The sequence below is a fragment of the Anopheles moucheti genome, chromosome 2 (genome assembly GCF_943734755.1).
Source record: "Anopheles moucheti chromosome 2, idAnoMoucSN_F20_07, whole genome shotgun sequence".
Classification (NCBI taxonomy): domain Eukaryota; kingdom Metazoa; phylum Arthropoda; class Insecta; order Diptera; family Culicidae; genus Anopheles; species Anopheles moucheti.
In genome coordinates this window covers 62873453-62943363 of record NC_069140.1, presented here as the reverse complement: position 1 = coordinate 62943363, position 69911 = coordinate 62873453, and the positions used below count along the sequence as shown (strand labels likewise).

General features: G+C 41.7%; 8 protein-coding genes across 8 annotated transcripts; 7 read left to right on the top strand and 1 right to left on the bottom strand.

Moving 5' to 3' along the window:
- Positions 1-5332: 5332 nt before the first annotated feature.
- LOC128305472 (pyruvate dehydrogenase E1 component subunit beta, mitochondrial) lies at positions 5333-8554 on the bottom strand. Its single transcript, XM_053042943.1, has 6 exons — positions 8227-8554; positions 7734-7895; positions 7477-7663; positions 7055-7399; positions 6900-6980; positions 5333-6824 (listed from the first exon to the last, which is right to left on the bottom strand). Exons 1-6 carry the CDS (start codon positions 8407-8409, stop codon positions 6721-6723), a joined length of 1062 nt encoding a protein of 353 aa, XP_052898903.1. The 5' UTR covers positions 8410-8554; the 3' UTR covers positions 5333-6720.
- A 3982-nt stretch (positions 8555-12536) lies between these two features.
- On the top strand, positions 12537-16400 carry LOC128306139 (valine--tRNA ligase). Its single transcript, XM_053043728.1, has 4 exons — positions 12537-12832; positions 13084-13251; positions 13313-15256; positions 15340-16400. Exons 1-4 carry the CDS (start codon positions 12662-12664, stop codon positions 16192-16194), a joined length of 3138 nt encoding a protein of 1045 aa, XP_052899688.1. The 5' UTR covers positions 12537-12661; the 3' UTR covers positions 16195-16400.
- Positions 16401-16836: 436 nt separating this feature from the next.
- LOC128297060 (rab proteins geranylgeranyltransferase component A) lies at positions 16837-19004 on the top strand. Its single transcript, XM_053032616.1, has 3 exons — positions 16837-16988; positions 17068-18237; positions 18312-19004. The coding sequence occupies exons 1-3, from the start codon at positions 16940-16942 to the stop codon at positions 18851-18853; spliced, it is 1761 nt and encodes a 586-aa protein (XP_052888576.1). The 5' UTR covers positions 16837-16939; the 3' UTR covers positions 18854-19004.
- Positions 19005-19804: 800 nt separating this feature from the next.
- On the top strand, positions 19805-24764 carry LOC128310633 (WD repeat-containing protein 19). Its single transcript, XM_053047323.1, has 11 exons — positions 19805-19819; positions 19899-20056; positions 20131-20853; positions 20922-21402; positions 21468-21596; positions 21676-22252; positions 22315-22597; positions 22666-23900; positions 23967-24253; positions 24318-24394; positions 24470-24764. Exons 1-11 carry the CDS (start codon positions 19805-19807, stop codon positions 24576-24578), a joined length of 4074 nt encoding a protein of 1357 aa, XP_052903283.1. The 3' UTR covers positions 24579-24764.
- Positions 24765-28344: 3580 nt separating this feature from the next.
- LOC128309600 (tetratricopeptide repeat protein 39B-like) lies at positions 28345-42302 on the top strand. Its single transcript, XM_053046034.1, has 9 exons — positions 28345-29441; positions 38520-38551; positions 39151-39258; positions 39364-39705; positions 39782-39947; positions 40025-40353; positions 40418-40924; positions 41002-41142; positions 41210-42302. The coding sequence occupies exons 1-9, from the start codon at positions 29364-29366 to the stop codon at positions 41319-41321; spliced, it is 1815 nt and encodes a 604-aa protein (XP_052901994.1). The 5' UTR covers positions 28345-29363; the 3' UTR covers positions 41322-42302.
- A 2237-nt stretch (positions 42303-44539) lies between these two features.
- On the top strand, positions 44540-52829 carry LOC128310201 (cholesterol transporter ABCA5-like). The gene is made up of 9 exons (XM_053046785.1): positions 44540-45441; positions 45511-45697; positions 45757-48915; positions 48998-49184; positions 49238-49512; positions 49582-49743; positions 49855-50525; positions 50598-50932; positions 51012-52829. The coding sequence occupies exons 1-9, from the start codon at positions 44540-44542 to the stop codon at positions 51116-51118; spliced, it is 5985 nt and encodes a 1994-aa protein (XP_052902745.1). The 3' UTR covers positions 51119-52829.
- A 750-nt stretch (positions 52830-53579) lies between these two features.
- Positions 53580-55567, top strand: LOC128297032 (polyserase-2-like). The gene is made up of 3 exons (XM_053032586.1): positions 53580-54300; positions 54368-54788; positions 54868-55567. Exons 1-3 carry the CDS (start codon positions 53580-53582, stop codon positions 55463-55465), a joined length of 1740 nt encoding a protein of 579 aa, XP_052888546.1. The 3' UTR covers positions 55466-55567.
- A 1224-nt stretch (positions 55568-56791) lies between these two features.
- On the top strand, positions 56792-64054 carry LOC128310021 (cytochrome P450 4c3-like). Its single transcript, XM_053046553.1, has 5 exons — positions 56792-56999; positions 62321-62436; positions 62517-62796; positions 62993-63062; positions 63136-64054. Exons 1-5 carry the CDS (start codon positions 56792-56794, stop codon positions 64052-64054), a joined length of 1593 nt encoding a protein of 530 aa, XP_052902513.1.
- Positions 64055-69911: the final 5857 nt, after the last annotated feature.

Sequence of the window (69911 nt, the reverse complement as noted above, 5' to 3'; positions counted from 1 at the left end):
TTCATGACAATTGGTAAAGCGAGACTACATGTTCCAGAACACGCTACACTTCCAGGAGTCAAACTAGGCTGTACAGACCCGTAATTTTTTGGACTTGAAAAAAAATTTATTGGTAATCTCGAGTCCACATGGGACAAGATGATGTCTGTATTTAGTAGGGGATTATATTTGTTTATATTTTACACATATTCAATTATTTTTTTAGTTGTGAATCCTAATTTTGACTAACTTCAAACCGCAACAAATTAAATATACCAAACGTTTTCCAAATATGTCTCATCCGCACACTGTGTTTGCATTATTCAATAATATAAACCGTTTCGTACTAAAAACCGATTTCGCTAACTGCGATTGAATAACTTTAAATCGACTTTTCAACATACTTACATTTGAAAAAAAAATGTCTCTTGCCGCCAATGTTCCGAAAGAGTGGCTATCTGTAAGGTTAAGTCAACATGCTGCAAGGCAACATTGCACAACATGACCTTATTCAGCATAGATACTATCGAACTATTTCTACATTGGGTGAACCAAAACCATGTTCGTAGCGTAAAGATGAAAGAGACCGGTTCAAAGAAAATGGTATCACTTGACTTTGCTAAGATGTGATTTAAGATAAAGTGAAACATGTCTACCTGTAGTGTGTATTTCAAAAATACATAGTTGAATGCTTCAAATATGCTATATGCTTCAAATTAGTTACTCGTCGTAAGTGTACCTGTTTACTTACTTCAATAGCACAACAGAGGTTTTGTTTTTTTTCTAGTTAGAACGGATGGGATTCCGGTCCGTTCGAGAGAAGACCGGCTACCTTTACAGAGATTTTATTTAATATGTAAAATACACAAATCTCGTGAAAACAAGAGAAATCATTTCAATTTTTTGAACAACACAAAGTATGGACGGATTTTTAACCAAATCTCTTTATATTATGCTAAATATAGTTATAAATATACATTTGTAGGAGTTAAGTAGATATCTCAAGTTTAATTTTTTTTTATGTTTTTTTTTATTTAGATGATCGTGATTGTTTATTTTTATTGATTTAATTTCTATAATGACGGCAATGCCGTATTTTCAACACAACAGAAAATTACAAATGGCACAAGGCATTTCCTCCTTGCCCCGGGCATGCTCGGTTGTATTGGATGATCGTGATTGTATCAGAAGTAAAATAATGATAGACGCGGCCAGGAGGACAGAGGCACCGGTACCACACAACAGGACCGAGGTAAAATCCAATCCAGACCATTTCCCCGTAGCAAGAACAGACTATTCAGTTACTCGAGGTTATTTTACCTCATTAGTCGATACCGCCTGACCGTTTTAACGAAAAAAAAACAATAAAACTTGAATTGAACAATGAATTTCAAATAAAGATGTTAAAAACAGTACCCAAAAATGTGAAAAGAGGGAAAATTTCTACTGCTCGTTGTTACCCCATTAGCACCTACTAAAAGGGGATTAATGGTTGACAAATTCTCGAATTATTCACATTTATCATGCTCTCTAATACAACACCGCCTAGCAGGTCCCTTGCGGCGGAGGCAAATCCCTAGAATTCGCGTATGAGAAGATGGGTCGTAAAACACCAAACCTTACTTAGAGCGATAAAATATTCATTTGCTTGTAGAAGGAATCTTTCATACTCCTTTTATAATTCATATATTAAAAGGTGCCGTAGTACGATATTCGCCACACAATGAAAATCACAACAGAATCACAATGTTGAACATACTTCACATTAGCAAACCCATATGCTAGAAAGTGCTACAATTGCTAGATAATCGTTAGATAACCATTAGCTTCAACGTTATTCACCAATCAATCATTGTAAACTCGAGCAAATGGTGACTCAGGTACTGTGTGGTGGTTTCGTATTACAAATTGTTTTAAGCAAATGGAAGAGTTACTAGAAAATAGAATAACATATATATCTCATAACATAAGCAATACATCCAACGAACGTGTGCTGTTTGCCATGGTGCAGCAACGGGTGGTGATATTTGGTAAGCCTAATTATGACAAGCAGGATACAGTCGAATCGCTGCCTCTCTTGTCTTTAATTACTTCCTCGTGATGTGAATAATGGCTTTTCATTTCCTTCGCGTGACACGAATTAAATCCCCTTTGAGTAGATATAATACTCTTTATCTCCTGAAACCTGAGATGATGGGTAAGATTGATGATACAATTTGAACACGACATTGAGGTGAGTACGCAGTGTGCTCCACACTTTACTCCAGTTCCGTGTAAATTTTCGATACATCATAAACCTTGTGCAACAGATAAACAAACTGAATCGTTTCTAAAGTTTCAATATGTTTGCAAAAATTTACCCATACAATTAATCGGCCATATTTCGCATCGTCCATGTGTTCATCTGTAATACGAATGTGCTGTGCGTCGTTTAAATTTTAATTAAAATTGTTTAATGAAATTCAAAATGGATATTCTGAAACCACTATAATCAAATGTTAAATTGAATTCTGCTGCTCAAGGAATCACAGGTAAATAATTGTCGTATTAGTAAATGTAAGACTTGTTCAGCTTTACAAGGCTTCAAATAGCTTGTTAAATGATGGTAGATATGTAAAGATTTGTCTATACTCCATTAAACATTTATATTTGTAGTATATGTGTTTAGAGGTCACAACTCCCACAATAGATAAAAGTTAATTATTAGATTACGTTTAAGATTACGAATTGTTTGATGTAGCAGACACTCATTCGTTTCAAGTTAACGAAATGTTTTAACGCACAGTAGAATCATAAATATAGATGAAAAGGCATTCCATTGATGCAAAATATTTACAACATTATCATCGAAGAAATGCCCTTAAAAACCAACTAAAAACGGTGCAGAATCATCAAAGCAAATTTTACGTGTGACCCTTACCGGCCATTCACCCTCGTAAAGCAAAACAATCAAATGCCGTTCCTTGGTTACCATCATAAGAAGAGGAAAAGAGAGCCAGAGAGAGAGAAAGCGAAAAAAATATCGTTTCACCATAAAACTCGTACATGTGCTGTTTTTATTCATTTGTATGTTAATATTTTACCTTTTCACTTTCGAGCACACTGTGTACCCTTTCGCTTTGCTCTATTGTTGTACATTTTCAATATCGGTAAAGTTCTAATAAAAAAAACTATAAACCAGCAATAAACTTCTTAATAATTTCTACATGCCAGACTTGCTACTATATTGTTTGTTGAAGAAACATCCTCAACATGTATTTCATATTTTAGGTAACATCTAACTTACACGAACAAATGATCAGATGAACACGCAAAGGACACCTGTATGTATAATCTAATAGATAAATAACTAAACGTAGCTCTGATAGGTTTTAGAAGAGTATTCGAATTAAACAAAAATATAGACCAGACTGATATATATTACTGTTAGGGGCAACGAAGGCGTTATTTAAATGACCAAATGAATTAGTTGTAAAATGGCCTTTTTCTGCTGCCGCACATTATATTGTCGGTGAGAGTAAAGCCAGGAGAAAGTACCACACTGACCGAGCCAAAAAGTCAAGTAATTTTTAGTCATCTACAAGGACAAAGAAGGTGTGGTAATCAAAAACAGAAAAAGGCGGTTAAATGGAAGCGTTTAGCAAAAAGCACGAGATAATAGATTCGCAACGTAGAGCGTTCAACATTGTGGGACCCAACTGGCAGCTAAATAAGAAAACAAAACTGGAAAATTATTAGAAAAGTCAATCAACATCCTAATTGCTTGTATTTATTTCATTAACTCAGGTGGATCCGCCTGAATAGCCCATTACATCCCAGCGTAAATGCGTCAAAATACTAGTTTTTAAAAGGTCGTATTTATAATTAGGTAAGGTATCCAGCTTGTTATAACTTATACTAGATATTAGTTCAAGAATGCATTTAGTGCCATTTAACGGATTCTATTTGAATTAAATGTATGATAAAATGATATTAGACAAGCGTTAGAATATATTTTTGAGCAAAATTCGAAGCAAATGTTTGTTTGTGAAAATTTTATGTTAGTTTATCAGATATTTTGGATTCTGAATATTTCCAAATGAAATTAATGTTCCAACAAACTGAGCTAGATATTCTCAACATCATATTACCCAACCATGCAAATGCAACACAAACACTCTCATCGATCTTTATGCAATTAAGAAGCTTAAAAATGAAACATAATGTGCATCTAGGTATGATAATTGTTTTTTGCTGACGTATCTGCGTACCAACGCACCAGCGTGTTTAATATTTTGTTTTCCGACAACCACCAAAAGATCACACATCTCTTGGTAATTGTTATATGCGCGACAGCAGCGTTGATTGTATAATTCACCGGGATGCACTCTTGCATTCAAGCCGTCGAATAACAAATGATGCTAATGTAGTGTTAAAAAGCAACCGACTGGAAAACACTACATACTCGAAAGTCACATGGCAAGTGACACGGTGTTCAGCACACTCTAGCGAAGTTATGTCCATGCGTAATTTACCCTGTTGGAATGGAATAAAACAAACCATCAAAAAACAGTCGATTTTGAAAGAGAAATATAATCTCCAAAAACGTAAGAGCATCATTGAACCTTCCAACTCAACGATATTTTGCTTTTGATATGCAGTTTCTCTCCAACATTGTTCAGTGGTTTTTCACATGATGGTTATAGAAAAAAATGACTCAAACAAATGGTATGTTCCGATTTTTTTTTTTGATTTGACTTTATTGCTATAAGTAAATTAAAAGATAATACTTTGAACCTATTATTTCACTTATTCAAAGTAAATATTTCAATGTAACGTTTGTTAGAGATTGCAGAAGAGATAAACACCGTGATCATTAAGATCGGATTCAACTTGGATTTTTAAAATGGCAGTGAATCATATTGAGTTTTTCGACAAAGTTTCTTGAAAGTACTGTTTCTGTAAATAATGTATGATCAAGGTTTTGAAATCACTTATCTAAACCCTTCTATATTCTTCCACTGATTGTAAGAGTATTACTTAAAAATCCATTTTTTTAATATTTTACAATCGTTCAGGGTGTATCGATTTATTTTAAACAACTTTAAACAAGAGTTGATGCATCGTCATACGGAGACGCGATCGATATTCAAACGCGTTTGTCTTAAAACAACGGTACGCAAATCGGTAATAAAAATTCAGTGAAACCCCTCTGAAGTTATTAACTTGAAAATTTCAACAAATATTCTTCAAATAATTTACCGGCACTTTTCGAATACTTTGTTCTTGTATTATAGATGAAACAGTATTAATCCTTCTACCAAAATCGAGTTTCATATCCGCTGGGACAAGTACTAGAATTATAAGTCTGCTTTTAAATTATTTTTAATATAATACATTTTATACATCCTAAAAAATGTCCAAAATTACTAGACTTACTTTACCATGCAGGCGGATAGTCAGTCCTATGGGTGATTGGTCCGGATGGGAAGATTTTGAACCGGTCCTGTCGTGTGAAGACTGATGTTACTACCAATGCATTATCGATTCCCCTTTTCCATTTTTATATTGTAATCGATGTTGGTACGTTCAACGAGACCACTAAAGCATATACGACTCTGCCCATTTTGTTCCTGAGTAGCAACTTCTAATGCGATCCGCGTTCTCCGTACCCAGGACTGACTGGCTACCGGTAAATAAAGTCAAAGAAAACCAGAAATTGCAGACCTAGATCTATTGAGGTTGTTGTGCCGATAAAAAAGAAATTCTTAATTAAAATACTTGATAAAATAGATATTGGTTGTTCATGTCGCAGTTCACATAATTTTTTAACCATGTCATCACTACTGTTTGTGTGGCAACAAAAATGATTCAGAAAAACAATGGCTATTCCTGAGCATAATATCCTTCAACTAGATGTATTCGTCCCAGTATTGCATTTCATCACCATATCGAACAGCAGATCAGAGTTTTTATTTCCATTGTACTATTTATGTAGTTTGTTCGCTATGGATTTGCATATTTGAGTTTATCGTACAGCTTGATGATGAAACGAGGCTATTTTATTTACAATTGTTTCTTGCGGGAATATTTTCATTCTGCAGGTTACTTTTCCTGGTTACTTTCCTTCCTTTTACTTTTCCTGGTGGCGTATCGCTAACTGTCGTATAAGCGAGTTCCTCTGCGTATTGAATGCTTTAATGGACCGTTTGCATGGTTGAACCGGTTGAACGTTGAACCGGTGACAAAAGAATTTCTGTGCATGCTCCTATTTGTTCTAAAATATATGCCCTTGGCATAAGGTGATGTAGTTAAGGAAATTAAAAATCTCTATGAAATTACAATAAATTATCTCCGATTGCTTTTTGAACAGCATTTCCTTTGCCTACAAAGATCTTATTCTACGATCTTAGTATTCAAGACTCGTATGATATACACATTCTGCCACGTATAGTGCTACTAAGCTCATGTGAGGCACAGATTTCGTAGCTACATCCTGTAGATTCAAGTTCCAAATAAAAACACAAATATTAAGTCGACAAATTATTTCAACCGAAACAGAAAAAAACCTATTTAGCTGATATTTTCATGAAACATGCGAAAAGTGAAAGGAAATAATAAGAGTTGTTTATACCTCGGTTAACATTATCTAATCCCAACTGCACTTTAATATGCCTCGCATTACCGAAATCTTGTATGGGCAATAATCTTGTTTTTTTGCATGTTCTAAACCGCAAAGATTAGATTGGATAGGACTGAGATTTACTTCACACCTAGCACCTTATTAACGGCAGTGACAACATCAGGTACTTGTGGAAGCGCAGCTGCTTCTAGAGTCTTAGCGTAGGGCATTGGAACATCAACCCCTGGAAAGAAAATTAAAGAAATTAAGAAGAGTGGTATCGACGATAATTACTCTGTCAGTGAATGAATCAACTTACCAGTCACGCGCCAAATCGGAGCATCCAGATGGAAGAATGTTTCGTGTTCCATGATGCGTGCACAAATTTCAGAACCAATGCCTGTAAAAAGGACGATATTACAGTTAGAAAAAGTGAAACACAACAATTGTATCGGCGGGATGAGAAACACTTACCGCTCTGAGGCCATCCCTGCTCCACCGTCACGAGATGGTGAGTCTTTTGTACGGACTTGAAAATTGTTTCCGAGTCCAATGGACGAAGTGATCGCAGGTTGATGACTTCTGCTTCGATACCTTTGCCCGCCAGTTCGTTAGCCGCTTGAAGCGCGGTTTCGACGGACTTTGAATGTGCTACTATAGTGATGTGCTTGCCAGGGCGCATAATCTTTGCCTTGCCGATAGGTAGCACAAAGTTCTTGTCTAAAACTTGATCCGACACGGGATAACTAACGCCGTATACCATTTCGTTTTCCAACACTACTACCGGATCTGGGTCGCGGATGGCTGCCTTCAACAACCCTGAAGGAAATAGTGATACATATTTAACGCGTGTAATCATGTGCATTGGCGATAGAAAGATAGTTTGATAATTTTACCTTTCGCATCTTCGCTATCGTACGGCGATACCACCTTCAAACCGGGACAATGCGAATACCAGGCCCCAAAACATTGAGAATGTTGTGCTGCAACACCTGCCGCAGCACCATTGGGACCCCGAAATACTATCGGGACATTAACTGTACCGGCAGACATATAGAACGTTTTAGCGGCTGAATTGATAACCTTCAAAGAATTCGTAAATACAGTTATGATTATGATCCATTTTTGTTTTTTATACTTGAACCGCTCATACCTGATCGATGGCCTGCATCGAAAAGTTGAATGTCATGAATTCGCAAACCGGGCGCAGTCCAGCCATTGCCGCACCTACTGCGATACCGGCGAAACCCATTTCCGTGATGGGAGTATCGATCACTCGCTTATCGCCATATTTCTTCCACAGTCCTCGGGAAACCTGCCAAGATCAGAATGTAAACAAACACGCATCTCGAATCCATGACGTTCACTCTATCACTCTTGCATCCATGCACTGCACTGCGAAATGCTTGCCTCAAAGCTAGTTGCTTTGATGGATTAGATAACCTTTCCTTGTGTTCATATATTATTTTTATTTGTTTTGCGCGTAGCATGAAGACCATGACCCTTCTTTGCCCTCAAACTTCAGCTGTTGTTTCTTCTCTTTTTGCAACCACTACACACAGGATTGTCACTAGAGATATGTTTACGTAATCGTTCTTTTATCTTAGAGAGACCAACAAATGGTTCGTTCTGCCACGATTTCTTACCTTGTATGCACCATCATACTGGGCCACTTCCTCACCGAGCAGAAACACCTTCTCGTCTCTTTCCATTTCTTCATCAAGCGCTGCGTTAAGGGCATCGCGGACGGTCAATTGTTGGGCTGAGACCGCCTTAGAGGTCGAGAATGACCGACGGGACAAATTGCGTACGGCGGAAGCAAGCATCATGGCAATATCGAATAACAATTCAAACAACGCAGCTTTTTACTGCGCTACTTGATCGAAGATGGGAACAACACAGAAATGCCCGATTACCGGAAAAGATCAGTCGTTCGTAGCGGTTTTACTACGCGATTCGGTTTTTGACTTACGAATTACCACACACTGAACACAGATGTGCAATTTTTCCGCACACACACAACCACACCGTAAAGTGTTCCGAATTGTCGTCACTTTTGACGTTTTCACTCAAGGTTCATATATAAATTTCCGAATTGAATCCGACATGCCTATCGCCCAAATGACATTTTTTAAACGTCGGACCAACGACGGTTGCAACATTGTACGTTCACGAAGTTAAACCACCGTATTTAGAAGAAACTATTCATATGACGGCGCGAGCGTCTTCTGGTGGTCAGTAAACTTTTTTGCACAAGAAAGAGAAAACTACGTAATGTTCCTAATTATAGAATAAAATTCCAGTAATTCTACAATAGATATGCCCTTATTAGACGAGGGATTTTCGGTTGTCGTCTATCTGTCATTTTTGCCGATCGCGTGTCTGACAGATAAACGACGGTCCGAAAATCGGAATTGAGCACGCTCGGTTCCGATTTGCTTCGGACAGTCGTCTATCTGTCAAAGTGGCGGTTTGTTTACATTCGCGTTGTTTTCCTTTGAGTGAGCTTTTCTATCGCATATAGCATGGATATCGAAGAGGACGTTTTGCTGGCTGTAGCGGCATTATTTGCCTTCCAACCGATGCCGAAGAAACGCGAAAAATGGTGCAAATGAACGTTTTTGAAGCGGAACATGTTATCACACACAAACATGATGACAGAGTTGCGACTGGAGCCTACCGACTGGCTTAATTTTGCCAGAATGGACGAGGACTCCTACTTGCTCCTGTTGCAGAAAGTGACACCGCTAATAATAAAGGAGGACACGGTAATGAGACCAGCCATCACACCACACGAGCGTCTGAGTGCAACGTTGCGATTTTTGATCAGCGGGAGTTCTTATCAGTGTTTGCGGTTTCAAACTGCAGCCTATGCTAAGCATATATCTTAATTCCCAACTGACATTTTATAGCAGAATTGAGGCGTTTTTCGAGCGTTCGGTGCCTTAAAGTGGCGCCTTAAACGTGCCTTAAATCGCAGACGTTTAAGGCACGTTTATACCAGTTCGACGCTTGCTTTCATGCAGTTCTTCTAGCGCTACCATTGTCATCCAAGCTGTCAAAAGCCAAAGGCGCATTGACAGCGCAAATACAAATCGTAAAATAAACAAAAAAAACCGCTTTGTGATATTTTACATTTTATTACTAAAACCAGTTGTTATTCGTTGGGATATCATCGTATCCATTTTGTTCGAGCATTTTGCTGAAAGGAAAACATAAAGGTATGTAAAATTATGGTGAATTAACAACATGAAAGTGATTTTTAACCTACTCTCTTTCGCTTGTAGGAAAAATGTCCCGGGAATCGGTATCTCAGGCACCGGATTGTTCGCTTCTTGCGTTGGCGGCTAGGTTGGCACAGTTGACGATTAAATCCTGTCCGCCAGTATCGTCAGTACCAAAGCTACTGCAGAACCGTCAGCCTTCATTCCTGTAAAAAATAATGGTAAATTTAATCTATTGTTTATGATAACTAAGATACCGTATTAACTAACATTTATCTTTACAGCTTTGATGGAAACTTCAGCTAAAATCTCCAAGCCAGCAACTTCCAGAACAGCACAATCCAGCATCATTCCAGTCCGATTAACTGCGAATAGATTTCCGCAGCAAACAACATCACCACCGGCAGCTCATAATTCTGAAATAAAAAAGAAAAAAGGTTATCCAAAACCCGCAAAAACTAAACAAAATTTATCAACTAACACCTGTAGTTAAAAATCCATCCAATCCAGAACCAGCATCAAACATCATCAAATATATCTTCTTCATATAACATAATCGTAATACATAATCGTATAACATCTTCATATAACCATCCAGAATCGCTGCAGCACCATCGACAGCTTGTCTTCCTGCTCAATCACCGGCTGACCGGAACCTGGGGACCTCCGGGTGTAATTTCACAACACATACGAATACAAAGAAGGAGAATTCTATCACTATTTCGTCACTGCACTGAATTTCACACACCATTATTATTACACCACACAATCCAAGTGTCCACTCTAGCTAAATAGTTAAGCAAAAACTTACCGCTATGTTGAGGCACCATCCGGCTCATTCCCGGAACTTCCGCATCCAGACTTTCTTCGCGATGGTGCTCAGAAAATATCTCCGTCAGCTTCTTGTTGGCCCGATTCTCTTCAACGCGGCTTCTCTTCAACGGCAGCGAAGACATTTCGATAGATTTGATTCGTTTTTTTTGCTGGTAGAATTCCAAACACCCGACCAAACTCAGACGAATTATGAAATTGTGACAGTACGCCGATAGAAAATGTAAACAAAGATGAATCGTCATCATGGTTGCCGTGTCGCTACACGGACGATTACACACACAACCACATTTCACGCTTCGAAAAGTCGTTGGTCACGCATACACATTCAGTTTCGAGCGATTCAAGTATGGCTCAAGCAGAGTTGAGCATTTTTTTCTTCAATTATAGCGTTTATTTTAGACCAGTTGTCAATTGGGTTGAATGTACTATACATTTTTGGGTTATTATAGCAACTTAAAAATAAGAATAACAAACGAATAACAAATTACATTTAAAAACTTCATTCCACCCACGAAAAACGAAAAATTTAAATATGAAATTATTCGCCAGTGACAGACGAAACCATGTTTGCAGAAGCTAGCGTTATTACACGAGAGGACGGCATTTATGTGTCAAACCCCCCACACGGACGCAGTTTGACAGAGGGACGACAACCGAAAATCCCTCGTCTAATAAGGGCAATAGGGTATCAGCTTCAGCCTTCAGCGTCTTAGTGCAGCTGTTTCGCAAAAAAATATAAAAACACGCGTAAATTCTCCTCCTTATGATTGAAATTGATGTAATATCTGTTCAAAAACTATCGTATGTAGTTTTGCATATCCAATTTAGTGTTTGAAATGAGATTTTCATGAAAATGCTAAGGCCGTCTCCACATGGACCGCGTTTTCCGCGGTACCGCGGAAAACGCGTATAACTTGTATGCCACTTCGCCGCGGACGCCTGCCAAATCTCCGCGGCAGGCTGTCATTCTCCGCGGCAGACTGTCAAACAGGCGCGGAAACGTGGCTTTGTTCAAGATGGACAAGTCTGCGGAACCGTTCACAACCGCGGAGATTGACAGCCTGCCGCGGAGACTTGACAGCCGAACGTTGCGAGGTGGCATACGAGTTATACGCGTTTTCCACGGTACCGCGGTCAGTTTTTATTGTCCAAAAGTATTCAAATAAGTAATTTTATGTTGCATTTCTGCAATCGATCGGACGGATTTTTCGTCATTGTTGTGAGGGCGCAAAACTATGCTGTCATTCCATACAAATCCACCGGTCAAAATTCAGCAATTGCCGTGTAGAATGAAACGCTGATTATCCTTGCGATATTACCAGGACTCGACGGTTGCCGGATAGCTAAATAACACTCTTCTGCCTTCCGTGTCCTTGAGAAAAGCCGCTTCCGGTATTCGGACCAGTGTTAAAAGTGTATCAAATTAAGATCGTGTATCGTGTTAAGATGTTAAGAAAAAATGACGATATGTCAGAACACATTTTTACATAATTTAGTTTAATTGCACTCCTGCAGAAAATTGGAAGTCCATTGGAAGATACGCTATTGCTTAAATTTTCAAACAATTCCGATCGATTTGTTTGGTCTGAGAATAAAGGTTAGCTGTGACACTAGAAGCAGCTAAAAAGCTGAATCAATTACGAGAAAATGTGCCGACCCTGCATCTTTCAACTTTAGAGGAAATGTTAGTGAAAGTGCACTCGAATTCGATGTACCCACAAAATCGAGAAATGTGAATAGTTGTGAGTTGTATTAATTGTGTATCTCGCACACTACGTGTAATTGTTTGTTGGGGAAAATGTTACATGGGAAATATTCAGAGCTGATCAGTGTCATTTTTCTGTCGCGTGGTTGCTTACCTCGCTAGGTCATTTGTTTTTCGGCACGATCCACGAGAGGACTAGGCTGCAGTGAGACAAAAATACGTTTTGCTACACATTTTGTACAATTGTGCATTATAAATACATCCTCAATCAACGCAGTTTACCAATTCAGTATAAAAGTTCCGCTTTTTAATACTAGTATGACGAATCCGGATGGTGCTCAAGACAACGGTGCTACCGCAGCACCGGTGAAAACCGAAAAACAATTAAAAAAAGAAGCAGAAAAAGCGGCCAAGTTGGCAAAATTACAAGAGAAGTTGAACAAGAAGCAACAGCAAGAGCAGCATGCAGCTGCGAAGCCTAAAACTGAGGTGTGTAATTTTTTTTCCACAGATTGCATCACATTTACCATATATTGCAGTATTGCATATTCCTTCCCACGTTGCAAACTGGCAATAGTAAGGGGTTTAACATTTGGAACAGTCTATTAAAAGTGAAAGGCAACGAATTGAAATCTGTATTGCTAAGCAGTATGACTTGGATCATCTACGACTTTGGATAGCATCAAATAGCATTAGCCACAAAATAATGCGTCCAACTACGAAATATTTATTATTTACAGAAAAAAGTGAAAGAAAGCAAAGAGGCAGCAATTTACAGTGGAACTACAAAGGAGGGGGATAAGAAAGATCTATCCGGTCCATTTCCCGATTCCTATAGCCCGCAATATGTGGAAGCAGCGTGGTATGGCTGGTGGGAGAAAGAAGGATTTTTCAAGCCTGAATATGGGGTACGTATCCTGTAGGTTATGATTTCCAAAATATCTTGCTTGATTTGTTCTATTTTCCTAGCGTAAGCTGAACAACCCGAAGGGGCAATTTGTGATGGTAATACCACCTCCAAACGTTACTGGCTCGTTGCATCTTGGACACGCGTTGACGAATGCTATTGAGGATGCAATTACTCGTTGGCATCGGATGAAGGGCCGTACAACGTTGTGGGTGCCAGGTTGCGATCACGCCGGCATAGCAACACAAGTCGTTGTGGAGAAAAAGCTGTGGAGAGAACACAAGCAAACGCGACATGATTTGGGACGAGAAAAGTTTATCGACAAGATATGGCAATGGCGCAATGAGAAGGGCGATCGCATCTATCATCAGTTGAAAAAATTGGGTTCTTCGTTCGATTGGGATCGTGCCTGTTTCACAATGGACCCGAAACTGTGTAAAGCCGTCACGGAGGCGTTTGTGAGAATGCATGAGATGGGTATGGTTTATCGTAGCAGTCGTTTGGTGAACTGGTCCTGCACGTTACGTTCTGCCATATCGGACATCGAAGTGGACAAGGTAGAATTGAGCGGACGCACGCAGCTATCCATTCCTGGCTATACAGAGAAGGTCGAATTTGGGGTGCTTGTGTCCTTTGCCTACAAAGTCATCGGGAGCAATAGTGATGAGATTGTGGTAGCAACCACGCGTATTGAAACAATGCTCGGTGATACAGCCGTTGCAGTGCATCCAAAAGATGCACGATACCAACATCTACACGGAAAATTCGTCCAACATCCATTCTGCGATCGTAAACTTCCCATCGTGTGTGACGAGTTTGTGGAAATAGCATTTGGAACGGGTGCAGTTAAAATAACGCCAGCGCACGATCCAAACGATTACGACGTTGGCAAACGGCACAATCTTCCGTTTATTACAATTTTCTCTGACGATGGAAACATTGTGGGCGATTATGGAGCCTTCACTGGCATGAAACGGTTTGATGCGCGTAAGGCTATTTTGACTGCGCTACAAGAGAAGGGTCTCTACCGGGACACGAAGGACAATCCAATGGTGGTGCCTGTTTGTTCGCGATCGAAGGACATCGTAGAACCTTTAATCAAACCACAGTGGTACGTCAAGTGCAGCGAGATGGCCGCTAAAGCGACTGACGCCGTGCGTACAGGGGAGCTAACGATCACGCCGGACGTGCACAAGAAAATCTGGTACCACTGGATGGATGAAATACGAGATTGGTGTGTTTCGCGTCAACTATGGTGGGGGCACCGAATCCCGGCATATCAGGTAGTTTTCAAGGATTCTACTAAGGCACCGAAAAATTTAAGCGACGATAATCTATGGTTTGTTGGCCGCACCGAGGCAGAAGCTCTTACCAAAGCGGCGACCGAGCTGCGTGTGGACAAGTCGCTCATTAGAATGAAGCAAGATGAAGACGTGCTTGATACGTGGTTTAGTTCCGGTTTATTCCCCTTTTCCGTGTTTGGCTGGCCTGATAATACGGACGATCTGAAGTTGTTCTATCCTACCACACTGCTGGAAACGGGGCATGATATTCTCTTCTTTTGGGTTGCCCGTATGGTATTCTTCGGTCAGACACTGATAGGAAAACTGCCCTTCAAAGAGGTTTTCTTGCACCCGATGGTCCGCGATGCGCACGGTCGTAAGATGTCCAAATCGTTGGGTAACGTAATCGATCCCATGGACGTTATAACGGGCATATCGCTTGAAGGATTGCATTCACAGCTGTATGATTCCAATCTGGATCCGAGAGAAATAGAGAAGGCTAAAGCGGGGCAAAAACAAGACTACCCGAACGGCATTCCCGAATGTGGTACTGACGCACTGCGATTTGCGCTCTGCGCGTATATGACGCAAGCAAGAGATATCAATCTGGATATTCAGCGCGTCCAAGGCTATCGCTTCTTCTGCAATAAGCTGTGGAACGCTACAAAGTTTGCTCTGATGTATTTCTCAGGCACTGAGAAGTACGACATCATTACATCACTGGTGAGTTTTCTTTTTTTCAAACCGTTGTAGTACATGCGTTCATGGTTTACCCTTTTTTATTCCGATCCAATTAAAAATTACAGGATGGCTCGGAAAGCAATATCGATAAATGGATTCTTTCACGGCTTGCCGGGTGCATTGACGTTTCGAACCGCGGTTTTGAAAAATATGAATTCGCGCAGGCGACGAATGCATGCTACAATTTCTGGCTCTACGATCTGTGCGACGTGTATCTGGAATGCTTGAAATCCGTCTTTCAAACAAATGATGAATCTGCTAAAGCGGCCGCACGTCGAACGCTGTATACGTGCCTCAATCTCGGTCTGAAATTACTTTCACCCTTCATGCCGTTTATTACCGAGGAGCTGTATCAACGGTTGCCAAGAGCAGACGATGCCACTGTGGCGAGTATCTGTGTCGCATCTTATCCCGAGCAGAGCACCAGTCCCTGGAAGGATGAATCAATCGAGAAGGGTTTCGAATTTGTCCAAAAAACGGCTCGCGACATTCGTTCGGCCCGTAGCGACTACAATATCCCGAACAAGACCAAAACCGATGCGTATTTCATTTGCAGTGACGAAGGCGTGCGCAGTGCTCTGGAACGGTTCAGTCTCGAGCTGGAAACAATGGCATTTTCCCAGGTCCATTTTGGCACAGTGCCTCCTGCTGGTTGTGCGATCCTGACCATATCCGGACAGTGTGTGGTGCACCTCATGCTGAAGGGTTTGATCGAGGTGGACAAAGAAATTGAGAAAATGACGAAAAAGCAAGAAACTCTGTTACAAACGATTGCAAAGCTACAGCAAGCATTGGCCGTCCCGAACTACGCCAGCAAAGTGCCCGAAGATGTTCGAAAGGCAAACTTGGAAAAATTGGACCAATCGAAGGTGGAAATAGAACGATTGACTTCCGCTATCGATACACTGAAGTTGATGTAATCGATTAGACAAATGATGGTGGATATAGACTGCCACAAACTGATTCATTATACACACCACGAATGTTAATTTTATTATTTTACATCCCTGCATAATCAACTGTTAACGGGGGTTTAATTTATGGAACGAGCGTTATGCTTCTCGTATGGCAATAAAAGTTTATATCATTACAATATAGAGAATTTAGACATGCTAATTATGTTGTGAATTAAATGTATATACTTTTTTGTGATAGAATTGAAACCCTGTTCATATCTGAACATAAAGTTATTATGTGCATTCTAGAATTAAAATTTCGATTGCAAAAGATACGAAAAATACAGCAAACTCCATTAGTGAAGTCTTAAGAATAACCAATGATCATATTTTATTTATGTAAAATTAATAAGGATGATGTGAAATTAAAATGTCTCATTCAATTGCATTGACTCCAAATTCTAGGCATTTTACAAGAAGGTAAACCCCCTTTGTTGAACATGATAAACAATCGTTGAGTTTGGGATGTGGCTGATAAAATTGGCAACACTGCTCGGAGTAGGAAAGCGAAAAACCCTTCTTGGTCCAATTTGACAGTATCGTCAAGTTGTTGACAATGCGTGTGTATGCATTTTCATTTCTATTGTCCTTCGGTTGCGACGAAAAGTCGTGCAAAACATAAATTTGCATTCCTTTATTCTGGCCATTTCGGAACAGATTGAACTTGCGGTGGAAGTCCCCGTTTCAAGCACGTTAAAAAGGAAAAAATATGGAGGACGATTTACCTACAGAATTTGATTTAATAGTCATTGGAACAGGTGAGTCATAGCTCCAAACTTTCACATCGCTACTTGTTACAAGAGCAAAATATATTATTATTATTATTTCTTACCACAGGCCTGACGGAATCTATTATAGCAGCGGCCGCAAGTCGTGTTGGAAAAACGGTTCTGCATTTGGACACCAATGACTATTACGGTGGCTATTGGGCATCGTTCAACTTGGAAACCTTCCGCAAGTGTTTTCAGCTTGCTAGTTCTAAGGATTCTGCGAAAGCAGAAGCAATCAACAACAATTTTCTTCGATTGAATTCACTACCTACGGCTGTTCAAAATGGTCGAGAAAGTTGGTACAACTTTGCCGAAAAGGGTGATGTGGACGGTTGGAACCGAGAAAAAATCGAACAGGAGTATCGTCGTTTTAATATTGATCTAGCTCCAAAGTTGCTTTATGCGCGTGGTGCAATGGTGGATCTTCTGATCTCTTCGAACATTTGTCGATACGCCGAATTCCGAGCATTAGATAGAGTAGCCACCGTATGGGATGGACGCATAATGACGGTGCCATGCTCCAGGTCAGACGTTTTTACCAGTAAAGACGTAAACGTGGTTGAAAAACGGTTACTGATGAAGTTCCTGCAGAGTTGTGCTACGTACGAAGAAGATGCAGAAGCGAAGGAGGAGCTGGACGGTAAAACGTTTTTCGAACATTTGCAAACGCACAAATTAACACCGAACCTCGTCCACTATGTGCTATGCGCAATAGCAATGGGTAATGAACGCACACCATGCCGAGAAGGGGTGGCTGCTGTTAAAAAATTTCTCATGAGTCTCGGTCACTATGGAAACAGCCCGTTTCTATTTCCCGTGTACGGCTGTGGAGAGATACCCCAATGTTTCTGCCGACTGTGTGCCGTTTTTGGAGGAATCTACTGTCTTAACAAAGCAATAGACGGTATTCAGCTAGAAACGAGCAACGAAGGACTGAAATACGAATCTGTGAAATGTGGTAAACAGAACATTACGTCCAAAAATTTGGTCGTGGGACAAGGTTACCTTTCGCAAGCGATATTCAAAACGAGCATTCCTACGGAGTGTAGAAAACCAAAGCCGTGTGGGAATTTGGCACGGGGAGTGATACTCACAAATGTGCCTTTCGGTGGTGCATCTCAGAATCCAGGAGGAGGGGGTGTGGCAATTATTAAGCTTCCGGCTGAGAGCAACCGCCCGAACGGTGCTACCGTACTGCAAATGTCCCATTCCAGTGGAACCTGTCCTAAAAACATTTGTGAGTATAAGCAAACTCGCAGTTCAATTTAACATTTTCATTATTCGTAACTTTCTTCGTGAAAATATTTGCAGATCTTATTCATGTAACTACAACAGCTGTAACCCAAAATCCTGCTGAGGATCTGAAACCGTATATTGCACAAATCCTAAGCAACGTCTCGGGAGCATCAGAAACAGCAGAAAAAAGTGAAGAACAAAAGAAAGAAGTGCAAGATGAAAATACTATTTCAACCATACTGTATGAAGCATACTTCAACATTCCTAGTTGCCTTGTATGCGATGAAAATGCACACGTATCGTTGCCAGCGGGTATTCGGCTGGTGTGTGGTCCCTATCACGAACTCGACTACGACCAAAGCATTCAGCAAGCGAAAACAATGTTCAGTGAAATTTATCCCGAAGAAGATTTCCTTCCACGTGCTCCGGATCCCGAAGAGATTATCATTGGCGAAGAGGAACCAGTGCCGGAACAAGCAGATTCTTTAACAGATAATAATCAACCCGTTGACAATGCTAGTGAATGTCGTGAAACGGAATCAGAGGCAACAGTAGCCCAGGAAGCGAAGGAAGATACCGTCGATAAAGCGGAAGAGTGCATTGAACAAAAACAATAGCAACATACCTTTTACATATATAAGGTGCAATAACTACTGCCAACTATACACATTATTTAACATTACATAAACAACCGAACAGTAGGAAATCCTACAGCTTTTGCACCAGCGCAGACATTCGAAATAAAGAGAGCATTTATGCTTAATGCAATATAAATTGCCGGTTTGTTATGACTTTCTAGTTGTATAACTAATTTAGTGAATGAAGTGGCGAATTAAAAAATGATCTATGTAAAATTGAAGGTGAACTTATGCGACCAATTATCGACGTATTTCAAAACTATGTATTATTAAGCATTTTGTTTATTGAAGGTGGTAGTCATTTTTTAAGTGTTGATAGGATATCAAACACTACCTAGAACCGTGTCCGGGCCAATAACGTAAGAACTCAATCATCCAGATAATAATTTTCCTGAACAAGTTTTGGTTGCTACATGCATTCAGCAACACGCTGCAACATCTACCGAACTTTTTCGTTTTGAATTGTGCATCTCGAAATGTCAATCTTGCACCTGTCACTTTATCAAAGCGATGGAACCTGTTACCTTGTTGTTTGTGTTCCGTTTGCACCTGTTTGGTGGCGTTCAAACAAAGCGTTCATTCAATAACCAATTTAAAGATCTTTCGATGGAGTGTAGTGATGCAAGCAAGTGTTAGCTAGATATTAAACGTTTACTGAATGTGGCTGAGCAGTTAAATGTGCCTTATCGCTACTGTACCGGTACGTTCACCAAATAACGTTTTAGGCGAAGCGCTACCATAGCAACCAATGTCCGTGGTTTGTGATAAACAGAAAATTTTCGATGTGATACGCCACCATTGGTAGATCTATGTGTAATCTATGAATAACATGATTGAAAATATTCGAACAATGATCTTTAACTTAACACAACACAGCAAACAGTAGTGTGTAGAACTTGATAGTGAAAGACCGTGGAGAGTGTGAACAGAATGAGTAACGAGAAGGTAATTGGTTTTCGGCATTTCCGGTAATTTTCGCGTTACAATTATCATTTCGGGGTTTTCGTGTTCCATTTTCTTGCAGGTTCTTTACCGACATGAAGAACCGCACGGCCAGGGTGATGTATATTTCTTATGGCAGACTGGTGCTTCTGCACAACTGTTGGCTAGCACCGGGAGCGATGGCACGGTGGCTATATTCAACCGCCAAGGGCAACTGCAAGAACGAATTGTACTGCAAGGGTAAGTTATGCTAAAGGTGTTGCAACATTTGAACAATTACCACTATTGATCGTCGCCTGTTTTTTCCTGCCCAGACTCTGCGCCGGCTTTGCTTGGGATCGAGACGGAGACGTTCTCGCGATGATAACGGCCACTTCGCATCAGCTCATCATCTGGGATTCAAACTCTCAGAAAAAGCAAACCGTCGACATAGGACTTCGCGATTTGCCGAGTTGTATAATATGGTCGAAGAAAATAGCCATTCTTGCCGTGGGAACATCGCGTGGCAATCTGTCGATCTACAATCACATCTCCACAAAACGCATTCCAATTCTCGGTAAGCACACTAAACGCATTACCTGCGGTGCGTGGTCGACAGAGAATATCCTTGCGCTTGGTAGTGAAGACAAATATCTCACCCTGAGCAATGAGGAGGGCGACACGCTACGTTCGATCCAGCTGCGCGATTGTCCTAGTGATATGTACTTTGCCGAAATGAAGACCGACGAACGAGTGCCGGGTGAAAACACGATCAGTATGATTCTGGGCAAACGGACGCTCTTTCTTTACCATCTTCCCGAGCCAGACTCTCCAACGGAGCTCGGGTTTCAGCAACGGTACGGATCGCTACTGCAACACAAATGGTTTGCCGATGGGTATATTCTACTGGGCTTCAGCCTGGGTCATGTCGTCGCTATTTCAACGCATCCGAGGGAAGTAGGTCAGGAGCTATGGCAGGTGAAAAATCATCGTGATTCGCTCAATAGTATCGCCGTGTGTAAGGAGCTAGAGTTAATCGCATCCTGTGGAGATAACAAGTAAGAAAACGGTCAAATTTCATACTTGAATGTACATAATTACGGTTGCAACTAATGTATCATTACAGTGTAAAAGTCCATTCCATGACTAACCTGCAAGAAACTGTAAAGATCCTCAGCCTACCCGATCAAGCCGCGTTAAAGCACGTTGAGTGGAGCACCGACGGACAGTTGCTTGGTGTAACGACGTCTCAGGGTGCGATTTGTGTGTTTGTAACGAAGCTGCATTCACTATACGCCGTTGCTCCACCAAGGATAGCACTGCTATCGAGTTTGGCGGAGATTGCGATTTATCATTATGCACCGGATCGCCAAAAATCGACACCCGTGCTTATAACCCTCGAAATAGAGCCGTCGTTTTTGACAATCGGCCCATACCACATGGCATGTGGTATGAACAATCACGTTTGGTTCTATGATCTTGGTCGTTCTTTGAGTGATACACCACTGCTGCTCGGTGATCGTGAGTACATGTCGGAAATAAAACAGGTGGCTCTTAGCTCAGAGTACTGTGCTGTGCTTTGCGGTGGACAAATAATGCTGCATACGGTAAAGTTAAATCTAGTTTCTCTATTAAGGTACAGGAATGGTAAAGAGAAAACGGTTTTTTATAGATTGAATCTTCGAACGAAGTGACACAGAACCGAGAACCGAAAATATTTCCCGATGAGATACGAGGTTTGGCAGAATCGGTTATAACGTGCCTTGGATTGACAAATGATTTTTTATGCTTTGCAACAGACGTAAGATATACAATCATTGTATCACGCAATGCTGAATTAGTGAATGCATAATTAATTGGTTCCCTTTTTGTAATTCCAGCTTGGTAATATAGTTTATTTTTCATTAGAAAATTGGTCTACAGTTCTGCAGTATCGTCATCAGGCCGGTATCCGAGTTATATATCCGGATGTTGACGGTACACGCCTGATATTTATTGATGACCACAGCCAAGGTTATCTTTTTATCGCAGCAAGTGACGAGGCGTTACGTATACCAGAATTCCCCAAACATTGCATCGGTATTCTGTGGGATTTTTCGCAGTCACACATTTTTGTGGCCAATGATCGAAATACTTCTGTCACATACGCATTCGTCCGTGTATCTGTTAAGGGTAAAACTGTAGAAAAGGTCGGTACGACAAGCTTGATAAGTGAACAGACGCCTTTAATGCTGTACGATGGAGATCTCTGTCTGCATGGCAGCGGAGGAAAGCTAACATCGATCGTACTGGACACACACGCCAATAAACCTGGTCGCGATGTAAAGGAACAGCTGCGTACCACGAAGCTGATGCGCAAGTACGGTGATGCTTGGGAGCTGTGTAAGTTGATGAATGATGTCGACGAGTGGAGGAAACTAGGAATGGCTGCTATTGCCGATTTAAATGTTGCTTTCGGTAGGCATATTGCATTTTGCGAGTGAATTGAAAGTTTAAATCCCACAACCATATATTTACAGCAAGAAAAGTTTTCCGCAATATTGGTGACGTTGCAATGGTTTATGCACTAGAAGAAGTGAGTCAAATTGAGGATCTAAACACACTTGCCGGGTTTTGTGCTGTTCTGGGGAATGAAATAGAAGAAGCTAAAGCGCTATTTGCTAAAAGTGGCAATCCGTCCGAAGCGCTTGAGCTGTGCCGAGATCTGCTGCAATGGGAACAAGCGATGGCATTGGCAAGTTCACTAGCACCGGAGCAGTTACCGTTTCTAGCGCGCGAGTATGGAGCACAGTTAGAATTCACGTAAGAAAAGTATAGAACAAATATCATCCACTCGATACCACGTTTAATGTTAATGTGAACTTTTGTAGAGGAAACCACGCTGAAGCGTTGATGAACTTTGAAAGAGGTCTCAAGCACACCGAGTCCGAATCAAACCAACAGCAACAGGAGCAACATGTGAAACTCTGCAAGGCTGGCATTGCACGAACAAGCATTAAGTGCGGCGATGTACGACGGGGCCTGCAGTTAGCACTGGAACTGAACGACAAGCAGCTGTACAACGAATGTGGCGAAGCAATGCTGGCAACGGGACACTTGGCTGAGGCAGCTTCAATGCTCGAAAAGGGAGAAAGCTGGGACAAGGCGGCGGAAATTTTCATTAATTTGAAGCAATGGAAGAAAGCAGACGCCATATTGCCCAACGTCGTAAGCCTTAAATTGCATGCCGCTTACGGTAGGGCTAAAGAAGCCGATGGACAGTATGCCGATGCGATCAACAGTTACCAGCTTGCCGGAGATTTAGATGGTGTCGTACGCATATATCTACAATACCTTGACGATCCTCATTCGGCTTCGGAGATTCTTCTGGAAACGCGATCAATGGAGGGATCAAAACTGTTGTCGAAATACTTTGAACAGCATGGTGATTATGAGTCTGCAATACAGTTTCTGGTACTGTGCGGATGCATTACCGACGCATTCGCTATTGCTCAGAAACAAAACAAAATAGTGTACTACGGAGAGGTCCTAGAGCAAAGTGCTTCTGCGAAACCGGGTGATTTTCTCCAATTGGGTGCATATTTCGACAGCGAGAAGTACACCCTACTAGCCGGCAAGTACTATTTTCTGGGGAAAGAATATTCTAAAGCTCTTAAACTGCTGCTAAAGGCAGCATCCGTAGGAAATGAAGAAAACACCGCTCTGTCTCTAGCCATAGATTGCGTAGCATCGGCTGGAGATGAAAAATTGTCCAATGGACTGATAGAGTACCTATTAGGCGAGTCAGACGGTGTACCGAAAGATCCTAAGCTGCTATTCCGGCTTTATATGGCTAAGCGTCAATTCAAAGAGGCGGCAAAAGCTGCAATGATCATTGCAAACCAAGAACAGATTGCTGGCAACTATCGCAGTGCTCACGATTTACTCTTCTCCATGTACCAAGAACTGAAACGCAATCATTTAGCCATTGCGACCGATATGAAAATAACGCTCGCTCTGTTGCATCGATATACACTGGTTCGGATTCATGTGAAACGAGGAAACCATTTACTGGCAGCGAAGTTACTGCTTCAAGTAGCGAAAAATATTTCCCAATTTCCATCACGTGCGTATAAGCGTTGTATGAATTATTGCAATCAATTCTTGATTTACATATCGTCTACCTTTTCAGATGTTGTTCCTATTTTAACCTCTACCGTAATTGAATGCCACCGAACGAGTCTCCGAAAATCTGCCTTCGAATACGCGGTAATGCTGATGCGTTCCGAGCACCGGAGCCAAATTGATGGTAAATACATAAAGAAAATAGAATCAATCGTTAGAAAAGCTCCACGTGGACAGATGGATGATGAAGCAGAACAAGAATCGAGTCCGTGTCCGGTTTGTGAAACACCGCTTCCCAACATGCATATAGTTTGCGGACAGTGTAAAACGACGTTACCAATATGCATTGCTACGGTAATATACGCGAGTAGCAAGTGGTTAGTTTATATGGTTTATTACGTAGGTTCTATGTTTATAGGGACAACATATCGTTCGTGACGACGTAGCTGCATGTCCCGAGTGTGATTTCCCTGCGATGAAAGTGGAGTTTATCAAGTAATTGTTGTTTAAGTAGCTTTAATTCGTTGACTGCGTAAACCATTGACCAATTTACCTTCACATCTGTTACAGAATTTTGGAAACAACCAACAACCAATGTGCAATGTGTGGCGAGGAAATAAATGCTGAACGATTGGTCGATATCGACGACATACAACCGTACATCAATGCTGGCACTTAAGGTCATGTAATTTCTGGTATAATTAGAAAAATATTGTTTTGTAGTAAGCTTGTGTACCTTTTGTATTGTTTTCATCAGTTGACGTTGGAAAGCCTAGAATCTTTGCGTGTTCAATAAAAATGTGTAGAATACAGTCACTTCCCGAGTTTCACGAATAATGCGTGCCAGAGAAATTCGCGTAAGTCGGATTCTCTTTATAATATCGTTTATTTTCAGTATTCACTAAATGAATATTTATTTCCACGTTACGCCATATGGACATATAATATTGATATTTTTTACGTTTATTTCAATAATAAGAGTAAAATTTTATGGAAAGTAATTCCTATAACAGTAAAATATAGCGTGTTTTTGGGAAAATTTGAAGAACGACACATGAAAAATTCAATTCCACATTCAAAATTATAGGAACTGTACAAATTTTGAGATTCGCATAACTCAGGAAACGACTGTAACTGCTGCTGTAAAGCTGCTTAGTGTTAAATGATGTTCCTAAGCTACCTCTTTGGGAAAGAAAACAGCTTTTGGTTAATTTTAAATTTATTCCTAGCTTGTTACAACCGTTCCCATTACATGTGTTGAATTTAAAACACCTTCACGCAATGATTATTAAGCAGTGTTTCCACGATATCGCTCGATAGTGCTGGATTGCAGTCTTCGTTTTCGTGACAAAAATACTTTCTCTCTTTTTGGCCAAACGACCTACTAGGTCGTATGCCTGCCATTTCAGGCTTTCTAGACTTATTTTACAACGTAACCGGATAGTCAATAATTTCTACGGAGGATTGGTCCAGATGGGATTATGGTCCGGTCCGTTCATGTGAAGACTCCAAACACCAGTTTACCGACTTTCAATTTTACTATATTTTTTAAATAGTCGTAATTCATGATAGAACAAATGCTTAATTTTAAGATATTAATTAGTGATTTAATTAATTAATTTTGTAAAAAAAACCAAATGCATACACTAAGCAGTTATTTCAAGCCTATGGTTTCGTATGGCTAGGTATAGGTTGTGGAAGCAGAAATGGAGCTTACGTTACGAAATGGAAAAGCGTAGGCATCCCTCTTGCATTCTAGCTTTTTGCCAGTAATGCACACAACAAAAACTACCTTCGCTTCGAAAAGTTACAGCGCAATGGAAAAGTGTTGGGTGCGACAGATGGCGACACGTCCAAAACATGGTATAAAAACGGTAGCATATCCGTCCCGAAAAGCAGTTATGCTTTGAAAGGCGAATGTAGCTGCCCAGTTCAAAGTCTCTATAAAACCAACAAACAATAAGACCTTCGACGAGGAAATTCCCTCCGGTGTACGAACAGCGATCAGTATACTTTTGTCGCGTACTTATACTTATACGCGTACAGTATACTTTACTCGGAAAATTGTCGCGTATTGAGGAAGTTTAAAAAGTGGTCCTAGACCTAACACCTAGCAGGTAGGAAGGAATAATAAAATTAGGAACCAACCGCGGTTGGTACCCCTGAAACCTTTTTAACAGGGGGAAAAAGCATGAAAAGGGAATTGCCTAACTCAAGAAAAAAAGAGAACGAGAAACAAAAATGCATGAAGAAAACAAGAAATTTGGCATAGACTTTTATTACATGTCTTTTGCATAGCAAAATATATGATAGTGAAAATATTAAGCATGGAGATAGTAGAAAAAAGGGAATAGAACAAATCAAATACAACCAACGGCAAAATTAAACGCAAAAACCTAAAAATAGACTGTCAGATCTACTCTACTGAGGCAGTCAAACTCTGATTGTGATCCAGCCTTGCCTCCAATAGGAGGAAAGCACTGTCGTCAGAAGAAGAAGAAAAAGAAGGCAACGTAGGAGGAAAACACTGTCGACGGAAGAAGAAGAAGGGCAGCGCGGACAAAAATTTTGCCGTAAGTGCGACAGGTACAACGGGTGTTTGACAGAGATGCATATAGCAATTGTGGAGCGAAAAATTGAGCAAAAATCCACTCGCAATGCTCATGTAAAACGAGAAGGCAAAAAGAGCAGGTGCAATGTATGACAGGGATGGGGATACAATCTCAGAGAGAGCTACTCAGTTTGTGGGTTGTGCCGGTGTGAAACGCAGTTTCTTCCACTAGCACAACACGAAAGGAAATCATAAAAATAACGCAAGTGAAACTACTCGGACGTGCAAGCGGGATCGCCGGTGTGTGTGGTTTTGCTTCAGTATTTCGGCATTGCAAAGCGCGTTTACAAAAAGTAGTGCCCGGATTGCAAAGACCAAAAATTTACTATAGAAATACATGCAATGTAGTGGAAAGAACCGATGCCAAGTAAAATTAAAATATAGTTTAGAGGGCAGAGAATTAAACAGACCGACTGGAGAGATTTTGAAAATTTTGGTGCGCTTACATACGTGTGTGTTATTTAAACATTAAATTCAACACGAATGCCAGATGGACCAAAGCTGTTTGGACTATTTTCAACACACAATGACAGCAAATACTAACTTGAAATGCTATATAGCAGCCGGGAGTGCAATTGCGGTGAAATGTCTTGTTCTATTTGTTTGTTTTCTTGGAACAACGAATACGTCAGGAAAATTTTGGTTCAAAAAGCATGCGTGTAGTGCAAGGCCACCCTAGACCTCTAATTGGAAAAAAACATTAATAATGTAAAGCGAATGATTTGAGGCAATTAAAGGTTTTAGTTATTTGCACCTTTGTGTAAAATTGTGTGTTTCGTGTGTGTAAAAACCGAAAAAGGTTTTTCGAAATTCATTTCTATGTGCGCGCAAAACGTAATCCATAAAGGATAGTACAGGGCATTATTTATGTATTATTGATTTTGCACATCCATGCAGCATTCATTTAAGGTTAATTTTTACTCGCAACGAGGTATGGAATAGAAGTATAAAAACGTCTTATTCGCACAGTTTCCATATTTGCAACAAGATTATCAGTGTATGTAGTATTACAATAACAACATACACTGCAAACAAACCATTGCATGGTTGTTGGGTGACGTAAAAGTTTTTTTTTGCTTCTGCTTTCTTATCGGCGGTTCTTGATATATTGCCTCGAAGACATCGCAATAGCAAATGTTTTAACATTTCGCTGCACCATTGATATGAGTAGTTCAGCATAAATTATAAGCACAAAAAACCCTCGACAGTGATTTTTTGTTAATTGTTTCAATTGCATTTTACGTGACCGCGTGATCATTTAACACGTTGACTGCCAAGCCTTTTTGAGCGAAATTCTTCGTAAAGCCACGGAAATCGCTATAGCGCGAGTGCAACTTCCGCATATGTCTTTGTGCGAAGCTGATACGATAAGAGCTTTATTCTTAAAAACAAACAATTCAAACATACACAAATTAACATATATTCTTATTATTGTACCGATCTTATTATGCTTAATTAATTTTTTATTGTCAGGTTTCGTGCATATGACCGAAACAACAGTAACAAGGTCCGGTCAAAGGATCGTAATAACGTAAATACTCAGCCACAGATGTGTGAAAAATGCTTCACCATTTTATACCATAAATAATACTCCTAGGTAGACCGAGTACACCCTGGATAAGGTGTGGAAGGAAATGTCTTCACACGAATGTGAATTGTACAATAGATTAAGTTACCGTTAGTTGTTAGCAATACGGCACTGGCCGTTCTTGAAGAAACAAAAAAAATATATACTCCTAAGTAACTAAGTATTTACGTTATGATACTAATTTATTTATGTAAAACATAAAATTTTACAAAGGTAAGATAGTATGTGCAAAAGGAAATGCTATAACATCGTGATTTGTTTTAGAGCGCTGTCCGTATTAGCACGTTCATAGTATTAGTGTCTTTCGTTCGCGGTACGTTGACCGCTTTTGTCATCACCCAAAAATTGGGTGATGTGGCCCCCTAGGAAATGTTACTACCACCCACGAATGGGTCAACGTGTTAATAGGGAAGAAAAAAATTATGTCAAATTTTCAAATTAACTGCCATCAATTTGTTCGACTAATTGTGCTTATCTGGTTTTCGATAAGAATGTTTACGTGGATGTTTGGGGTAGCATAAATCGGTCACAACTGGCATATGCACTGTTGTGCAATATGCCGGGCAAGGTACATTTCGTAAATCGCAATTCTGACGATCACTTTCGGCGTCGTTAAGCATCTTTACGACGAGCATCACATTCTTATCTTGATTCCCATATAGGCCCCCGTCAACAAGGTGGGAAAATTGTTATCGTTCACAAAAGCGAGGCCGAAAAAGTGGGGATACCCATATTGTAGCATTCTGTACCTTTTTTCAATAGGTTTTATGTCATATTAATTACAACAATTTCACTGAACTGAACTGAAAAAATACCGTCACTTCCCGCAGTTATTTTAAACGTGGCAACATTGTTGCTATCGAAAAACAGCACGCGTATGGTGCAACAGTTAAAACCATGTAAAGGCGTTTTGAAATTGGTGCTCATTAACATAACAAAACGAAGTAATTCGTACGTAAACACCTGAAAGTGGAAGAAAACAATAAACTGTGAATAAATTGCAAACGTCGCAAAATGCTGGACACATTCCGTTCTGTGTTGATCGAAACAAAAATTGCTCGTTCTAGTTTCAGAGTTAATGGTTTGAATAACACCTTCAGAAGCCACAATCACACTGTAGAAGGCAAGTGGAAAGGTGCTGTTTGTTGGTGAAAATTGCGGACGTGAGAGTAAAGTCCTCCACCGGAAGTGATATAAAGTGCAATCTAGTACGAATAGGAGTGCTTTTTCTAAACAAGGAAATAAGCAGGCTTCCTTTGGCTACCATGGCTACTGCAACGGCTGCCACATCTTCAACTTCTAGCAACCAACAGCAGCTGCAAGCTTACGACGATGATGACGAGGTAAAATATACGCAAATTGCACCGTTAACTTTTTTTTCTTTTGATACGCACATATCTTTTATACATTATTTGAATTTAAATTCTCTTAGTGCGTTGAAAAATAATATACACACCACTTGATTTTCTCCAACTTTGGAGAAGCCCTTTCTGGAAGTAAATATGGCGATCTTCGAACTAATGTGGCAATGATTTGAGTCTCCTAGAAGTACTTGATGTTAGATATAGAAGAATATCAAAGTAGAATTTAACATATTGAGTGTCCAAGCAAGTTGCAACTTTTTTCCTATCCCCTAATATATTTACTCAAAGTATTGTCCACCATAAAATACATTATTGCCAATGTTCTGGAGTTAATTATTGAATTATGACAAATTCTCGTTTTTCGAACCTAAACACCAAATTGTGAATCCATCGACTGGGAAAAGTGTTTTCCGATTGAGCATTCTTCGTCAATCGAAACAACTTGTAGTCTAGTCGAATGGTGGCTAGTCTGGACGGATGAGGTTGAATTTTCCATTTCACATAGTATATCAAATTTCAAATAATTTTTCACCGGGGTGCCTGTCTCATCCCATAAATGCTGGCCGATGATCACTTCAATCTAATTAGCAAGGCGGTTTACCTTTCCTTAGTAATGGTTCATAATATATGACACTTTTCTGATCCCACAATATTTATAGCATATTCTTTTCTGTAAGTGGAGCTGTGGAGTTGATTTGAAAAATGCTGGATTCACTCGATTCTTTCGAGAGATTACCTACTGATCAGATTCAACCTCCAGGGGAAACGAAACATCACTTTGCCTGTGATCTTTAACTTTAAAGTCTATTTACGATAAAGTCTCTTGCCAGTTGGCTAACATAAGACAACTGCATGGAATTATCACCTTTCTCCAGAAAAGATATTAAAGATAGCAGTTCGATCAAAGCATTCACTTTGATGTGGCACGGCATGTAAATCGAAAATATCTACAAATGCAATTGCTTTATGGCTTATTGCTGCTTTTTCAAGCAATGTTTGAGAAAACACGCTTCCTATCAACAAAGACTTGTTAAAAATCCGCACCACCAGTTACATATCAGACAAACATTCAAAACCCTATGCGTTCGGTTTTGAATGTTTGTCTGACCGTAGGACCAAGAGTGATAAAAATGCACAACAAAAAATCCGATTCTGCCGATACCCCGGTGCAAGTAGGATCTTTGGAACCTATTCCAAAATTATCAAAAAAGAAGAAGCTTGTATCTTTCACACAAGAAACATGGAAGAAAAGACAACAAACATCAACCGAATGGCACTAAACTAAAACCCTAAACTACCGAGAACAGTGAATGTTAGGAATTTCTTGGAAAAAATGGAACAATACATCCACATGCGATACATGAACTACATGAGGTTTGACCATACAAAAAAGTGCAAAATAATGCAACGTATTTTCCACGATAAATGTACGAACAAACCAAACACAAAACATCATAACTCGAAAACCACATGTAAACACTAAAAAAATGAAACAAACAATGACGAGCATAAGAAACAAGCGTTGCATAAGTAATTCTAACAGAGTCAGAATATACCCGAAAGAGGCAAGAACCAAAAAAAAAAACAACAAAACCAGGATCCACACACAGACAGCTATGTAGTCGTATATTTAGGCATAAATTCTAGTGAAAGCATTTAACATCATGCACGTTAACATCCAAGTCAAGTCTAAGTAGAAACAAAGAACAATCGAAACACATTACACAGGGAAAAGACATATACGCTACAAGGAACATGGTTGAAGGCAGATAAAAACATAACAATACCAAGCTACAACATGATGCTACACTGATGAAAATACATCAGAAAAATTTATAGCTTGGAAAGAAGTGCAATGGAAAAAGCACTGGAACAGCAGAAAAATATTAAAAACTTTAAACACTGGCAGTTCTACATCATGCGAATACTGGAAAATGCTCAAAAAGAACTAGAAATATAAGAAAATACCGACGCAACAAACATGACAATTCAAAATAAATGAAAAAATAACAGAACAATGGTACAAAGATTCATTAAAATTAGAAAAAAAAACTTAGAGTTTAAAAAAAACAATTCTCACTACAAACAAGGCACAAGGACATCAACATAGGGCTCGATCTATTAAACCATTAGTTAATGTAGAGTACAATAAAACGGACACTGTGATAACAATGATACAAGATACCTAAAATACAACATCAAAAACAGAACAACAATATAAGCACTTGGGGCAAAATGGCAAGAGAAAACAGGAACAATACAATTAGAAAATCAACATCGATTCCCATTTCTGTCCATATTGTACTGGAGACGTCACCTGTTCTCCTTTTCAGAACCAATGGAATAACATTTAACTATACTTCTCGCATAGAAATGCAATCATTTTCGTATGTTTCCTTATACTATTTAAAATGATATCTGTATAGTTTAGTGACCATAATGTAAACGAACACTAGTTGTACAATTCTAATGTAGTTGATCAGATGGTTGTACACATTCCAATCTTGCGGGTGTAGTACATGGCTAATGAAAGATAGCAGCCAATTGTGCATTCTATTTTCGTTTGGTATAGCTGAGTGATACATGATGGCGTGAACATGGTCGCGATATATGGCTATGTGGAAATGGGATTATAAAAGTATGTTCGGATTCATATCCATCGTCCGTATAAGGTGTCATTGCCGGTCACGTTCGCTGTGGCTTCGGGCACGTAGTAACAGTCAGCACGGTTTATGCCTTGTTCGCTGTTTAAGGCTGCTTCCAATTTCCAACGAAACAGCTCTTTTTCCCCTTACCATTGCGTCTAACAGCCCTACAATGAATTGTATTCAGAACGGCACTGCTAGCTAGCCACATTTTTGGGCAATTCTTCGTTTGAACTTCACAGCTCACGTGACATGTTGAGGTAAATGATTTTGCGCGAGTTTCGGAAACCTTAACAGTTCCTCGCCGTGGTCATTGATGAACGGCCCGTTGTTCGGTAATCGATTGAATGTAGTAGATCTATACTGGTGGTTTTCAGACGAAATGAGTTATTACTCAGGAAAAAACAAGGTTATTTAACCATTAATATGAATTTTAATATGAACTTTAAGTGAGTTAAAAGGGAGTGTTTGGTGAGCTCAATTTGCTAAGTACTTTTATGATAGCTTATATTATATTGTTATAATAGTTATTTTTTCATGATAAAAAAGGATACAGCAAGATCCAGGTTTCCTTTACATATTTTCAGTGATTGTGTTGTTAATGCATTACAACATTTAAACACAAAAAAATGTTTACAGATTGCCGTGTGTACATTGCATTTGTAACTTGTAACGAGCAGTGCACTGATCTACGTGTAGGACAAAAGCAACTTTCTACGCCACCCGGAACTCACTTTTTTTTTACCGATTGCCCTTTTGTTTGTTTACCTTTAATGGTTGAAATGGCCAAGTGATCGAGTGACAGGTGAAATGGTAGGTTTTACATCTCCCTGCCTTGTTTCCCACCCCCTCAGGAAGGGAAGTTCATTTGAATGATTGAAGAGAAAACATAATCGAAACCGTGCGGTTAGTGGTTCAGATTGTTGTTTGCTTTAAAAAAATAGGCATAACCACATGTACTATAATATGACATGATTTCAATACAATTTAAACATTCTGATTTTTAACATTCATTACACATTGTTAACCAGGAATGAAGTGGGATATACTTTACTTATTCTAGTGTCATAATATCATAAAAATATTATAATTTAGATATAAATCATATAAATTAATTAAGAACAAAGTTCACACGAAGATGTTGGAAAAAGTTTTGGGATTTTCAATAGAAAAAAATATCTCAGCTGCATTTATTTATTTATTTACATATATTCATAATATATGGCGCGGTATAGTGGTGTCGGTACAGCGGCGCCGGTCTTCACACGACAGGACCGAGGAAAAATCCCATCTGGAGCAAACCCCCGTAGCAAGGACTTGACTATCCGTGGTCTACGTGGTTAAAATAAGTCGATACGGTCTGGCCGTTCTATCCAAAGGAAAAAAAATCATAATACACATGTACATATTTTAGAAGAGAGGAAAAAAACCAATTATAAACAAAGTGTGCGACATGGGCATGACTAACAGGTTCAAGCAAAGATTCAACTTTACAATTTGGAGAAAACTACTTTGACGACGTTTATTTCCACCGCTATAATATGCAAACATTATAAAACAAGCTGGGACATAAGGTACACGAACTGGGTTACCATATTTGCTATTTACTCTATTGCATGTTGCATGGGCGCTACAATATCAGTCATGTTTTCGAGTCTACAATTTTCTTACTCTCTAATACTAATCAATACTTTTTACTTAATTCAGTGTTAAATACTTAATTTCTTCTTTAAATGTGTACCACAAGCATAAGCATAAGCATATACTTGTAAATGTGTACAGTGATACTTTTCCAAGTAAAACAAAGTGTCAAAAGTGATTTCGTCACGTTAAGCATGTCGATTTCGACCTTGACGACAATCTTCGCAAAGGTGTGACCAGATCGGTATAAACTAGATGAGTTATTTTAATCGGACGGAAGCAGCCGTAGAACCAATTAGTCAGATTATATCGCTATCTGAACAACCATCCGCTTAGTACGAGCTTCTGATACTAAACTGGTGAAAAGTTATATGAAATAACAAAATAAGGAATTCTTCATAACTTTTATATTCTACAGATACTACAATTAATAACGATCTTAACGGTTATTTTTGTTGTTTATTAGTTTATAGAGTTTCGGAAAATGGAGTCGAATTAGATTTTGTCAAATCAATTTATTTTTTTTTGTTAGAACGGCTTAACGTATCGACTTGTAGCCGGATAGTCAGTCCTTGCTACGAGGGGATTGGTCCGGATGGGATTTTGGTCCGGTTCGTTCGTGTGAAATCTGGCGTCGCTACTGTCACGCTCCGGACGACCTCTTTAAAAAAATAAAAAGATTCTAAATTGTTTTATTTTGTAGTAAAATGATGATCAACAACAGTAAAAATCGAATTTAGTACAACATTCGCATATGATATTAATAAATTATATTACTAAGTAGTAATGTTTTTGTTGATGCCATGTTTTGATTATTTGACATGTTTCCACGATCACGCTTCCTTTAGCAATTATGCGTAGCACGAGTTTGCTAAATAAGGCACAATGTTATAGAAAATGAAATGTGTGCGACCATGTGGAAAATAAGCAACTTTCTCTCCTCCTCGTTAAAGGATTTTCGTGCAAAGTGTTGCTGGATGCAAAACTGCTTGCATCATTTCAGTGTGCCACAATCCCCCCCCCCCCCCCCCCCCCCCCCAACGCCCATGTAGTTGACCTTCACTTTCAATTAATGTCTTAATGTTGTTTATCAGTGGTTGGTACCAACTTTATATTTATCTCCTTTTTCAACGCGAGGATAACGTGCTTGGCCGTTGTTGCATAATATACATCTTTTATTTAAAGCACTAAATTTAACACTATTTAATACTAAATCTAAAATGTTAAAATGGAATGTTAAATAACCAAAATAAAATGTTACTAATAAGTCTTATGTGCCGCTATGAAAGTATTGAAAAGAAATGGTTCCTGTTTATTTAAAGTCATACTTTGTGAGCAGATTTTTTTTCTGTCCATGAATAGCTCATAAGAAATTCAAACACATTATCCAATAGGAAAATGCACTCTTGTTGAGCAATTGTTATTAAACTGAAAACAGCAATTTACCTGCAATTGTTGCATAAATGTAGATGCATATATTGTGTCCATGATAACACGGGTAAGTTGTTTTTTGTGTGTTTTGTCTGTGTGAGGCGCGAAAGTGCAACAGGCCGAGACTTGCAAAGCGGTGACCTTCGACCGGTCTAGGTAATTTAAATCCCACCGGCTTGGGGAAGCTGCTGCACTTGAACTTGCTTAGCGCCTAGCCCTGTGTAACTTGTAACTTGTAACGAGCAGTGCACTGATCTACGTGTAGGACAAAAGCAACTTTCTACGCCACCCGGAACTCACTTTTTTTTTACCGATTGCCCTTTTGTTTGTTTACCTTTAATGGTTGAAATGGCCAAGTGATCGAGTGACAGGTGAAATGGTAGGTTTTACATCTCCCTGCCTTGTTTCCCACCCCCTCAGGAAGGGAAGTTCATTTGAATGATTGAAGAGAAAACATAATCGAAACCGTGCGGTTAGTGGTTCAGATTGTTGTTTGCTTTAAAAAAATAGGCATAACCACATGTACTATAATATGACATGATTTCAATACAATTTAAACATTCTGATTTTTAACATTCATTACACATTGTTAACCAGGAATGAAGTGGGATATACTTTACTTATTCTAGTGTCATAATATCATAAAAATATTATAATTTAGATATAAATCATATAAATTAATTAAGAACAAAGTTCACACGAAGATGTTGGAAAAAGTTTTGGGATTTTCAATAGAAAAAAATATCTCAGCTGCATTTATTTATTTATTTACATATATTCATAATATATGGCGCGGTATAGTGGTGTCGGTACAGCGGCGCCGGTCTTCACACGACAGGACCGAGGAAAAATCCCATCTGGAGCAAACCCCCGTAGCAAGGACTTGACTATCCGTGGTCTACGTGGTTAAAATAAGTCGATACGGTCTGGCCGTTCTATCCAAAGGAAAAAAAATCATAATACACATGTACATATTTTAGAAGAGAGGAAAAAAACCAATTATAAACAAAGTGTGCGACATGGGCATGACTAACAGGTTCAAGCAAAGATTCAACTTTACAATTTGGAGAAAACTACATTGACGACGTTTATTTCCACCGCTATAATATGCAAACATTATAAAACAAGCTGGGACATAAGGTACACGAACTGGGTTACCATATTTGCTATTTACTCTATTGCATGTTGCATGGGCGCTACAATATCAGTCATGTTTTCGAGTCTACAATTTTCTTACTCTCTAATACTAATCAATACTTTTTACTTAATTCAGTGTTAAATACTTAATTTCTTCTTTAAATGTGTACCACAAGCATAAGCATAAGCATATACTTGTAAATGTGTACAGTGATACTTTTCCAAGTAAAACAAAGTGTCAAAAGTGATTTCGTCACGTTAAGCATGTCGATTTCGACCTTGACGACAATCTTCGCAAAGGTGTGACCAGATCGGTATAAACTAGATGAGTTATTTTAATCGGACGGAAGCAGCCGTAGAACCAATTAGTCAGATTATATCGCTATCTGAACAACCATCCGCTTAGTACGAGCTTCTGATACTAAACTGGTGAAAAGTTATATGAAATAACAAAATAAGGAATTCTTCATAACTTTTATATTCTACAGATACTACAATTAATAACGATCTTAACGGTTATTTTTGTTGTTTATTAGTTTATAGAGTTTCGGAAAATGGAGTCGAATTAGATTTTGTCAAATCAATTTATTTTTTTTTTGTTAGAACGGCTTAACGTATCGACTTGTAGCCGGATAGTCAGTCCTTGCTACGAGGGGATTGGTCCGGATGGGATTTTGGTCCGGTTCGTTCGTGTGAAATCTGGCGTCGCTACTGTCACGCTCCGGACGACCTCTTTAAAAAAATAAAAAGATTCTAAATTGTTTTATTTTGTAGTAAAATGATGATCAACAACAGTAAAAATCGAATTTAGTACAACATTCGCATATGATATTAATAAATTATATTACTAAGTAGTAATGTTTTTGTTGATGCCATGTTTTGATTATTTGACATGTTTCCACGATCACGCTTCCTTTAGCAATTATGCGTAGCACGAGTTTGCTAAATAAGGCACAATGTTATAGAAAATGAAATGTGTGCGACCATGTGGAAAATAAGCAACTTTCTCTCCTCCTCGTTAAAGGATTTTCGTGCAAAGTGTTGCTGGATGCAAAACTGCTTGCATCATTTCAGTGTGCCACAATCCCCCCCCCCCCCCCCCCCCCCAACGCCCATGTAGTTGACCTTCACTTTCAATTAATGTCTTAATGTTGTTTATCAGTGGTTGGTACCAACTTTATATTTATCTCCTTTTTCAACGCGAGGATAACGTGCTTGGCCGTTGTTGCATAATATACATCTTTTATTTAAAGCACTAAATTTAACACTATTTAATACTAAATCTAAAATGTTAAAATGGAATGTTAAATAACCAAAATAAAATGTTACTAATAAGTCTTATGTGCCGCTATGAAAGTATTGAAAAGAAATGGTTCCTGTTTATTTAAAGTCATACTTTGTGAGCAGATTTTTTTTCTGTCCATGAATAGCTCATAAGAAATTCAAACACATTATCCAATAGGAAAATGCACTCTTGTTGAGCAATTGTTATTAAACTGAAAACAGCAATTTACCTGCAATTGTTGCATAAATGTAGATGCATATATTGTGTCCATGATAACACGGGTAAGTTGTTTTTTGTGTGTTTTGTCTGTGTGAGGCGCGAAAGTGCAACAGGCCGAGACTTGCAAAGCGGTGACCTTCGACCGGTCTAGGTAATTTAAATCCCACCGGCTTGGGGAAGCTGCTGCACTTGAACTTGCTTAGCGCCTAGCCCTGTGATCTGAGCCATAATTAAGGCAATGTGATTGCTGACTGGTGTGCCTGTACGGTTCAATAGGTGGCGTGTGTTGGAAGAGTAGTTTAGCGTAGCATTAGCTGAATCTGTTGACAAGTCGATCGTACCGGTCATTTGATTGCCTATTGTGAGACGGAAACGTGTTGAAACCGCCATGAGAAGCTCGCGAAAATGATAGCACAGTTTGAAGGGGCTACGCTTAAAATTATAGTACCGTCTTACACACCTCGTTATTATGACTATCGATCCTAACCGGTCTCTAATGTTCCTAGAAAACTTGGAATTGCGTGTATAGAATAAAAGAATGACTAATTTCAAATAAAGTTTGTTACACTTTCGTTGAATTTCCAATGCTTAAATTCTTGATATATTTATGGACGAATTTGACCCGAGAGTATTAAATTTGGATTTTTATGGACGAGTCACTAATCCTACATCTATCCTTCTCTCTATTGTTCTTTACAGTTCCAGGATGCTTGCGACGCTGAAACTGCCTCGTAAGTAAAGCTGACATTATAACTGTTTTGCATTAACCTACGAGCGAAAAACCTCTCCTAGTATACTTACGAATCGAACAGGAGCAATCAGTGCACGATCAGTTAGTAAAACTCAAAACATGTTGCGTTCGTCATGCTGCACTGTATGTATGTGGTAACTAATTACTTATATGCACTCAAACCAGTTGATCAACGACACAATCGACCTTTTCAATTGATAACCACAATCTGCCGTGATGTCGTGATGTAAGAAAGAAGGGAAAAACAAGTCGCTTGACCATAAGGAAGCAATTTGTGATATTATTTATTATTGACTTGCTTTTTGTTTAACTTCTGGTTGGTTTAGATAAAGATTTTGTTTTTTTTTTTTTCAAATACCCCTTCAAAGGACATGTTCTTCTATGATTAGAAGTGTATTGCATCGGAGGGAAATAAGTGTGAAATTTTCATTCGTTGCACTGAAACACCTATGAAAAATATTCGAAAGAGTTATATTTTTCGGTCATGTTTCCATTTCTGCATTGAATGCATTATATTGTACGTGAATATTTTAGTGAGCCGGAATGTCTCTACTAACCATATTTTCTTCTCTTACACAGTGCATCATGTGCTTTGGATTTAGAAACAGCACTTGTCGAGGCAAAAATTGCGGTCGATCTCTTCTTCAACAATAAGTTTAACGAAGCTGAAGCCCTTATGAAGCCTTTGTGAGTATAGTGACATTGTTTTGTACATATTTTGTGCAATAAAACAAAAAATGACATGAAACTTATGTAATTCCGTTTTGTGGGTTCCCTATTATCCTATTGCAGGGCAACATCAAGCATGTACCATTCCGTGGGACACAGCGTTTTCACCTACCTGGAAGCGATGCTTACGTTCGAGCAGCAGCACATAGCAGCCGCCTCAGAAGCGCTCAAACAGTGTTTGAACGTTTGCAATCGTTATCGGAAAAAAAACACCCTTACGGAAACAATAGGGAAAACGTTCAAGAAGGTTAATTATGATCAGTACACCGATTTGGAAGCACATGCCGAACTGTGCTCAGCCGAGGCGCTGTTGCTGAAGGCAATGCTAACCTTTATAGAGGATGAAACGTTAACCAGTCTGATAAAGGGGGGAATGAAGATTCGTAATTGCTTCGCCATGTATAAGTAAGTATTTTATACACGTGTTGATGTTAAATAAAAAAGAAACAAATTTTAACATGTACTGCATTTCTTCATTTAGGGAATGCAATAACATACTCACCCATCGACAGTGGGAATCGGAAAGCTCAAAGCTACACTTCGAAAGCGGCGTTCGCATGGGTTTGGGCACGTTTAATCTTATGATATCTTTGCTACCGGCTCGAATCATAAAGCTGTTGGAATTCATCGGCTTTTCTGGCAACAAGGTGCGTAATAGACACTAAATGAAAAAGTACTATGACATGTCCGGCAAAACATTCATTACCTTTCCCTTCTATTGTAGCAATCGGGCATGCAAGACTTGATCACCGGATCACAAAGCGAAGGCATTCGGCAGGTGCTGTGTGTGATGACTTTACTAGGGTATAATCTGATCGTGTGCTATGTACTTAGTCACAAGGAAGGTGATTTGCGCTTTTGTGATGAGCTGCTAGTCAAACAACTGAAACAGTACCCGGACGGTGTTTGGTTCCTGTTCTTCAAAGGTCGTCTGGAGTTTATGAAGGGTAACCTGGACGAAGCACTCAAATGGTACAAAAAATCGTGGAAATCACAAAACGTTTGGCCCCAATTCCATCATCTATGCTTTTGGGAGTTACTGTGGGTAAATTGGTAAGTTACGATCAAAGGTAAATGTGTGAACCCGTTATGGGTAATGAATGGTGTATAATTGCAGCTTGCGGCTGGATTGGCGAGAATCGTTACTATTCGCAACGTACCTTGTCGAGAACAGCAAGTGGTCGCGTACGATTTACACATATCAGAAGGCGTCAATCATGTGCATGCTGAAAACGGAGGATCTGCATTCCAGTGAGGTCCGCACAATTGCTACGCTGATGAAAGAGGTGCCTAAGTACAAGCAACGGATAGCAGGCAAATCATTGCCCATGGAGAAATTTGCCTGCAAGAAGACGGAACGATTCTTCGCCCAGCAGTCGTTCCTGTACGTGCCAGCGTTGGAGCTCATGTACGTGTGGAATCTGTTCAAGATATTGGGCAAACATTTCCATCTTGCTGACGGCGTCTTTCGGATAGTGGAGGAGAATCTCAAACACTATGGCGAGCGTGTAAACTCCAAATCAAACCCAACGTTCGGTGTGTACGCGGCGGACAACAAAGCTTTACTCTTGCTGCTAAAAGGTGCCTGTTTGCGGCAGATGAACAGCCCTCTGCAAGCTACACGGTACGACCTACGTTCCGGTGACGGTTGCCTCATTATTGATGGCCACTATGATGATCATGCGAGATATTTCATTGCAGGTGCCTTGAGGATGTTATTGCCATGTACAAAGATATCAAGGAGGATCACTACCTAGTACCTTACGCAATTGTGGAACTGGCACTGATTTACATCGATCAAGGAAACAAAGATCAAGCCGTATTAGCTCTAGAGGATGCTAAGTACGGATCCAATGTATTGGTGTTTAACGAACGTTGACAACAAACCTAATATTCATTCTATTTGCAGGAAAAATTACAGTGGTTATTCGCTAGAGTCCCGGTTGCATTTCCGGATACATACGGCACTGATAGAACTGAAAGGTAAAAGTTACGAAAACATTCCTGCTGGCGGTGAATGAAGGGAGAGAATATCAACCTTTCGCCATGACTATTCAACGATTATTTGATAAAAGAAATATATACAGGCAGTCCCCGAAATAGCGGACCGCTATGACCCGGGAAAAATCCGCGTATCACGAATTTTTACTTTGGTCGAATCTGGTAGTAAAACCGTTTATACTTTAAAGTTGCATAGTTGACTTCCTTCGCTGCACTTGTTTTCATCAACAATTCAGACGACTTTTTTAAAGAATGCATCAACATAATTGAAATCAAATGTTGTATACCACAAAGGAAGGAATTTTCAACGTTCACCGTTTTGCTTAAATGCTAGAAATTAACTCAGTTGCTAAATTTCGAAAAACCACTTCTGTCTGAATTCCCGTATGATAGGATCCGCATACTTTGGGGACTGCCTGAATAAGTAAACTAACAACGACCATTCTGAGTAAGACCAAACCAAACGTTACACTAAAGAAACCATCGTATATGCATCCAGCAAGGATACAGTATAAGTGGAGAGTACCATCGAATATGAATTATTACGTTATTACTACGTTATTCGGAATTATTTGCTAGTCATGATTTTACAGAGTGATCATTTGATACAACATTTATGATACGAGCACTTGACTGCAGAAAAGTTAGGATTAGCTTATGTTTCAGGTTTTGTGACACAAGATCGATATTACTAGTGAGGCAAACAGCAACAGCTCCACACAAACAAATCAAATCCATAAATGCGTATATCCAAACAAAATACGAGTAAGCGTGGATTTTTTCGTGTGCAAAATCATAGATCAATCGTTTAAATCTTCACTAATGAGGGATAAACATTAGGCAATGTGGCATATTTTAAACAAGAGGTTTACTATTTTCGGGGTTATTTTAGAACAGAGTACTAAACATCATGGAATGTATGGAGGCGAATTATGGAATATGTTGTTGGTATTAAAAAATAAACTGATAATTACTACGATCGTGGTAAAAAATATGATCAAAACGTATGAACGTTGTGTTGTTGAAATGATTTTAGTGCAGGCAGTTCCCGAAATACGCTATTTTAGCGAACCGCCACAACCCGGGAAAAAATTGCGTATCTCGAATTTCCGCGTAAGTCGAATCCTGGTACAATTTCATATATGCTTCAAAGTCCCAGAGTCGATTTCCTTCTCTGCACTTAATTTATGCAGCGAATCAGGTGGTTTTTGAAAGATTATATTAAAATAAGTCAAAAACAATTGTTTTATATGGCACAGAATAGTACTTTCGATCAATTTTTCACCTTTTTGCTTAGATTTTGTGCTGTAAACTAGCGCAGCAGTCAAATTTCTCAAAACCGTCAAAAAAACCGTGTATCTCCGAATCCGCGTATAAGAAGAACCGCGTAACTTGGTGACTGCCTGTAATTCAGAATTATGGATAATTTTTATAGCATATCCTAGACGTAGCTCAAACGCATGCGCACCGAATCGGAAAGTTGAAACGTTTGTAGAAGAAACGAGTGAAAATAATTATAAAATTTAATTTAATTTTGCTCGGATTCCAAAAAATAAGGCGAGTCAATTGCCGTGAGTAGTCATTTTAAATTATGCTTGTTAATGCGCTAAATGTATGTTATTTGATTTATAATCTGACGTCAATGGAACAACAAATCTAAAAGAAATCTGTTAAATAGTTCAAATTATACAATTAACAAATTACACATAGATACAAATAAGACATAAATATAGAAATAAATATAAACCTAAATTCAATATTTTGAAGAAATTCTTTGATTAATTTACCGTCAGAGACCGCTAGTGAGGAACGTCGAGAACACGCGATTTGACACTGCTAGAATGGAAAATAAGCGGAACGGGCGCTGTATCGGGGGAGGTGGTGCATTGTCACTGTGTGTCCTGCAAAGAAAAGCTATCGGCAGTGAAAATGTCCTGTACGCGAGTGTTCCGTGATGTGGGAAACGTGTTTTCTAGATAGTTTGGCGTTCGGAATAGCCTGTTAGCGTGCTCCGTTTCATCGTTTTTGTTCACAGTTTCATGAATATAATTCAGTCGTGCTATTATCAGTTCCTAACAAGGGGGGAGACAATCCCCCATGGAAAATTGCACCAGTGACCGCTAGCGCCCTGGTGTGAAAAAGGGCGAATACATTAAAAGCTAGAGCCCGTATTCGTCATTACGGGTGCCGAACAATCAATGACCATGCTGGCAAAGACAGTGAATGTGAAGTAGCAGTGTGAAATGTAATCCCAACAGCGCAAACCGTCGTTTTGGGTGTTTAATATCGGCACACGAAACAATCGCAAAGGTTCCCCTTCTATTCTACTTCAACACAGGAAGGACAACGAAGTGGTAAGCTAACAACTCGCGAAATATCAAAAGAAAACTTAACAGCCCGAACGGCTCCATTTCGAAGGCTGGCTGGCAATGTGGCTAGATATTGTGGAAAATAATTTAGCCGTGGGCGCGTTTGAGACATCCGGAAGTGTTTGACACTTTGCGAAAAATCGATACTTTTTTCAATCAGCCCATCATCGGCAAAGCAATGTCAAGATAGTTGATGGAGAAGGTTGCGAAGCCAGTGGGGAGGTGATTGCAAGCGGGGAGGAGACACACGTTATGCGCACCTCTGTGTTTGTGTGTGTGTGAATGAAGTGGGAAAATTATAGCATGGTACCGGTTGCTTTGGCGGGCAGTAAGTGTACGAAGGAAGTTTATGGCAAACGCGCGAATCAAGTAGAGCGCGTGGTGAAGTGTAAACAAACTGCACGTGAATTGCCTGCGAGTGGGATTTGATTAGTGTGTGCTAACACTGTATTGCTATATTGATTTAGCCTGACTAGTATTGGGTGTTTAAGCAGATTACCTCGAAAATATTGCAATAATAACAATCTCTTCGAAAAGGCAGAGGTTTAGGTGGTGTGTGAAACATTCTCGTCTGCCTCGACATCATGCATGTGTTTTTATTCTTTCGTTTAAGTGATGTGAATCGACGCCAGCATCTCGACATGGAAGCAAAAGATTTGTAGGGCAATAGTAATTCCAGAAAACTGCAATCGACTACCGTACATAATCATTAGCTAAGAACATCACCGTCTCACAACTTTTCTGCGAACTGCTACCAACTTCACAGTATTACAACGACAACAGTAAGCAATCGTACTTCGTACAACCGTACGCCTATCGAAAACACGTCTCACAATCGTATGCCTACACCATACATCACCAGCGGCATTATGGGAAAGGAACTGATGAACAGTAGCAACTTCTGCCAACAACTCGGCGCAACGTTGGTACGCAATTTCAAGCTCAAGATCCGAGATTCACGCAAAACGATAGCGGAAGTGTTTCTACCGCTCTACACGCTCGGCACACTAATAGTGTTAAAGATCCTCATACCGAATCCCAACTTTCCCGCCATCACGGAACCACGCGGTGCAGCGACACTGTTCGAACATTTCCAGCATCATAAAGCCCACACCATTGCCGTGCTGCCGCAGCCAAACTCCTCCACGACGGTTCCGTTCCTGAGCGAGGTCAACGAACTATGGATGTCGAATCGACGCCACCAGCCCGGAATACATCCCATCAAGTGGATGGTGTACGAAACGCCGGAAGAATTGCTAGCTGCTTACTGGCGAGATCCTAGCAAGATGCCCCTGGCACTGATATTCCACTCGGATGATCCACTGTTCGGGCCGCTGCGGTACGAAATACGCACCAATCCTTCATTCTTCGTGACACCATCGACGACAGAGCTGTATTCGTCGCTGGTCACGTGTAGACAATCGGACAGCTACTGGTCGGCGGTGATCCCGATCGAAACGGGCGATTCGTGTCCGGTGAATCAGTACTACTATTCGGGGTTTATTGCGCTCCAGACCCTGCTCGACTACACCAAGATCCGGATCGTGACGCAGAACGAAGAGCTGCAGATACCTCATATTACGCTAGAGATGTTTCCCAAGGAAGCCTACACTGGCAACTGGATGGTCGCGTTTAGGCTGGTCATTCCGATCTACATGGTGATGGCATTATCGCAATTCATTACATATCTGCTAATACTGATCGTCGGCGAAAAGGAGAACCACATCAAGGAGGGCTTGAAGATAATGGGGTTACGGGACTCCGTTTTCTGGTAAGCAAGCGTCTCGTACGGCCATTCGGTACGCATCATTAATATGCATTTCGTTTGCTTCTTCTGCAGGTGTGGTTGGTTCGTCATTTACGCCGTGTTTGTAACATTTCTGAGCTTTGTGTCCGTCATTCTCGTGTTTTCGTTGGGAGTCTTTCAACATACGAACTACCTGCCTGTATTCATACTCATTCTGCTGTACAGTTTTTCGGTTATTTTGATTGGCTTCATGATTACACCGTTTTTCGACAACTCACGGGTAAGCTTACTCTTTGCCATTTTCTATCGAGTACTATAGCTGCCATACTCCTCTTACAGACTGCTGGCATACTGGGAAACTTTGCGGTCAACATTATGTCACTATTGTACTTTCTGCAAGTGTTTATCGACGATACGCACACCTCGGCAGCACTGTGGACTGTGTCACTCATTTCTCCCACAGGGTTTGCGCTGGCCATGGATAAAATCCTCGTGTTGGACATATCCGGCCAGGGCGTCACGCTGAACAACCTCTGGACCGGGCCAGGTATTCCGATCGGAGGATCCATCCTGATGCTCGTCGTGGATATAGTGCTTTACGCGGCTCTGGCATTCTATTTTGACTGTGTGATCCCATCGGACCATGGTACGAAACAGAAGCCTTGCTTCTGTCTGAACCGAAACTACTGGTGTAAGAAAAAAGTGCCAAAAGTACCATTGCTGAACGGTGAATCGGCCAACTCGTTCAACAACGCGCTCGAGGATCAGGCACGCGATGTGGAACCAGTGTCGCGTGAGATGCGCGGTAAGGAAGCGATCCGTATAGTGGATCTGTACAAGACTTTCCACTCGTGTCGCAAACCAGCAGTGAACGCGGTCAATGGAATTAATCTGACCATCTACGAAGGACAGATAACGGCGATTCTCGGTCACAACGGAGCGGGAAAGAGCACACTGTTCAACATTCTCACCGGTCTGACATCGCCTACATCGGGCACAATATACATCTTCGGGTATGATGTGCGTGATCCGAATGATATGACCATGATCCGACGAATGACCGGGGTCTGTCCACAGCATGATATACTATTTGAAACGCTTACGCCCAAGGAACATCTTTACTTCTTCGCCGCCGTTCGTGGCATTCCGCCGGCATTAGTCGACAGCGAGGTGAAGAAAACGTTGCGCGATATTGACCTGTTCGATACGGCGGAGACGCGAGTGAAGCATTTGAGCGGTGGTCAGAAGCGGAAGCTTTCCGTCGGCATTGCCATCATTGGTGATCCCAAGATTATCATCTTGGACGAACCGACGGCCGGTGTGGATCCGTACTCGCGGCGACACATGTGGTCCATTCTGCAAAACCGCAAGCACGGCAAGGTTATCCTGTTGACAACGCACTTCATGGACGAAGCAGACATTCTAGCGGAGCGAAAGGCCGTTGTTTCTCGGGGAAGATTAAGGTGCTGTGGCTCATCGCTATTCTTGAAGAACAAGTTCGGCATTGGCTACCATCTAACGTTGGTGCTGGATACTAATGCGTGTGAAACGTCCATCACGAAGCTGGTGAACGAACATGTACCCCAAGCCGAGAAAGCCCGTCGACACGGGCGAGAACTGAGCTACATCCTGCCTCACGATGCGGTGAACTCGTTCGTGTCTCTGTTTGACGATATCGAAAAAGAGATCAAAACCAAACGGATGATGCTAGGTATCTGCTCGTACGGTGTTTCCATGACTACGCTGGAAGAGGTGTTTCTGCATCTGGAAACGCAGCGTGAAGGTGAACAGAAGGCTGGCGATGCGGGTGAAGGCGAAGACGGAGAAGGAGATGGTGAGGATGACGAGGAAGATGGACAGGCGGCGGGTTACCCGGTATCGGAAAATCTGAGCCGCAAAGTCATGAAAACTCGAGGCCTCCCCAGAAGCTTATCGTTGCAGGAGCGTAGCAACAGTTATCAGTCGTTGAAGAACGACACCAAAACTTTGCTCGATGAGCAAAACGCCGAAAACAAGGCATCCCTGCAGGATAATCGAATGCAGTTTGAAGCAATCATACCTATCAACGGGCTCGGATCGGACGGTGTCAGTCAGGGGACTGCCGGGTCCGGAATTCATCCAGTGTCCATGGGCGGAGGTGTTGCTGGCGGTGGGGGTCAACATTCGACCGTGAATTCACCACAATCGCAACGAATGCATCGCAAAAAGCACCACCGTTCTTCGCGCAACGGAGTGAGTAAAAGCACCAAGAGTATCTACGAGGATCAGACTCAAACGCATGGCTCATCATCTGCGGTGAAGTTGAATAGCCAAAATCGAACCAACTGGATGGATTTGGATGATATTCCACTATACCCGTCGCGATGGAGTACGATCGGAGCCTTGTTGAAACTGCGAATGACGATTCTGTTACGTGATATACAACGACTCTATCTGTTGATCATACTCCCGCTGGCATTCACGGCACTGGGACTGTATCTAAACTCGATACAGGTGCTGTCTCCGATCATGCGCTCCATTCTGCTCGATAACACCACCTACGGGAGCAACATTACGAAGATCGCCGTGCACGACAATACCAATCCATCGGCGTGGCCCCATGCTGCCTTCGTTTATCACCATCACCATCAGCAAAGGCAACAGAAGCGTGAGTCGCAGAAGCATTACGAACCGATCCCACAATTTCTGCATCAAAAGCACCACCAGCAGCAACAACAATCGAAAGAAGCGGCACATTTATACCGTCGCTTCCTGGCAGAGCTACACCGCTCAGCGAATGTGACGGAAGAGTACAATGGTAACTTTTCCTTGCTTCTGGACATCGCTCCTCACATGGCTGCGTTCAATGTTAATGTAATATCCTGGTCAAATGTGTCCATTACCACGCTGTACAACGACACCACACAGCATAGTCTACCGATTATTCTAAACTTGATCAGCAACACACTTCTGCGTGTATATGCGGAACTATCTCCTGCATCTATAAACTCGCAACATCTTCTCTATCAGCGTGCCGGTAGTGGCCGGAAAGGCGCGATACCAACATCTAATGCGCAGTCGACGTTCGATTATCAAGATGATGGGGCAGAGGCTGAAAATCTCGACGACATGGCATTTCAACCTTTACCTTCGAGCACCAGTTCGAGCACGACTTCCTCTTCCGGGGCTATGCCAGACCGTGCCTCGAGCGATTCACTGCTACGTATCGAACTATGGTCACATCCTTTCCAGCAAACGGCTCAACCTCAAGAGTTCAATATAGGCACGTTTTCGTCCGCACTGTTCGTGGGAATGATATTTGTACTGATTCCCGTTTCATTGGCCGTTGATATGGTGTATGATCGTGAAATGAAAGCTAAGAACCAACTGCGTGTTAATGGACTATCGTCATCCCTGTACCTATCGGCGTACTTTATCGTGCTATCTGGCTTGATGTTCGTTATTTGTGCTGCATTGCTTGGTCTAGTGTTTCTGTTCGACATCCCGTCTTTCCGCCAGGTGAGCTATGGACTTTTATGATTGGTTTTGATTTAGCAATCGAATGAGCCCGGAATCTAATTGAGATTTTATTTTACTGCAGCCCCCGGCACTCATCACTTTGGGAATGCTAGTGTTTCTCTACTCGCCCGCCGGCATCCTATGTTCAACTTGCTTCTCCTACTTCTTTGATCGTACTGATTCCGCGCAATCGATTCTACCCAACATACTGACGTTCGTAGGATTGATCCCATTCATACTGGTCGTGTTTTTGGACATGCTGGGGATTGGTAAGAATGCACCAATACCAAACGAACGAATAACAAATAATCCCATTTTACAGAGGTAAAGGCAGCGATTGCACTGCACTACGTGTTCTCCTTGATCAATCCAATGTATATTCCGTACGCGACGGTGTACTTCGTCGATCGGGTGTACATCGCTTGCCGATTGAGCTCGGCCTGTGCAGAACTGTCGATGGCTCATTACATGACCGAAGAGGTGATCGTGATGGCATGCGGGTGCCTTTTGCACATCCCGATCTGGGCGTTCTGCTTACGTGTGTCGGACGTGATGAAAAGTGGTGGTCGCATGCGGGATCTCTTTCATCGATCAGCGGTAAGCATAACGAGCATAGTTTGCGTCCGTTTAAGCTGATATCATTCCCACATTCTCTCCTTGTTGTAGAGCGAAGAAGATGTTATGACCGAAGAGCAATGTACCGGGGAATACGAAGATGAAGATGTGCGTAACGAACGTAGCCGCGTGTTCCGCCTCACATCCAATACGCAACAAACGCAACAGGACGATATCACAGGTTCACATGCACAGCCGGTGGTATTGGTCAAGGTTAGTAGACGATCCTAGACGGAAACTTACGACGAACGAGCTTCATTTTGGGGGTAATATTTTGTTGCGAATTTAACATTAATCACATGCATTTCATCTACCCCGCACCAGAGTCTTCGCAAGGAGTTCTCTCAGGAGTCATTGTGCGGAAATTGCTGTTGTTGTGCGGATGATGAACCTCCGAGAAAGAAGATTTCCGTACGAAGTCTATCAATTGCGGTGGACGCGGGAGAAGTACTAGGCTTGCTCGGGCACAACGGTGCTGGCAAAACGACCACCATGAAGATCATGACAGGCGAGACGGCTCCAACACGTGGCACGGTTCGGGTGGCCGGTCATAGTATCACTATCAATCAAGACGATGCCTTTAAAACGTTGGGCTACTGCCCTCAGCATGATGCCCTGTGGAAGAACGTGACGGTGCGCGAGCATCTAGAGCTGTATGCGCGAATACGTGGAGTGCGCGGAAAGGATTTGAACCGATTGATATCTACTTACCTAACGGGGCTACACATAAACGAACATGCAAACAAGCAAACCCAACACTGTTCAGGCGGTACCAGGCGCAAGTTGAGCTACGCAATGGCAATGGTGGGAGCTCCAAAAGTTGTGCTGCTCGATGAACCTTCGACCGGAATGGACCCAAAGTCGAAAAGATTCCTCTGGGACACTATTTTGGCCAGTTTTCATGGTAAACGTTGCGCAATGTTGACGACACACTCGATGGAGGAGGCCGACGCTCTCTGTTCTCGCGTTGGAATAATGGTCAAGGGAGAGCTAAGGTAAGTTGATGGCGACGAGTACGAGCCCGGGCGTGATGAGAAACGATTAGTAACTCATGTTTACGTTCATAGATGTCTCGGGTCAACGCAACACCTGAAGAACCTTTACGGTGCCGGTTACACGCTGGAGATTAAACTGAAGCACATAGAAAACATATACAGCGAGACGCCAATCGAAAGCCAACCTAGCAGCAGCCAGGAGCAGCTACAGCTCGACCAAAGCACGGACCACATTGCACCGGTTATCAGCAACTGCATTGACAATCGTTCGATGGCGTTGCGCAATTTCGTAACGGATCTATTTCCGAGTGCCACCTTGGAAGAGAGTTTCGCCGATCGGCTAGTATACTCTGTACCACAGCAAGCCGTCAGTTCCTTAGCTGAATGTTTTTCACGGCTCGAGAAAGGTACGATGCAAATGTGCGGTGCAAACTGTACCATGTGCTCCCGTTCTAACCAGTTTCCATTTGTCCGTTTCATTTTCAGCCAAAACCGAGCTAGACATAGAGGAATACTCATTCAGCCAAACAACACTAGAACAAGTGTTCTTAAAGTTTGCCCACTACGACGAGGAAACCTCCAGTGTGCAATAGATTATACAGTAATCGATCATAGATCATCAACGAGAAGACAGCCTCCGATCGAATTGTCCTTGAGATTAATTTTGCAAACTCTTATTCTACAGCATTTGATAGATACTTATGTGCGTGATTATAATAAATATCTTACTAACACACTATGCGCGTGTAGACAGCGAAATCATGTGCGGTTGTGTGAACGTGTATAGGGAGCGTTGAACGGAAAAGGCTAGAACATTAGAACATTAGGACAATTCCCTCAACGCTATACTGAACACTCTCCATGCAACAGGAAGTATTTGTAGTGAATTGAAACCATATACACCCAGGCCTAGGGCAAATGAGGTGGGCGCTGTGGATTCGCATTGTGAAAATGTAAGTAAATTTAACTAAAGTAAAAAATTTGTGCAATAATTTCATGTGACAGGAAGGACTCCTGCCAGTGCTACAAAATCATCGAAATGAAGAATAATAGCTGGTTTTGGCCATGGTTATAAGAGATAATTAAAACATGAACACAATGAGAGCTGAAAGGAAAGTGTAATGAACGGTGCAGAGAATGGACAGTAATGATTGCAACTGGAATGTAAAATCCATTAAAATAAGAATTAAATAACACATGAATACAAAACAGGCTTGACACGGAAGAGTATATCGCGACGAAAGAAGCATATTGAGGAAAAAAGGTTAGTAAAATATTACAATAATTTAAAACAAAAATTATCTACATAGTAAACGAATGCCACTGTTTTTGTGAAGCAGTTGAAGCGTCTTCTCTGTATGCAAATTTTTGCTGAGAAAACTTTTAGATTTAAATGATATTTAACAGTAAAAAACCAAAACCAAAAGCTAGTCAAAACTCTTAAACGACAAAACAAGCAAACACGCAAGCATGCTGCAGCGGGCAAGTGAATTAATAAATAAGGTAATTAAGCTAAATTTAGATGTATAAGACAACTAAACGAAAAGGCAAAGATAGGATAGGCGTGAGGCAAAAAGAAACTAAATAAAGAATCTGAAACAGATGTCAAACCATTGCACCAGTATGAACCAGTATGAAAGCCGGTAAAGGGAATGCAAATGGTGATTAAGAGAGAAGTGCATTGGAATTATAGTGCATATTTAAGCACTAAAAAAACATAATCCATACGACGATGATTGCATTGGATGCGAATTTGTAAAAGCGCTTGATAGCGAAGATAACATGCTGTCGAGGAAAATAGTATGTACGGTGTAACAATGGCAAAAGGAAATACAACATAAACGCAAAACAGAAAATCATTTCAAAGCTAATATTTTGATTTGGAAACTGTGATTTAAAATGGGGAATTATTGGTTGGCAGTAAAAGAATCCAAGCATGGCAAGTAGGTAAATAATTAAACAAACAAGAAAAAAACACACACACACACACATTATTAATTCCTTTTCGCCAACGATGATAGTGGAAAGAAAGTTTCACATGACCTACCGCATTGTGGAATACGTTAAAGGCAGATTAGAAAGAATACCGTTCTTACAAGAAAAAAACGTGAAGGAAATAAAACCAACTTAAGCTGCATTTCGCCGATGCCAAACCAGGATCGAAGCATGAAACATGTCGAGTGAGAGATGTGTAGTTCGGTTAAGTACTAAGCGTCACCAAGGCTAACGAAAGCTTTTATTGGATTGTAATGAAAGTAAGGTAGGATTTAGGGAAACGCGAAGCACTTTGAAATAAAGTTTTGGAACAGAGTCATTGAAATGAAAAAGAAACCATGCAGTTAAAGTTCAGATGACAAACATGGCCCTCCATCTTCAGAAATGTGAGAAAAAACGTACCTCGCTGATCGTCTCTGATCACTCGGATGGGATTTCCCACGTTTGTTGAAGAGCGTTGTGGTTGCATGTGCATGCAAGGGAGACTGCATGTGAGCATTATCGTGGGTGATTACGATCGCTAGCTACGTAGCTGAAAAATGTTCCTTTTCAATGCCGTTCAAAGTCAGCGCCATTGTACACATTGATGGTATATGTGCTAAAACCTGATTTTTGCTCCTCTAGGAAATGAAGCCGTTCTAACGTAGTTTCGAGCTACAACAACTGCTACAGCGTGTATGTGGCTTAAACATACATACGTACGTAGAACATGAAAAGGTTACGCGTAAAGTATCGACTTTTGTGTAGCTGTTTATTTGTAATTTATTAGCGCTCTCTGTCTCTCCGTCATATTTTAACATTGAAGCTTATGTATTGAGTAATTTGTAGTTAAATGCAATGTACTCGTTACTACTATCTACGTGATCATAAACTACATCATACAGAATCAATAGCGCTGGTTTGGAAACTTTTCGGCCGACCCAATCACTAAACCCGCATAACAAGTAAAACGTTGTGTTCTTCCCCAAGCTAACAGCCTTCCGACCGATCGTATCGATAACCTGGTAGCAACTTGGTTGGATAGTACGTATTGAACCGCTATTGGAAGAAGATCATAGCATGCCTCGCTGGTGGACAGTTCGTCTATTTGTTATATTGTTACTGCACATCGTTTGTTCCAGTTTTGCACAGGAAGAGCTACAAACAAAGGACTTTAACGACAACGAGTGTGGACAGCGCTTAGCCCAGCGGGAAGGGCTTGTGAAGGGTGGATATTCGACGCGTCCCGGCGACTGGCCGTGGCACGTGGCTCTATACCAGCGCGGCATTACAAGTGACGGTTTTGAATACGCTTGTGGAGCTAGCATCGTGCATCGGTACCTAGTGCTAACCGCTGCACACTGCGTCACATTCGCAGCTAGCCGACGGAAAATACCGACCGAAAATTTACTTCTAAAGTTGGGTCGTTTCAATCTCTCGAACGAGGTGGAGGAACATGCCGAGGAGTTCAATGTGATTGAGACGATAGTGCACGTTGGTTTCCGGCCGACAACGTTCGAGAATGATATTGCTATCCTACGGGTGGAAGTTCCTATCATTTTCAATGATTACATACAGCCTGTTTGTCTGTGGAAGCGCGACGATGGCTATGAGCTACCGTTTGTTAATCAAGAACCGGGCACTGTCGTTGGTTGGGGACTGGCGGAGGCAAATCGGCTTGGAACGGTTCTCAATGAAGCCCGCATGCCGGTGGTCGATTCGTTGACGTGTTTAGCGAGCGATCGTGCATTTTTCGGCAGGTTGCTATACTCGAAGGCTTTCTGTGCCGGGTATAAGAACGGTATGGTTGATCTGCGTGAACATCAGAACTTCGGAAGTAACACATTTAAGCTTTCTTTTCGCAATAGGTACGGGTGTCTGCAACGGAGACAGTGGTGGTGGAATGTTTTTCCAGTTTCAAAATCGTTGGTATCTGAAGGGAGTGGTTTCGTTTAGCAACACAATCGATGGTTCTGGGCTGTGTAATTTAAAGCAATATATCGGCTTTACCGATGCAGCACAGTATATCGATTGGTTGTATGAAAATACACCCAACAGCGGTATCGATGACCCGATACTGGGGCATCCCAATATTCGGCTGATCAATCAAGGGAACTGTGGACGGAATGAGCATGTATACGAGTTTAGCGAGGAGCGCAAACCCATCTTTAAGCAATATCCCTGGATGGTAACGCTACGCCATCCGTTCGTAGATTCCGAGTATGTTCCCTGCAACGGAGTGTTGCTCAATCGAAACTACGTGCTTACGACTACTTGTGTTGATTTGCAGTAAGTATACGCGAGCAGAACGACTTTCTACATTTACGATTTCCAAGGTTAATTCGTACCATCTTTCGTATCTCTTTAGAGATGAAATCAGTGTAACTCTCGGTGATTACGACACGAGCAAAACGAAAGATTGCGGTTCAATAGATGGACGAGAGCAATGTGTTTCCTCAGTACAGACTGTATCAGTAGGTCAGCTATTCCGCAAGGATAACCTCGTGCTTGCTCGTCTAACCATTCCGGCTGTTATTGGACGACGAGATCATATTGAGGCAATCTGTCTTCCGGTGACCCCACAGCAGCGGGAGCGGCTGTACAATCGCTACATCATGACGGGCTGGAAAGAGAGTGGATCTGACTCACGAATATTGCAGCGCGCTCTGCTTGAAGCAATCGGTTTGAATAAGTGTCGGATTGAATTCCAAAACGCCAGTTACGCCTCGGAAGCTTCTAAACAAATCGACAATAGAACAATTTGTGCGCGAAATCTAGACGATCCGTCACGGTCGCCACGATGTAACGACTATCAGCCAGGATCGGCAATACAGGTAATAGAGAAGAAGTCTAATCGATATTTACTTTACGGCTTACAGACAGGCATAAGCTATTGCTCCGTTCCGGAACAGTACATTGCTATCAGCAAGTATCTGCAGTGGATTTTAGATAACATTCGTGGGTAAACTTCCCCTGACAGCTAAATTTCAGAACTTTAAAAATGTGTTTAAATATATTTGGACGAGAGCAAGAAGAATGCATGTAACATCAAATAAAAACGATAATGACCTCAGAAGCTACCTAGCTATATGTCTTACATTATTTGAAATTAAATTTCAGTATAAAACTTTAGCAAACGCAAACGTACTTCTCGTTGTCTTTGTTGTTATGAAACAACATTCAGTGATACTATAAATACACAATGGGTGGGATCGAAATGACTGATATGGACAACTATATAACGCCTATGAAAGGATCACTGTAAGAGTCAAGGGCTCCGTTGGGCTGGTCAAGCCATGAGAATGACACCGGACGACCAAGCCCGTAAAGTCCTTTTACACGTCCACATGGACAAAGGAGGCGTGGTAGACACAAATTTAAATGGAGTGATCAGGCTACCGATCGCTAGATGGCGCTGAGCACTCCTGAGTGGTACGAGACAACAACTGTGATGGAGCGAGGCAAGAGATAGGATGCACGACGAACAAACCAGGTGAAAAGGTATTATTCGCGTAACTCGGGAAAAGCCTGTACCTATTACTGTCGGGAATATTGCATTCATAGATGTTGAATTTAGCTGCAAGTCAACATACTTAGTTTGTTTTATTATTTTACGTATGGAACATTAATTATGACACACACTGTAACCAGCATGTACATTGAGAGTGAAAGCTCTAATAGTTATGCATTTTGCAGGGGTTTTTGTCTTACGGACCTCCGATACAACCGTACCGAAAGCTTAGGCATGGTATTCGGGCTAATTTATTTTTTTCTTTTTTTTTGTGAAATTTCCAAAAATTCATACGTCCACCAAAAGTGACAAAAATTCGAAACATTTTTTTGTCATTTTTTTAACTGATTATTGCACTAGACCCCATATTCACCACTTATACACACACCCACACACCAATAGTTTCCGGCTTCTGCTCAAAAGCTTAACCTACCATCTCTCAAATTAAAGCATCGCACGATCACTAGCGCTCGGTACGCGCGAAAGGTTTACGCTGTGCTGTAGCACGAGATGTCAATATAAAGGCAACCATACGATGCTGCGCATCGTTTAGTACAATTAAGACTGTGAACTGGTGTGGAGAACCGCCGACGGTTCCTGACAATTCGTCCCTTTCTAGGAAAGCATTCGGTGCGCGTAGATCGAGCTTGACAGTTGGTGCAAGTGCGTTTCTTACAAAAGTATATAATTGAATAGTGGCTATCTTTCTTGTTTAAAGAAATTATATCCACAACACTGCCGCACACGGATTTGCCTGTAACAGCGCATCGTTAGTGTGACGATGAGTTCGATTTTGTGGTGTGATTTGCTGCCAAAAATACTTCAACTGCTGTCACCGTCAACTTGGATAGTAGTGCTGGGCGTAGTAGCCTCAACTGTCATCTTCTACCGTCAACGAGCAGAGATAGTGAAACACATTAATCGCATTCCTGGACCACCTGCACTGCCATTGCTGGGCAACAGTTTGCAATGGTTGGTTGATCGAGATGGTAAGAAAATTAGCATTGGTTCCGCATCCGGCTATCGGTGGTAATATCAATGGTCAAGAACCCGCCAAGTGGAGAATGGATTGATTATCATAGTGCTGTGAATTGGGCAAAATGGGTTGTTTGCGTTGGTAGCACATTCGCTCCGCATGTGTCATCGAACGAAAATCATTAAAAAAATGAATCATTTTGTACCATGTTTTTTTGTACGTTTTCGTTAACAGTCGTTTGGCAGTCGTTTTATGTTGACAACATGAGGTACGTTTGTTTGTAGTATTTTTGTTCTTTCCCACAAGCTTCAGTCACGGCTATTTAGCACGGTGAAAATACTCTTTGTAAAAGTTTGCTGACAAAGATATAGAATTATTGTAATGATTTATTCAAATTTTCGAACGTACCTGCAGTAAAACTGCAATAATAGTTACAAAAAAGTTCACAAAGCTTACTACGTTGATGTTGATGGCAATAAACATTCGCGGACAGATAAATCACAAAATTTAGCTTTCCCCCCCAATCAGAGCAAGGCAAGAAGGTTTGGACATGCTTGATGAGCTTAATTTACCTAATTTGAACCTGTCACACTTGACGGTGTTATAAATCTGACTATGCAAAGCGATCACACTTAAAAACAGCGTTGGCTTGAAGCATCACATATGCCTAAGTATATTCTCTTACGTCTCACCTTTTGAATCTACGACGAAACCGGAAGCACGCCCATTAGGTGTGACTAATGACGATCGGCACATTTCGGGTGTAACATTTGAATTACGGAATTAGTGGAAGCACTCGTCATTCATCTGTCTAATGAGCTCGCCGTTAATGATGAGTTTCTTTGGTCAAACAAAAAAGTGACAATATTGTCACTCTATTAAAATCGCGTCAAGCAGCATTAGGCAAGAGGAGACGAATTTTCATATCATTTTCACCTTGTGCTAGGAATGGTTTTGATTCTGCTTATATTTGTCATGCTTGACGCTTAACATGAAACACGTCTGAAGCACAGCAGAAGTACAAAAAAGAGGCGAGCTTGTGAGTATGATTATTCCAATCTTTTCTGCTGAGTGCAATGCTCTCGTAATGCGGATTGCACACAGTCCTCGGCACACGACATGTTTTACATTCATGAAAACCTTGAAAGATTGTCGAAATTACCCGATTCACTTTTCCTGTTAATAAGATGGACAAGTAACCCGATTGAGCTCAGTGCGCGATTGCTTTAATGGTTTAACACTTCCTATACGACGTAAAGCGGTACCAGATGCCTAAACTAAAAGCTCCTCTATTAATGCCCTGCCGTATGCTTCGGTACACAAACCTGACTTTACAGTAGGTTAAGATTATTTATGAACCTTGAAGCAAAAGGAATCAAATATCCCCAACTCAAGGACTGAGACAGCGCCATCCAAATGTTTCAAGGTAAAACAGGCGTATCCCTCGTTCACCCATGTTCCTCCTGTTCTTTGTCATGCTCGGTCCATTCTTTCTTTCATCTACAATCAGAATTAACCCATTGAATGTTACCAACCGAAAGTTTAACGTTTACGTGGCACACTTACAAAGGTGTTACAAGAAGGGTTTAATGATAAATTTATGTTGCAAAAGCTTTCGAACGGAGGCAAAGGGTACACGCCAAGCGAGAAGATGTCGAATATGTTTTAAACATTATTGCACGAGGTTTAAAGTGAAAGGATTTTTTGGGTATTTCGTGAATTCAAAGTGGATGCTATCATCTCGCACTGCAGCTGCAGTTGCAATTATCATCTGCAAGGTGCATTGCTTCCATGCGTTCACGTAACCGTTATAACATACTAACCGAATGGGCAAAATTGTAGCTGAAATAGTATTTGGGCAACTTCCGTTACGAATAATGAATAACCAAGTTCGTTAATGTGTTGATGTTGTTTTAAATTGTACCACGACCCTGAGAGCACAAAGATTGAGGCAAGGTCACATGCGCTCCTTGTTTCATGTAGGTTCAGTGTAGTTTATTCAAACATGTTTTTCAACTGTAAATTTCTAATGTGTAACATCTAAACGTGGCACAAGATCAAAACTCCAGTAGATGTAGAAATCACTTCGAGGTTGCTCCAACCTCCAGCCCATTTCATGTTAATATTTATACATTTTTCAAGAATAATCTAAACCCAATATTTTCTGTTCACTGTTTTATTTATTATTATTAACATTATTCTGCTTTTAATTGATCAACAATGTACACTCGTATATTAACCGAAAATAATAATAGCATTAGAATGAACCATTTAAACACAAACTGGATTGTGGGGTGTTATTCTAATGAGGTAAGCAAGTTACTGAAACTGCACAAATTTAATCTGATGCGCAATAGAAAGACTGGACGGATGCATGCTATAGTAACAATTTCTTCATCGCTCTTCTATCGAACCGTAACCAAAAATCCTGGAAGAACAAGGAACATAGCATTAGGCCCTCTCATTATTCACATTGAACGACAGCGTGATATTCAGATGTTACAATACTCTATATAGAGAAAGAGCATATGTTTTCAGATATACTTACGTTTTACATTAAGTACTCTTCGGATCCCAAATACGAGTATAAAGTATATGTGAATTATGGTATACTAACCTATACTATAATCTTTTTCCCATTGCTAATCACATACCAGCGTCTGATGTTACCCTAAGGGCTCATTCAATTATTACGTAACGATGATAGGGGGGGGGGGGAGGGGGTCAGTACCAGCGTTACGATTTGTTACATAGGGGGGAGGGGGGGTTTAACTTTTTGTTACGTAACATACAATAAGATTATACTTAGATTCCAGCTTCATAGTCTATGTATGAAAAATTAACTTATTTCAGAGATTTTTATACAAATTCCATATTACCTATCTACTTTTCGATTATTTAAAGGTCAAGTTTCTTGGTATCTTTTGATACCCACTTATTGATGACTTCTGATGTCCAATCAGATGGTGATTTTGGAATCCTGTGTGTTGTAGTGGATCCAGTTTGCATCCATGGTCACATAGCATGCATCGCCGACTCTTAAAACTTACATTGAGCTTGAAGAACTCTAAACAGACTCAGAATGATGCATCCAAGTTATCCACTATCGTAAAGAGCTTATACACCAGTTAATTATTCGATATCATTTAGTGCTCGGAAGCTCATTTACGGTACAATGAATAACTTTTGCCAACTAGAACGTGCAACATCGTGATCGGTGCTTGTATGGCCGTGTTCGAAGTCAGCATACCGGCTAAAATTGTTGGGTCGTTTATTATGCTGTACGACTGTAGGCCGTACAACTCATAGAGCTCATCATTGTAGCGGCTCCATTGTCCTTCCACACACATGGGGCCAAAAAAACCTTTTGAGCATCTTCCTATCGAACGCGGCTAAGAGGGTTTCGTCAGTTTTGGACAAAGTCCATGTCTCACTGGCGTATGTAAGTACTAGAGCTTTATAAGTTCTATATACTCCTGGCTGCGTTCAACTGAAAATTATTCAATAAATCTACTTTACCAACAAATGTATTTATGCTTTCACCATTTTTTAGATTCTTTAAATCTGTCTTGATGAAAAAAAGTTAGTCAAAAAGGTAAATGAATAATAAGAATTAACAGAAGACAAACACGCAAATAAAAGGTTGCTAGATAAAAAAGAAAAGAATAGTACTGATAAATAATTTACGTACGAATTCTTGTTCTTAATAGTTTACATCGATTCGTCATGTAATGTAAACTTTAAAACGAGCTTCTTCAGCTTTGCTCAGTGGACGATTAGCGAATGAATCCTTCGTTTGAGATCTGTGGTGTGGAAGACTTGTATTCGAAGCGTCTTCCAGAAATTTCTATCTTTATCCAGAACCTATCCAACCTAGGTTTAGTTCACTTTGTACATGCCAATGATTAATTATATTGATGAAAGATACGGACAGCCTGAAAATAAACATGGTTAATGAAGTATCGTACGCACAATCGTAGTTGTATACATTGAAGTAGGTTCTAAAACCGCTTCAAAATATTAGAAACGAACAAGCAAGTCAACCTGGCGTGTGTAGTAAATTTATTAGGCAGTATGTTTGTTTCTTTTTGCATTAGTCGAAATACGATGGAATTACATGGATTACTTAAGAAAATTTCATTTTTTTTCAAACAAGGGGGGGGGGGGGGGTCAACTAAATGTTACGTAATTAATGGAGGGGGGTTGCATCCAGTGTTACGTTTTGTTACAATAGGGGGGGAGGGGGTCGAAAATTGACAATTTTTGCGTTACGTAATAATTGAATGAGCCCTAAAGCAATTTTTTAACCAACAGAACGCGCCCTTACGGATAGCTTGTGATTTTAATTCAGTTTTTTGTTAAATTTTCGGTTTTATGTGCCGTTTATAAGTAACAGCACGAAAAAACACACTTTTCCTTTGCACAGTACGCACTGCAAGAATAGAACCATACCTCAATGCAGTCATCACTTTCTGTGCCTAAGCGGACTTGTGGGGACCCTAAGTGCGAAAAAAAATTTGGCCCATATGAAATGTTTTTATTGTTAAAAAAAGTTGCTCTTTTTACGATTGCAAACTCAGTTACTCCCGCGGCTTCTTAGCCCGTTTATTGTTGAACCATCACTGTCTCAGCGAATACAAAAACAAGGTACAACATGTACGACTTCATCACTAAACATTATTTTCCAAATGGCCAGATTAGTCTGTTCTTGGTACAGGGAAACGGTAGACATTTGGTTCCTCCAATACTCCTGCTTTGAAAAATAGAAAAAGAAGAAGATCATTTACAGTGCAACGTTTATATTGCCGTGTTTTATATTCCCAATCTTTATAACGATTACATTAGTTAACTCATTGCATTATTGATAAGAATATGCTTCATACTAAACTTACTGTTAGTGTTAAGTTCTGCAGACTGAATAAAAGAAAAACAATAGCGCAAGCTATTCAATGTACTGCTCTGTTTCTGTGGGTTCACGCTTTACAGTACGTAGTCTTCATCTTTATTTAAATTCTACTTGTCTCCCCACGAACTCCTTGCCTTAAGAAACGGACTGAGATTTATGAAAATTACAACATAACAATCAGAGCTTGGTTCTATTCGTCACAAAAGAATAACACGAAGGAATGTTAGAAAAGAAAAAGAAAAACTCACGAATTCACGATAGTCTCCAACAAGAGTACAGATTACAAGGAAGCATATAGTGACTAACAGAAGAGGGATGTGGATTGAATCAGCTAAAAATCATTAAAACAAAAATCGCACTTACAATAATGTTAAGTTTTCGCCGTTTTGAATGTTTTGAATTGTGTTTTCATTTATGTTACATTACAGAAATGTTTAGTACGATCCATGGAGCAAGGATGTTGTATGGACGACGCCAAGGATTTAACCGGGTGTGGGCCGGATTAAAGCCCTATGTTTTGATCTCTAAAGCAACTGCCGCTGAGGTATGACCATTTCATCAGCTCGTCTTGCTCAACTCCTAGAAGGTGCTTCCTACCAATTACACTATTTTTGTGGTTAGTAGAAAATTCTCTCTAGCTCCAAGAACATCGAGAAAGGCCGTGACTACGACCTGCTGAAGCCATGGATTGGCACGGGTCTGCTAACGAGCCGGGCTGCTAAATGGCACCAACGCCGCAAAATGTTAACGCCAACCTTCCACTTCAAAATATTGGCCAACTTCGTCGAGGTGTTTAACAAACAGAGCTTTGTCCTGGTACGACAGCTGGAGAAGCAGCTAAACAACACCGAGGGATTCGATTGTACGATTTACGCCACGCTGACGTCCCTCGACATTATTTGCGGTATGATAAATACAACAAATGCTATATACACTCCTATTTTCATAACCAACCATCAGTTCCACTGTTGACTCAGTGTATCCACCTACTACAACTAACAAGGACACAAATTTTCACATTGAGCAATCGATTCACTTAAACCGCACTTAGAAGCAATCGCAATTGTATAGCACTTTTTTCGAATTCGTTTTTCGATTAGAAACCGCTATGGGGTATCCTATCCACGCGTTGGAAAAATCCGATTCGGAATACGTGAAGGCTCATGAGAAGTATACCACTAGCGAAGTTTGGCTCTGAAACTATTACACTTTTATGAAACATTAATCGGTTGTATGTTTTCAGGATATCCGAAATCATCCTAGAGCGCTTGCAGAAGTTTTGGTTGCGTCCAGATTTTATTTTCCAATTTACCAAAGCGCACAGCGAACATGAGCACTGTTTGAAGATATTGCACGACTTTGCCTACAGCATGATTAACAAACGGCGGGAAATGTATCAGCTGCGCAAGAAGCAAACAAAATCATCCGAGTCTGGATCCTGCGTGGAGACAGACAACGGGGAAGCAACTGGCCAACGAAAACAGCTCGCTTTCTTGGATCTTTTGCTGGAGCTTTCGGAAGATGGTCAGATACTGTCCGATGCAGACATTCGCGAAGAGGTGGATACGTTTATTTTAGGCGGACACGATACGACTGCTACCGCGCTGGCATGGATGCTGTATCTGTTGGGTACTGAGCCAACCGTACAGGAGCGTGTTTTCCAGGAGATCGACGGCATCATGAGTGGCGATAAAGACCGGTATCCAACGATGGCGGAGCTAGGAGAGATGCGTTATTTGGAGTGCTGTTTGAAAGAGAGCCTACGGCTATTTCCAAGCATCCCGATGCTGTCACGCACACTCGCAACAAGCGTGGACATCGAGGGATTTCACATTCCGAGTGGAACGAATGCCGTGATCATGCTCTATCAATTGCATCGCGATCCACAGTACTTTCCCAATCCCGAGAAATTTAACCCAGAACGCTTCTTGCCCGAAAACAGTTCCAATCGTCATCCATACTCCTACATTCCCTTCAGTGCTGGCCCACGAAACTGTATTGGGCAAAAGTTTGGTGCACTAGAAGAGAAGGCAGTGATATCGGCGGTGGTGAGGAACTATAAAATCGAAGCGGTACAACGTCGCGAGGATCTGGTACTGTACGGGGACTTGGTAATGCGCACCAAGGGAGGCTTAAAGATACGAATCCAAAAAAGAGTCTAGTGTGAAGCATTGCAATAACTTTTCCGAAGATTGTATCTCCACATTTACCATATGCTATGCTATGTAAACGTATTAATAAAGCAAAAATGAAAACAATTGTTTTCTATATTCTTATTTTGTTGCGTAACGACATATAGAGGAGTTTCACACCGGTAATGTCGTATGAGACATGGGTGCCGCTACCGGTTACGCTAACGAACCGCTTTCTTCTACATTTAGCATAAATATCTTTCCGACCTTCGACCCTTCCTGCTTAGTAGAGAAGCCAACCCCAGAGAACAGGGTCAAGATAAAATCTTTTCTGGACCAATCCCTCGCAAGTAGAACTGGCTTATTTACAATGATCAAACTGACTGATCCTTTTTTATTCGAGAGAAATAGCCAGGCCGTATTGCTCATAACTACACGTGACAGACTGTTCTAACGAATATCAATTCGACGTAGTGAAGATTAATAAATAAGAAATATCATTGTAAGGTCATAGTCTATGCTGCGTATAGAGACTAGAAAACTATAAAGACGTATAAAGACTAGAAGCTTTACTGTAACATTATTGCACTCCTAAGTATTAAAGTATCTTCCACTCACATCAGCGGCGGATCAAACGGTAGGCGGATCAAACAACTTGTGCCGATTGGGCGATTTTTGGAAATTTAGCAGCAGAGTTAATTCATAGCACAAAATCTAATTAAAAAGGTAAAAAATTGATCGAAAATATCTTTGGATTTTATATATCCTTGGTTATATGAAACATTTTTTTCTATTTGATTAGCTATATCGGCCCGGTTACACGGCTACGCAAGAGAAGTATGCAGTGTATTCAAACTCCTTCTTCTTAATCGGCACGACATCTTTAAGATGTTGAAGCCTATCATTTCTAGTTTTTTTTAAATTTATTTACCCGTAGGATAGTCAGTGCTACGTACGGAGGTTTGGTGTTCCAAATGAAATTTTTCCGTGGTCCTATCTTGTACAGCCCGACTGCGCTACCAATACACCATCTGGCCGCCTCGTGAACCCTTATATGCCCTTTTACTTCAACCTATTCATGTATTCTATTTCTTGAACGGGATTTTTTCATCTGTTCGTAAATGATCCTATCGTTAGATGCTAGAATAGAAACCATGCTTGTTTTCACTTCCGTAATATTTGCAAGCTATTGCCATTGCGATACTCGTGGTGTGGTATTGTTTTCTCTCCCCGACTGAACCGTGAAAATGTCCAGCCTACGTGTTTCGAAACAGTATTGTGGTGGAGTGTTGTGTTTAGTATTTCGATTGTCACAATTTCTGCAAGTTTGCAAGCCGGTAATGATGTTATAACCGACACAATCTGTCAGTGTACTACGAAATAGCTAGCATTGATAGCATGAAACGGAAAGCATCCTTCATCTCGCTCAAACTTCCCGTCGGCTGGTACGAAATTCCATACAAACCAGCTGTTTTCAGATTCCCGATACCAGGAAAGCATTCACGGAAGAGGTAGCACCTTGTACAGCAATTTTGGTCGAAAACCGCCGAAAGGTATGCAATATTTAAACACTAACTTTCCCGTTGGTCGAGTAAAATTTTGCAGCAATTTTGCTCAAAATCCGCCCAAAATTATGCAATGTTTAAACACTAACTTTCCCGTTGGTCGTGAAAAATTTCTTGGAAAACTACCAGCTTTTGAATGTATAATACCAGGAGAGCATCCACGGAAGAGGTAGCTTCTGGTACTGCGCCGGAAGGTATGCAATCAACTTGCAAAGCAATGCGCCGTAAGGTATGCAATGTTTATACACTAACTTTTCATACAAACCAGCTGTTTTCAGATTTCCGATACCAGGAGCGCATGTTCTTCAAGAGGTGACATCTTCCTCCCCCCCCCCCCTTGGTGACCAAGATGGCGGACAAGATGGCGGACAAGATGGCGGCCAAGATGGCGGACAAGATGGCGGACAAGATGGCGGACAAGATGGCGGACAAGATGGCGGACAAGATGGCGGACAAGATGGCGGACAATATGGCGGACAAGATGGAGGCCAAGATGGCGGCCAAGATGGTGGCCAAGATGGTGGACAAGATGGCGGACAAGATGGCGGCCAAAATGGCGGACAAGATGGCGGACAAGATGGCGGCCAAAATGGCGGACAAGATGGCAAACAAGATGGCGGCCAAGATGGCGGACAAGATGGCGGCAAGATGGCGGCCAAGATGGCGGACAAGATGGCGGCCAAGATGGCGGACAAGATGGCGGACAAGATGGCGAACAAAATGGCGGACATGATGGCGGACAAGATGGCGGACAAGATGGCGGACAAGATGGCGGACAAGATGGCGGCCAAGATGGCGAACAAAATGGCGGACAAGATGGCGGACAAGATGGAGGCCAAGATGGCGGCCAAGATGGCGGCCAAGATGGTGGACAAGATGGCGGACAAGATGGCTGACAAGATGGCGGACAAGATGGCGGACAAGATGGCGGACAAGATGGTGGACAAGATGGCGGACAAGATGGGTAACAAGATGGCGGCCAAGATGGCGGACAAGATGGCGGCCAAGATGGTGGACAAGATGGCGGACAAGATGGCGGCCAAGATGGCGGACAAGATGGCGGCCAAGATGGTGGACAAGATGGCGGCCAAGATGGCGGACAAGATGGCGGACAAGATGGCGGACAAGATGGCAAACAAGATGGCGGCCAAGATGGCTGCCAAGATGGCGGACAAGATGGCGGACAAGATGGTGGACAAGATGGCGGCCAAGATGGCGGCCAAAATGGCAAACAAGATGGCGGCCAAGATGGCGGCCAAGATGGTGGACAAGATGGCGGACAAGATGGTGGACAAGATGGCGGACAAGATGGCGGCCAAGCTGGCGGCCAAGATGGCGGATATGATGGCGGACAAGATGGCGGACAAGATGGCGGACAAGATTGCGGACAAGATGGTGGACAAGATGGCGGACAAGATGGTGAACAAGATGGCGGACAAGATGGCAGACAAGATGGCGGCCAAGATGGCGAACAATATGGCGGACAAGATGGCGGACAAGATGACGAACAAGATGGCGGACAAGATGGCGGACAAGATGGCGGACAAGATGGCGACCAAGATGGCAAACAAGATGGCGGCCAAGATGGCGGACAAGATGGCGGACAAGATGGCGGACAAGATGGCGGACAAGATGGCGGACAAGATGGCGGCCAAGATGGCGGACAAGATGGCGGACAAGATGGCGGACAAGATGGCGGACAAGATGGCGGACAAGATGGAGGCCAAGATGGCGGCCAAGATGGCGGACAAGGTGGCGGCCAAGATGGCGGCCAAGATGGCGAACAAGATGGCGGACAAAATGGCGGACAAGATGGCGGACAAGATGGCGGACAAGATGGCGGACAAGATGGCGGCCAAGATGCCGGACAAGATGGCGGACAAGATGGCGGACAAGATGGCGGACAAGATGGCGGCCAAGATTGCGGACAAGATGGCGGACAAGATGGCGCACAAGATGGCGGCCAAGATGGCGAACAAAATGGCGGACAAGATGGCGGACAAGATGGCGAACAAGATTGCGGACAAGATGGCGGACAAGATGGCGGACAAGATGGCGGACAAGATGGCGGACAAGATGGCGGACAAGATGGCGGCCAAGATGGCGGCCAAGATGGTGGCCAAGATGGCGGACAAGATGGCGGCCAAGATGGCGGACAAGATGGCGGACAAGATGGCGGCCAAGATGGCTGCCAAGATGGCGGACAAGATGGCGGACAAGATGGCGGACAAGATGGCGGACAAGATGGCGGACAAGATGGAGGCCTAGATGGCGGCCAAGATGGCGGCCAAAATGGCAAACAAGATGGCGGACAAGCTGGCGGACAAGATGGCGGACAAGATGGCGGACAAGATGGCGGACAAGATGGCGGCTAAGATGGCGGACAAGATGGCGGACAAGATGGCGGACAAGATGGCGGACAAGATGGCGGACAAGATGGCGGACAAGATGGCGGCCAAGATGGCGGCCAAGATGGCGGACAATATGGCGGACAAGATGGAGGCCAAGATGGCGGCCAAGATGGTGGCCAAGATGGTGGACAAGATGGCGGACAAGATGGCGGCCAAGATGGCGGCCAAGATGGTGGCCAAGATGGTGGACAAGATGGCGGACAAGATGGCGGCCAAGATGGCGGACAAGATGGCGGACAAGATGGCGGACAAGATGGCGGACAAGATGGAGGCCAAGATGGCGGCCAAGATTGCGGACAAGATGGTGGACAAGATGGCGGCCAAGATGGCAAACAAGATGGCGGACAAGATGGCGGCCAAGATGGCGGACAATATGGCGGACAAGATGGAGGCCAAGATGGCGGACAAGATGGCGGCCAAGATGGCGGACAAGATGGCGGACAAGATGGCGGACAAGATGGCGGACCAGATGGCGGACAAGATGGCGGCAAAGATGGCGGCCAAGATGGCAGACAAGATGGCGGCCAAGATGGCGGCCAAGATGGCGGACAAGATGGCGGCCAAGATGGCGGACAAGATGGCGGACCAAGATGGCGGACAAGATGGCAGCCAAGATGGTGGACAAGATGGCGGACAAGATGGCGCCCAAGATGGTGGACAAGATGGCGGACAAGATGGCGGACAAGATGGCGGACAAGATGGCGGACAAGATGGCGGACAAGATGGCGGCCAAGATGGCGGCCAAGATGGCGGACAATATGGCGGACAAGATGGAGGCCAAGATGGCGGCCAAGATGGTGGCCAAGATGGTGGACAAGATGGCGGACAAGATGGCGGCCAAGATGGCGGCCAAGATGGTGGCCAAGATGGTGGACAAGATGGCGGACAAGATGGCGGCCAAGATGGCGGACAAGATGGCGGACAAGATGGCGGACAAGATGGCGGACAAGATGGAGGCCAAGATGGCGGCCAAGATTGCGGACAAGATGGTGGACAAGATGGCGGCCAAGATGGCAAACAAGATGGCGGACAAGATGGCGGCCAAGATGGCGGACAATATGGCGGACAAGATGGAGGCCAAGATGGTGGACAAGATGGCGGACAAGATGGCGGCCAAAATGGCGGACAAGATGGCGGACAAGATGGCGGCCAAAATGGCGGACAAGATGGCAAACAAGATGGCGGCCAAGATGGCGGACAAGATGGCGGCAAGATGGCGGCCAAGATGGCGGACAAGATGGCGGCCAAGATGGCGGACAAGATGGCGGACAAGATGGCGAACAAAATGGCGGACATGATGGCGGACAAGATGGCGGACAAGATGGCGGACAAGATGGCGGACAAGATGGCGGCCAAGATGGCGAACAAAATGGCGGACAAGATGGCGGACAAGATGGAGGCCAAGATGGCGGCCAAGATGGCGGCCAAGATGGTGGACAAGATGGCGGACAAGATGGCTGACAAGATGGCGGACAAGATGGCGGACAAGATGGCGGACAAGATGGTGGACAAGATGGCGGACAAGATGGGTAACAAGATGGCGGCCAAGATGGCGGACAAGATGGCGGCCAAGATGGTGGACAAGATGGCGGACAAGATGGCGGCCAAGATGGCGGACAAGATGGCGGCCAAGATGGTGGACAAGATGGCGGCCAAGATGGCGGACAAGATGGCGGACAAGATGGCGGACAAGATGGCAAACAAGATGGCGGCCAAGATGGCTGCCAAGATGGCGGACAAGATGGCGGACAAGATGGCGGACAAGATGGCGGCCAAGATGGCGGCCAAAATGGCAAACAAGATGGCGGCCAAGATGGCGGCCAAGATGGTGGACAAGATGGCGGACAAGATGGTGGACAAGATGGCGGACAAGATGGCGGCCAAGCTGGCGGCCAAGATGGCGGATATGAT

What these genes read in the sequence shown, in the direction of transcription:
- LOC128305472 (XM_053042943.1), bottom strand. Translation starts at nt 8,409, where the DNA reads ATGATGCTTGCTTCCGCCGTACGCAATTTGTCCCGTCGGTCATTCTCG. An exon ending in AGTATGATGGTGCATACAAG is followed by an intron (nt 7,896 to 8,226) that starts GTAAGAAATCGT and finishes TGATCTTGGCAG; the next exon opens with GTTTCCCGAGGACTGTGGAA. An exon ending in CGATAGCGAAGATGCGAAAG is followed by an intron (nt 7,400 to 7,476) that starts GTAAAATTATCA and finishes TATTTCCTTCAG; the next exon opens with GGTTGTTGAAGGCAGCCATC.
- LOC128306139 (XM_053043728.1), top strand. Translation starts at nt 12,662, where the DNA reads ATGACGAATCCGGATGGTGCTCAAGACAACGGTGCTACCGCAGCACCG. An exon ending in TTTTCAAGCCTGAATATGGG is followed by an intron (nt 13,252 to 13,312) that starts GTACGTATCCTG and finishes CTATTTTCCTAG; the next exon opens with CGTAAGCTGAACAACCCGAA. An exon ending in ACGACATCATTACATCACTG is followed by an intron (nt 15,257 to 15,339) that starts GTGAGTTTTCTT and finishes TAAAAATTACAG; the next exon opens with GATGGCTCGGAAAGCAATAT.
- LOC128297060 (XM_053032616.1), top strand. Translation starts at nt 16,940, where the DNA reads ATGGAGGACGATTTACCTACAGAATTTGATTTAATAGTCATTGGAACA. An exon ending in TTTAATAGTCATTGGAACAG is followed by an intron (nt 16,989 to 17,067) that starts GTGAGTCATAGC and finishes TTCTTACCACAG; the next exon opens with GCCTGACGGAATCTATTATA. An exon ending in AACCTGTCCTAAAAACATTT is followed by an intron (nt 18,238 to 18,311) that starts GTGAGTATAAGC and finishes AAATATTTGCAG; the next exon opens with ATCTTATTCATGTAACTACA.
- LOC128310633 (XM_053047323.1), top strand. An exon ending in GCATCCTGTGGAGATAACAA is followed by an intron (nt 20,854 to 20,921) that starts GTAAGAAAACGG and finishes GTATCATTACAG; the next exon opens with TGTAAAAGTCCATTCCATGA. An exon ending in GACAAATAATGCTGCATACG is followed by an intron (nt 21,403 to 21,467) that starts GTAAAGTTAAAT and finishes GGTTTTTTATAG; the next exon opens with ATTGAATCTTCGAACGAAGT.
- LOC128309600 (XM_053046034.1), top strand. Translation starts at nt 29,364, where the DNA reads ATGGCTACTGCAACGGCTGCCACATCTTCAACTTCTAGCAACCAACAG. An exon ending in CTTACGACGATGATGACGAG is followed by an intron (nt 29,442 to 38,519) that starts GTAAAATATACG and finishes TGTTCTTTACAG; the next exon opens with TTCCAGGATGCTTGCGACGC. An exon ending in AATTGCTTCGCCATGTATAA is followed by an intron (nt 39,706 to 39,781) that starts GTAAGTATTTTA and finishes TTCTTCATTTAG; the next exon opens with GGAATGCAATAACATACTCA.
- LOC128310201 (XM_053046785.1), top strand. Translation starts at nt 44,540, where the DNA reads ATGGGAAAGGAACTGATGAACAGTAGCAACTTCTGCCAACAACTCGGC. An exon ending in TTACGGGACTCCGTTTTCTG is followed by an intron (nt 45,442 to 45,510) that starts GTAAGCAAGCGT and finishes CTTCTTCTGCAG; the next exon opens with GTGTGGTTGGTTCGTCATTT. An exon ending in CGTTTTTCGACAACTCACGG is followed by an intron (nt 45,698 to 45,756) that starts GTAAGCTTACTC and finishes CTCCTCTTACAG; the next exon opens with ACTGCTGGCATACTGGGAAA.
- LOC128297032 (XM_053032586.1), top strand. Translation starts at nt 53,580, where the DNA reads ATGCCTCGCTGGTGGACAGTTCGTCTATTTGTTATATTGTTACTGCAC. An exon ending in CTGTGCCGGGTATAAGAACG is followed by an intron (nt 54,301 to 54,367) that starts GTATGGTTGATC and finishes TTTTCGCAATAG; the next exon opens with GTACGGGTGTCTGCAACGGA. An exon ending in ACTACTTGTGTTGATTTGCA is followed by an intron (nt 54,789 to 54,867) that starts GTAAGTATACGC and finishes GTATCTCTTTAG; the next exon opens with AGATGAAATCAGTGTAACTC.
- LOC128310021 (XM_053046553.1), top strand. Translation starts at nt 56,792, where the DNA reads ATGAGTTCGATTTTGTGGTGTGATTTGCTGCCAAAAATACTTCAACTG. An exon ending in CTAAAGCAACTGCCGCTGAG is followed by an intron (nt 62,437 to 62,516) that starts GTATGACCATTT and finishes TGTGGTTAGTAG; the next exon opens with AAAATTCTCTCTAGCTCCAA. An exon ending in GTCCCTCGACATTATTTGCG is followed by an intron (nt 62,797 to 62,992) that starts GTATGATAAATA and finishes TTTTTCGATTAG; the next exon opens with AAACCGCTATGGGGTATCCT.